This window comes from Hirundo rustica, chromosome 5, assembly GCF_015227805.2.
Source record: "Hirundo rustica isolate bHirRus1 chromosome 5, bHirRus1.pri.v3, whole genome shotgun sequence".
NCBI classification, from domain to species: Eukaryota; Metazoa; Chordata; class Aves; order Passeriformes; family Hirundinidae; genus Hirundo; species Hirundo rustica.
Window position 1 is genome coordinate 36791745 of NC_053454.1, and position 72089 is coordinate 36863833.

Sequence of the window (72089 nt, forward strand, 5' to 3'; positions counted from 1 at the left end):
AAAAAGAAGGGAAAAAAAAAAGAAAAAAGAAGGTTGTCTTTTGTCTTGTTACTGAACTGTCAAACATTATTTGAGCTAAGAGAACAGTCAGGGCCCCCATAACAGTTTTGGGGAGGGGAAGAAGAAGAAAAATTATTAAGTATGTTGCCTATTTGCATAGTTAGGTATTTCATCCATGAGTACTGCAGTGGGACAGCATTGCTCTAAGCATTACTGTAGGTGACTTTTTAAACCCACACAAAAAGGGATCTATCCTATCACTCCTTAAGGACGTCCTGCATCCCTTCACACCACCATTTTCTGCAGTTCTCCTACCTGTCCTACATTTCCCAGAAAGACAGGATGGAGGATGATGACAAGTGTCTCTGATCACTGTTCTGGGGATGCAAATGATATTTCTTGCATGCTTTTCCTAACAAACAAGCATGACAGAGAGAAAAGTTCCATTTATAATTTTTTAATAAGGAAAAAGGGGAAAATGCTTGGCAACAGGAATTATATTGCCCTGATGATTTTTTTTTTTTCTTTACCTGGAGCATCCTTGAAATCAGTACCAGCTGTTGCAGAGAAGGATTCTGGTGCCCTAAACACAGATTTATAACTTCAGGAGAAGGAATAAGTGAGAGGAGCACAGAAACCTCATACAGAAAGGATTTTGCTGCCACAGTGAAGAGCTGTACATCAAATAGACCTGTCTCAGCAGAGGAGCTGAAAAAGAGCTCCTTCAAATCACTCAGCAACTGCAGAATTGCATAAAAAGTGTGGCCCTTTGAAGTCAAAGGCAAAACTCCAGGTGACTTTAAGCTGGCCGCAGTTTCAGCTTTGAACTCAAATTAGAATGCAAATTCAACAAATCACCAGGCATAATATGATTCAGGTTCTTATAAAATAATCACTGCACTGGAGCAGAGGTCTGTCTCCCTGGTCCTGTGCTCTGACTTACTCAATGGGAGTTTCCACATGCTCTGCTTGTTACACAGTTCAGCCTGTAACCCTGAAAATAGAGTCAGCTTTCATTGAAATTAGTATTTCTTTCTGTAAAAACAGTCCCTAAAGTTTACATTAACAGATCTGGGATCTGCCGGTCTGCTCGAGATCCTCTAGGCCCTGAACACCCACAAATCTTTGTCTATAACATCAGAAATGTTAAAATACTAGCAGATTGTGATAAATTCCCATTTTGAGGTCAAAAGAGGGAGAACTAAGAGTTTAAATGGAAAAATGTTAGTGGAAGTGACATGAACTTACTTGTCTGCAACTGATCATGTTTAATAAACGTTGATCACATATTTCTTGATCCAGACCCAATGGCTAATACAAGCAGGAAAAAATGCATGCTTCTCCACCCTCCATGTGCTGCTTCTGAGCCATAAACAAAGTCTGACAAAGAGAGGAAATGAAGAAGGTCAATATTTAGTCCCATAGTACAAGAAAGCACAGGCTGCAGGCAAAAGAGTGCAAATTTGCATTGCAGGGTAAATGAGTTCCCAGAGGGCTCCATGCAGAAATGCTTGGACCACTCATAGCTGAGTCTGCCGCTCTCCTTAGTGCACCCAAAGCATGCATTTGTTTTGTAGTTTCTCACATAAAATCCCTGATATGTAGAATAAATGGAGCTAGAAGGATGATCACTAGACACGTATCATCCAGAAAGCTCTAGTACTTCTCCCCTTCAGTACCAATACCTGGAAAATTGTCATTTAAGAAAAAGAATTCACTCATAAAGACTCATGGGAATGCAGATCAATTTCATGGGTTACGTGCTCTGTATTAAAGTCCACAAGCACAGTAGCAAGGTCAGTACTAACCCGAGGAAAATAGCTCAGTGGCACCTGAGATAGGGCAAGTCTCTGAATGCTGGTGGGGCAGAGCAGGAACAAGGAAATTGGCTTTGCCAGCTAAGCCACTATGCTGTAGACCTATACACTAAAGCTCCAGCTCCAGTTTTTCAATTTTTGTCATCAAAGTTAGTTTAGGCAACTCCTTCCTCATACTACCTTCTTCCAGTGGCATGGTTCAGCTGAACTGGTTCAGCTTTCCACAGGACCATGTGAAAACCCAGGAAAATAAAATAATTTTACACCAGCACGAACAGGTAGGAATGTTCACAAAAATAATCTTACACAAATGAAAGCAGAAAAAGGGTTATTTTAGGTCAGGGCTGGCCAATGATGTCATCTGCCATGCCACATGACAGCAGCATCAGCAGTACTGGGGGCCAGCATGGGAGCAGAAGAAACTGCAGGAGTCAGAAGGCCAAGCAATGGGTGGTACAGTAACAATGGTAACAATTATTACCATCGATAAATCAAGTCTCATGAATACCACTGGAAGCAGAGCTGGGAGTGCTGTGAAGATATTCAGCACTGCTTAGGAAAAACTCAAGATGAAAATCTGTAGCCCTAGCTTTAAGAGGTGACGGTTCCTCACCCTGGTAGCTATTCTGACTTACATGCTTTGCTATGTCAGCTGCCACCCATAGCTGCATGTACAGACAAAAAAAATCCAAAAAACAACAACAACAACAAAAAAAAAAAAAAAAAAAAAAAAAAAAAACCAAAAAAAAAAACAAAAAAAAAACCAAACAAAAAATCCCAAACCACAAAAAAGTGGCAGAAAAAAAAGTTTTAAATGCATTTCTTAAGGTGTGTTAGACTGGAACTGCCAGAACTGACCATACCTGGGTGCTATAATTTGCCAACAGAAAGCACAGTAATTTTTTTCACTTGGCTGCTAAATAAAAATTGATTGACTAGACTTCGAATGAGGCCAAGAGTTACCTAACCTCTTTTAGTAAGAAGCATACTTAAACAGAAGCTTGAAAAAATGGTGCAGGTTTCTTCCAATATTGTTTAAAATGCTTTCCCTTTTGAATTGCAAGAATTTAACTCTGACACCTCTGCAACCTCATGTAAAATAGTCTGGTTTTATGTTTAAGGCTAACACTTGAGAGGTCCTGACTTCATTTGTTATTGGAATAACAATAAAGTTACCAATACATTCATTCACCTGAAGAAGTCATGTAAATACTGCCTTGTAACTTCACATGTAACTTCATCCTAACACAGGCACTTGAGGTTTAAGAGGCATTTTTTTGCCCTTAAAAATTGAAAAATAGTGTATGGTAGATCACACAGGATGTTTTAGTCTCCTGAAGACACAAAAAAACCTCTCAGCAAAAGCCAACAAAGCGAGAAGTTGTCCTAGAATCACAGAATTTCCTGAGTTGAAAGGGACCCACATGATCATAGAGTCCAACACTGCACAGCACAGCCCCAAAAATCATGACTTGTTTTTAAAAGCCTTTTCCAAATGCTTTGTGAGCTGAGACGGGCCCAGTACTCAACCGAATCATGGTCCATCACTGCAATGACACAAAGCTGAGCTCACAGCAGCAGTGTTCAGCATTTAAAATCAGCTCTTAACAAAAGTATTGCTGAATCAAAGGGTTTTTCTGCTGCTATACTTAGAAGATGGACCCAACAGCCATGGGGAAATTCCAAGCTGCAAAATCACCCTTGGTGGTTTTGGCCTCAGCCCCATCCTGCTCCAAGGTATAGGATGGAAGCTGAGTGCTCTTGGAGTGAGGGAGGCAGGAGACAGCTGGAGAACAAACCATCTTTTCTCACAGCGAGGAAGAATACAAGCAGGGCCACCACATGGCACACTCCTCTGCCTGCATGTAGATAAACTGCTGGGGTTTTAACACACAAACAGAAAAACAGGACAGCAGCTGCCTCTGTAATTTCAAATATCAGAAAAGCAACCAAAAATGAGTATTTGTCCCATGACTTGAGAAATTGCAACACTTGCAATACCAGCAATTTTGCCCAGAGCTTATGTAGGGATGTACGCAACTGCGGGAGCTCATCCCTTGAGGAACTGGAGGTAAAATGCCTGAGCCATCATTTTAACCAAACAAAGCAACATGTGGCATGTTCCCTTCTTACAATCACTTCCCAAAACTCAGTAACCTCAAAGTCCCACACTGTAGCATCATGGGGAGGGAAACAAGAAAGACTGGTTTTTCACTCTCTGAAACATCCTGGGTTTCAAGTGATGCCTCATGTGTGCATCAGGAAGAGAGGGGCCAGCAGGTTGAGGAAGGTGATCCATCTTTTCTCAGTGCTGGTGAGGCACATCTGGAGTGCTGTGTCCAGCTCTGGGCTCCTCAGCACAAGAGAGGCAAGGAGATCCTGGAGCAGGTCCAGCGGAGGGCCACAAAGAGATCTGGAGTCTGGAGCATCTCTCTTATGAGGAGAGACTGTGGAAGCTGGGCCTTTCCAGGGGCCCAGATTTGGGGTCTGGAGAAGACAAGGCTGAGAGAGTATCTCACCACAATGCCTTTAAATGTCTCAAAGGAGGTGCCGAGGAAGGTGGCAGACTCTTTTCAGTGGTTCACAGTGAAAGGACAAAGAGAAATGGCCATAAACTAAAATGCAAGGAATTTCACCTCAACATGAGGACAAACTCCTTTACACTGAGGATGGCAGAGCACTGGAACAGGCTGCCCAGGGAGGTCATGGTGTCCCTCTCTGGAGACGTTCAAAACCCACCTGGACATGTTCCTGTGTCACGTGTTCTAGGTGGCCCTGCCTTGGCAGGGATTAGACTAAACGATATCCGGAGGTCCCTTCCTAACAATTCTGTGATTATGTGAAATTTCCTTTTGTTTTGTTTTGTTTTACAGAAAGCACAAAGCCTATTTGGAAGTAAGATCTCTGAATGGTAAATGTTTATCCTTTTACTGCTCAATCATTTCCACTCCCATTGTTCACACTCTGCTACCCTCTTAAATAAACGGTTCCATCACATATGGATAAAATGCATACATTCTTTTTTAAAGGGAAGTTAGATCAGAGATCACAGTATGAAGAGTGCACATTGAAGTCTTTCCTACTTATTAAGAAGTTCCCAGCTTTGCTTTGTCTTTTCTTACCTATTTGAATCTTCCTGCAGTTGTACTCTTTGAAATAGTGTTAATGTCCTGACTTATTTGTGTTCCTTCTATTCCATCACATTTCTACTGCAAACATATCTCTCTGGGATTGCTTAACTCTTTTTTAAGATTAGAGCTACCTTACCTCCAGAGTTTCCCTCTGCCTTGCTCTGAACTTCTGTCTCTTAATGTGACTGTGTTCACATGCAGCATGATGGAGAAATTGACATGAAACATGAATGCCAAGATGACAAACTTTTCCTTCAGAAATAAAAGACAGTCTTTAAACCATATAAATTAAAATCTAGTGCTTGGGACAGGGAACACATTCATCAATAACACACACAGGAGTTATACAGGAGCTCTGCCACAAGAAGAGGGCATCAAACCCTAGATTGCATGGATTTTTGAGATTTGCATGGCAGATTTCATTTGATCAAAAAATTTAAATGCACACCCCAGGTTTAGTTCAGCACAGCCTTTCAGACCTGCTTGTGAATGTCACATTCTGAAACCAAGGTATTTCTATAAAGTTAGGACTCAACAGCTGAGTGTTTGTAGAGATGTTTTCAATTATAACATTGAGTCCAGCAGTTTAAAGCCAAGACTCCTAATTTACAACAGTATTTGTTAATTTACAACACTGAGCTTGTATAACGTTTAAGTAAACACTGCACTTCTGGATGACAGAAAGCTAAACAATGAAATAAAACTTCAGAAACATATCTACTCCTGCAGTTTTCAAAGAGCTTCCAGTTCTCCAAAAACAAACAGCCCCCAGCTGCCTGACATTTATACTTATGCATCCTGTACTGCTACATATGTAGAGAGAAAGGGAGCAGCAACCTAAATGCTTTTCATTCAGAAGATTCATCAACTCAAATTTTAAGGTAAATTTTGCTTTCATCCAGTGTATTTAATTTTGTTTTGTGAAGGGAGGGAAATGTCAAGAGGAAAATAAACACTAAGTAAAAACATGAAACATACTTTAATTTTACTACTGAAGAGCTAACCAGTCCTCAATTCTTTGTTCCAATTAAGCTAAATCCTTGTCTTTCTAACAAGCATTCCAGCTGAAGATAGCCCCCTCACATTTCAGCCTCCTGTGGCTGAAACGAGTCAAATTACAAGCTCTTCTTCCTAACCACCCATTGCCTCAACTCCTTTCCCACTAAAACGATAAAAAAAAGTTTTGGCTACCCAACTTATTTCTTCTCTAAGATGTCACTCTTGTCTTCTGACTCTTGACAACACCTCAATACTAGAGCTAATCAAGTAAGTAGAAGCTGTTCGGAATATCAGTTTTCCAGAAAAAATATCTTCAATGTATTTTTCTAAAAGTCCACAATAAAATGACAATGAAAACCTACTCCTTTTCACTGAGTTATTGCAATTGTTGTAACAGGCCTATTCTTCATTTAAAACAAATATTGAAATGAAAACTTTATTTTTTACAAAACCATTCCAAATGCCTGCTGTTCAAAAAACTCTACAGATTACCTCTTTAAGGTCCTACTTGGTTTTCCCCTCAAGTCTATAAAATCAGAGCTTTCAGAACTTTAGAGCTTTGTCCTCAAATAAAGCGGTTTGGAGAACATTTCAATATGGAAGCCCTCGAAGGCGCAAGAATGCAGAAAATGTGTTTCACAACAGTCTTCCATGCTACAGAGTATGAAGAAAGGACTCAAGAGACTGGAAAAGCTGAGGCATGTTCAAAGAAGCTGAGAGCCTGAGGGCAGGTTTTGCAAAGTCTGAATAATGACTTGAATAGCACTGGTGAGCCACGGAATAGGACCAAGAGCATCAAAGGCCTCTTAGGGAGAAATGGGACAGGACAGTGGCTTCACAATGGTTTTGTGAATATGCACTGTTCAGGATCTATAATACCATAACTAATTAAAAAGGGTTTAATAGACATTATTCTCTGGGGTGGTGGGAGGGTGTGTCATGTTACCAACAACATTTTGTCCTTTGGGAATATTCTGCATATTTGCAAGCAGAAATTTGAGTAACAGCCTAGGAAAATGCCCTCCAGACTCACTGCCAGGTCTCCGGAGCAATCTAGCTAGAAACATACACAGCCTCATCCAGGGAAAGGGCAAGATCAACAATTCCCTCAAATTAATGGGATTTTTGAGTGTTCAGCATCACACAGCTGGCTAAGCCCTTTATGGAGCAGTAATTGCAGACAGTTCTCTGATTTGGGTGGGGAGAGAAACTTGGGATTGGCAACTGGAATAGTACTCTGTCCAAATGACCATTCAGCTACTGTCTGAAGACAGAAATCCCGACAGTAATGGCACGTTCGTTTTTGAAGAGAAAATTCCCAAGGACCCCAGTGGGATTATGCCTTTGTTAGCAAGGACTTCAGCCTCTGAATTATAACTGATAAAAACATTAAAAAAATAACAGGGATACTCTCCAGCAAGATCAAGTATCACAAGTACAGCTTTAAATTGAACATGTCAAATTCAATTCCTACCAAAACAAACTAACAAACAAACAAACACCACAACCCAGAAACATGAAAGGTAGAATATTACTTCATCAAATTTGAACAGGAATGAAAAGCAAGCACTGAGAGCTCAAAGAACTACCATGAGACAGGAAGTTTGAAGCAGAATGAAGCTTGAAAAAGGAAGGGTGCAATGCTGCTAAATGTAAATGTTAGTATTTTACAGAGATAGATTAATCAGACATGAATCCATGCCACATAAACCAATCTTCTTTCCTGTAACAGGATACATGCGTAGTGGAGATGCAGTAGGTGCCATAAAGTTTTTAGCAAAGAATGTCTTTTAATACAATCTTCTTTGACATTTTCATAAGCTACCAGGGGAGACACACTAGAGGAAGCGCTGTATTCAGGGAGCTCTTACTAGTGGTTCACTAACTGGAAATATGCACACACTCACATATATATATATGTGTGTGTCTATATAGACATAGCCAAGGAACCTGTCCTCAGTTAGGTATTTCCAGTATTTTTACTAATGGCTTGATTTATAATTTTATTCAGTGAATTAAATAAATGCTCCGAGTAGAAAAGGGCTACGAGGACAATGAAGACAACAACTAGCTTTCATAACAATGCTGATAAATGTTGAGAAATACTCCTGTTTTTTAAAAAAACCCCAATACCGACCCAGGGTTGTGACTAAAGAGTGGAAAAGGCATATTAATATGTTTTTGTGTTTTTTAATTTAGCAGAAATAGAACATGAAAGAGTATACAGCTGATAAAGTGTACCCTCAGTTAGACACACAAAGCAAGGAGCCTAAAAAAAATTGACAGGAAAATATATCATCTTAATTAGTGAGAACTTGTAACAACCCATGGGGCTTCAAGCAATACCAGAGCAACACAAACATGAATGCGTAACTGACAGCTAAAATTAAGAAAGAAAGAGGCATGAAACATATCTGTGTTGTCCTTCCTGCCTCCCTGTTTTCATGCTTGTAATTATGTCCTGTAAGCTCAAGAAGAAACTGCATCATCCAGCTCATTGTATTTCGCCCAGGGTTGACCCAAGTTCACACGAAAGAGGGGTGGTGTGGGTGAAGGGCTGGGAACAGCTGATATAACATTGTGTCAGGATGCCACTAGCAAAACAGAGAAGAGGCTCAGTATGAAAATGTGGCACAGCAATTCCAGCACTTCTACCTCCTGCAGGGAGCAGCATTTCCATCAGCCCAACCTCTCTCCTCACTTGCCCTCCCTTGGGCTCCAAGCACACTGCCAGTATGCATATTCCACATTCCTTTGGCATATAAAAGAGATATTAATACATTCCTAGCATGGCATTCAGGGGAAACAGTATGCCCAATAGGTGAAATTATACTCCCAACTCTCTCAAAGTGAATTACAGTTCATCACTATCAGGAGATACAGGCAACACATAGGAAGAAACACTCACAGGGAATAAAGACAAGGTGTGGCTCATGAAACTGGAATTGAGAATATCTTGTTCGAATGGCAGGTTTTAATTTACACCTCCTGAAAGCACCAATAAACTTTGGAGACATGCACCAGTGCTGAATCCCGGGGATGTCAGTGGGGCTGCAACAGTCCGACTTGTCCAAGCCGCATGCTCAGAGATAAAAGAACCCTTAAGTGTCTGCTTGGATCAAGAACCCATGGACCTTTAACTTCTACTGACTGACAGAAGAATGTCCTTTTGCACTAAATCAAAAGGGGTTTTGTATCACTTTGTGGGATAACTTGGTTATCAAGTGTTGGACACAGGCCCAGCCGCTGGAATGAGAGTGGAGCAGTGCAAGGGTTTGTCATCACAGTTCTCAGGGAAGCCATGAATCTGCTGTGTGACTCTTGTAACACCAAACTGAACTGCAGAGCCTAGCAAAATAAAACATTTCAGGCAGATTACTTTTACAGTTGCCTTACCTTAGCCTTTGCACAATAAATATCTCTTTGCTGTTGGATAGTTATATGAGAAGGTTTGAGGTCATACAGAAATGCATGAAAACTGGTTTAAGGAAGAGGATTCATTGCCACAGGCTATGAAACAAGGCTCTCTGATAAGGTCTCTTCCAAATCTGTTGTTATGCTGGAATTCTGCTATTGAACACAATGCAAATAGGATTTGGATTCAAATGAGGGGATTTTCTCCCAAGATTGCATCTTGTACTGGTCAGGATTCTTCCTTTCCTGCCTCTCTAGTTTCTTTCGTAGTAACTGCTGAATCTCATTGACTCTCTGTACTTATTTCCAGGTAACACAGTATGGCAGAAGTTCCCACATCAAACACCTCAGGCATCTTTCCCTTCTCATCTAAAAGGAATTTCTTCTAGACTGCAGTAACAGACTTTTCTTAACAGAATATAATCTGCCTCTTAGAAAACACAGGAAACAGAAAACTGCTTGAAAAGTACAGTATAAAAAAATTATAAGAATAATAAAACTGATGTAACTACAGTTTATCTTTCATGTTTCAATATTCCACTCAAAACTGATTGGAAAAGCCTGCTCATTAACAGCAGTTGCTCTAAAAACAACAGCATTTGCAACTTATAAGCACTCGAGTTAAGGAACTAGCGATTTTTACAAGCAAGCTTTTGACTTTGTGGATTCCTAAGTGGTTTTCCAATATTAAAAAAAAAAAAAAAATCTACCAAGGAACTTGTTAACTCTTTAAAGAAAAGTAATAGTATTCAATGAGTATTCAATGCAAATAAATACAATTTTCATCTCACCTATCAAAACACACAGACAGCAGCAGACAGAGTAGGCATGTATGATAGGACACTAGTTTACTCATTTCCCTAATGCATCCCAGCCTGTGTGAGAAAAGCCTTCTGAGGCCCCACAACAAAAACTCTGTGTGATTTCTCACTCAGAAAACCCTAGAACAACAAAATGAGCCTTCCAATGTGACCCAAAGGACATCAACGAAAGTTCTTGGCAAAACGATAAAAGATCGAATTTCCAAAGCTATGGCCCTCTCAACAGCATAGATTAGATTTTTGATTAAACCAAATATGAGATCATCTCCAGTACAGAGCTAACAACTGCTGTATTGTCATGCCAGGAGTATGTTGTTATTCACACTAGGGCAGGAAGACTTTCTACTTAACACTTAATTTATTTTTATTTAAACATTACATAGCTGTAACATAAAATAAGAAGAACCTGGTGCTGATGGGTGTGATGATCTCTGCACTCCTGCACTCGACATCCAAAATGGCTTTTGGTCATTTCAGGCATACCTAAAAAACACAGTCACTCCACCAAAGGAATGGGGTGATTTCTGAAGAAACGTATTTCCCAAAGCATTCAAAACTAGTTGCAGATAAAATTTGCACTCACTTCAAAAAAATTCGCATTTTTTCATGCTGTTTGTTATCTTTATTAAAATCATCCCTGGGACAGATATTTTTAATAAAATTGTCTTATTATCTGAACAAAGGGGTTTAAATAGCATATTTTTATTGAAGTTCTCTCTTTCTAAGAAGGGACGGCCATAGGAGGTATTGTAACAGTCCTTAGAGAAATCACCAACCAAAATCAGTTTTAGAGATGTAAGGAAAAATATTCTTCACAATCAAAAGTATGTCTGAGTAGGAAAAAGCTAAACGAAACCTTGAAGTCTTAAACTGAATAGAAGATGCAATGTGGATGAACCTGGACCGAACTTACTCTCCTACAGTCTTCCAGTGATGTGCACAGAGCAGCAAATCAGATGTGGTATGAACTAAGAAATATAATCATCATTTATCCTACTGTTAATTTCCAAGAAGTAGCACTACTGCTTCAGAAAATTAGGCAGCAATAATCCAAAGACATAATTTCACATTTAAACCCCATCATTTCTTAACTTGATCGCTGATACTTGTTAAATTTTTGACAAAAGGGCTAGAGAATCTGTTCCATGCTAATGTGTTTTCATCCACTTTCATTTCAGATCTTTAAAAAAAAAAAAAAAAAAAAGGGTTTGTGCAGCTCCAAGCATGTTTCAAGTGAAGGCAGAGAAGGCAGAAGGCATCACTGAGATGCAGGATGGTTTTTGAGCAGATATTCTAAGAGTTGCTGCACAGAAACCCTATTGCAAACTTGTGCAGGTGGCACAAGATTAGGAAATGGATTTAGCAAACAATGTGCACTAAACAGACATCTGCACCCTTACTGTGGATAGAGTCATGAATGATATTTGTCTCCTTCCTTAGTATTTTTCTGTAAATTTTCTGTAATCATCAGCTATTTCTCTCCTGTGCAAGAAATGCAACTTTGATTTAGAACAAACTACAGGTGAGAACCCTAAAAGAGGATCCAAATCACTGAACCTCTATTACCTCAGCTTTCATGAGATTTAGATCTAGAATCTTAAAGTCATGACACCCTTCACTTTGAAAAAGAACACACCAACAATTAAGATTTTGCTCAAGTGCACAAAGTCTCCTACAGCTCTAAAAACTCCAACAATCCAACTATGGGTGGAAAATAAAAGATAGATATACTTCATTATGTCCAACCAGAGCAGGAATGCAGCAGTATTGAAATAGCTTCCTGGATGTGATCAGGCACCATATGATGAGCAATCAATGTCAAGTACCTGTACCCCAAAAAAGGTTTGATTGTCTATGAATGATTCACATGACTTTGGAAACTTGAAATATATACTGCCCAGTCAGCATTTAGTACCATTTCCAAATAGTAAAGTAAAAGAGATTCAAAGCTGACAGGGGAATTGAAAGGGGACTAGTGATGATGTCAGCATTGCTAACTGCAGTATCTAAACTGGTTTTATTTGATCTCTTTCCCATAAGTAATCTGGGCTGGCACAGAAAAGGTCTGTGGTGTTTCAAGTTGTGATACTTCAAAGCTCTGTGCAGTAGCAACCAAAGAGCATAAAAATATAAACTTTGATCAGCACCTTGAGCAGAGGATGACAAAGGAACCACGGATCAGAGGCTGACCCTTGTAAGTGCCTTCATCCTTGCATGAAGAGCCTCTTCCCAGTGGCCAGACTGTCTGCAGTAGATATCTTTTACAAATCTCCACCAGGATCAAAATTCATTCTGATTCTTGTTCTCATGCTGCTTTTCCCTGCAGAGAACCTGGTCTTCTCTGGGAAGCCTGTCCAGTGCCTAACAAACCTCTTGATGAAGAGCCTTTTCCTAACATTTAAACAAGTTCCCAAAAATCTATGAAATTTTATTTTGTTAAGTTTTAGTTCTTACAGTAGGAACGGATTATACAGGCCAGTAGTTTTGTTTGAATTTTGGCACTTTAATGAGTATGAGGCCTTCTTTTCAGCCCTTGCGTGTCTCTCATTGGGTCTGGATTACAGAATCACAGAATAAGGTGAGTTGGAGGGGGCCCACAAGGATCACCGAATTCAACTCCTGGCCCTGCACAGCACCAAGAATCACAGCACGTGTCTGAGAGTGTTGCCTTCAACTTCTTGGACTCTGTCAGCCTTGGTGCTGTGACCGCTTCCCTGGGGAGGCTGTGCCAGTGTCCGACCATCCTCTGGAAGAAGAACCTTTTCCCGACATCCAGCATAAACTGCCCGTGACACAACTCCAAGCCATTCCCTCGAGCCCTGCCACCGGTCACCAGAGAGAAGAGATCCCCTTGCTTTGGCTCGTCCACGGAATCAGCGCTCCAGACACCTTCCCTGATTGTCCCCAAGCCACTGGGGATCCTGACGGCCAGGATGCGGGCAACACCGGCGGCTCCCGCTGACTGATTAGACAAGAACGCCGCTGCCCACGTTCGCTTTCAGGCGGATGGAGATGCCCCTGGTGCCGTTCCCGAGCGGAGGATCCCGGCGGGCCCCGGCGCGCGGCTCGGGAATGTTCCACCGCGCCGGGGCCGCCGCAGCGCGCAGCGAGCAGCGCCACCTGCCGGCGGCCGCGGGCACTGCAGCGCTGCTCCCCGGGCACAGCGGCGCCGGGATTCCCTCGGCGGTAAGGGCGGCAGCGGGAAGGGACGGCCCGCGGGAGAACGGGGAAAACTCTGGGTCCAGCCGCCAGCTCCTCCAGTAGCCTTCCGAGACGCTCGCCATCATGCATTTCTTATTCCTGGCAACAAACTTGAGTCAGTTCAGCGAGTTGCTAGAGCAAATCTGATACGAGCGGTCGACCTGAGCTGCAGGGGACAAACATTAAAGATGGAACAGGTGGACAGGGCTTTCTGCATGTGGGAAATTGGATGCCAGAAGTTCGATAATGCTTTTTGCATTTGTCCGAGATTAGTTTTAGAACAAGGCCAAGTCATTTGACTGACTCTGCATCCTCAGTGTAAAGCTATTTTGGTGACACGGATTTCGGCTGTTTAACATGTGCCTTTTCAATGAATTTCCAGCTAGCACTTAAAACAACTCTGTTTCTGTTTCAGCTCCTTATTAGCAGAGCACCCAGCCTTGCGAGACATGATGTGTTCTCAAATGCTGATGGTGAGCGCAGGTGTCAAAAGGACTTAAACCTCATACAAAAGGGCCAACTCTCCTTGTCAGAAAGAAGTACAAGATTTGTGACCACAATTGCTGTCATTCCCACAAATTTTCGTTCCCTGTTTCCGTATATTCTACTGCATCTGTGCTGCAACATTGGGGAGATTTTTTCGTGCAGAGTCTAGACAGATACTACATATTTGAAATAGCATGAGGAATTTGGAATGGGGTTTGTTTACCAGCCTGCAGTTCTATGTCCTTATCTGAACCAAACTGCTCACTGAGCATCAGGCATTGCTGCTCATCAGAAAGTTCTCTCTCCAGACAAGGCACATTGCTCTCAGTTACCAAACACATTTGAAATGGAACAAAATTGGAACAGGCTAACAAAAGAAGTATAACAATTATTCAAGGTCTCGCAATTCAGCTCACTTTCTTTCTTCAAAAGGAAGGTTAGCCAGAAATATTACGTTCTTGCATGCCCATTTGAGAAGAGGATAAAGGCTATTGAAACCAGATAAAATACAAGATTCAGCAGCTGAATCTGTAAAAATTCAGGTTAGAAATCTGAAGTGCATTTTTTCTGAGTGAAGGTAAACCATTCGGCCAGCCAATACACAACTATCGACTGTCACTCAAAGCCTTCAATTCAACTTTAGATATTCTTCAAAAATACATATTCCTTGGTCCCACACAGATCCTGAAGTACCATAGAAAATACAGATTAATTATCTATGGCCTGAATTGTGCAAAGAACCTGACTAGAAGTTTTTAACATTTTTTTGTCCCTCAGAAATTCTAAGTACTTTGTATTTTAATACTGATCATGTAAACAATTCCTTTTCTCCTTACTGTTTTCATTGACTTCGACAGGACAACTGCATGGCTTAAATTTGAACATGGGATTATGTGTTATACTGACACAGGACCACAATTAGAATCGTTACAGATGTCTTACTCTAAGTAAAGTTGATCATACAGCGGTTAAAAAGCCTATAGCTTTCTCAAGAAGGATAGGGAGTATTGCCCAGTTCTCAATGACCCTCAGGAAACCCTCTTTAGAAATGTGGATCTGCCTAACAGCTGAAAGTAAACCACTCTGTACAGAATCTGTTATAATCGGACATTTAAAATACTTTAAAAATAAAAGAAACTTGGAAAGTTAAATTATGTTTCCATTCATCTGACTTCATTCCAAGCCTGTTATTCCTATTACACATCAGCTGGATTATATTTGAGACTCATTTCAACTAGTTAGCAATGTTTAGAGGTCAATATAATTTTTGACCTGATGCATTAAAAAGGGGAGATTTATAAACAGTATTGACTAGCTCATACCTAAGACATCACATCAAAACTATGCCATGCTTTTTGTCAAATTCTTTTTCGCTTTCTTCAAGTCTTTTAAAGAGTACATCATTTTATGCTACATAAGTCTCTCATTAAGGGCCTTAGAGCTCTTTATGGGTTTTCTGTCTTCTCTACAAATTTCACCCACAAGTAGGAACTAATCTGCCCCAGGCTGGAGTCCAAGTACCATGTTTTACACCCCACATCTTGCAGGGCAGTCCCACAGTTGCCACAGCCACTTTTTGTGTATGATACCAAAATCCAAATTGTCTGCCCTGTCAGGGCACCTGCTACTGCAAAATAACTAAAAAGCAAAACTAAAAATGTCCAAGCACATACTTAGAACACACTTCATCTGGAAAACAGTTTTCAAACCTGTATTTCTGTTATTTTAAATACTTCTCTATGCAGTTTACAGCCCCTTTAAGGAGGCACAGAAAAAGCAGCAAGGCATGACAGTAAATATGAGTGGGTGTGCATGTGGATGCATTTAAATACAAAAAAAACCCCATGCCAAAAATGTCAGGAGGGCTGAAGAGGAAGGACTTCTAGCGCTCCCTGTATGAGAAATGTGAAGTATAGGTTCCAGTCACTTTGCAGAAAGATCCTGCCTATTACTGCAGAATCTGAGTATGGATACAGAATTCCAATGGATTTCACATTGAAAGCAAGAATTCAAATCCTTTGCCTGACACATATACGTGCACGTATGTATATATAGATGTGTGCACGTGTAACACACACACAGTACATGTGTGCTTTTTTTTGCACTCACAGGGTATTCTGCATGGATTTTCTGCTCTACTTGCCTGAAAGCTGACCAGATACCTTGGAACATATACACACTGACCTCAGCAAACTTTGCACAGGTCTCTCAAAAAGCACTATGGGACAATCTGAATTCCAGAATTACATTGCTTTGAGTGGCTTCCAAGAAGGCAAACGAGAAATGGTTTTTTTTTTTTTTCCTTCCTTGATCACAGAGAATTTTGAACCTCTTGGCGAAGCCTTTGAACTTCCATTAAATGTGATCTGTTTAATGTTTGGATCTGTCGAAGGAGAGGCAGTCAGATAAACTGGGCCAATGTTGAAATGGACTTACTTCCAACACCTCTACAGTGTAATCACATCTCCCTGAGCACCTCTGTAGATAATTATTGGATTAGACATTCAAAGAGGTGATTGACAAACAGAAATCAGGCAAATAAAGATAATCTACCCTTTTTTCTAGGCACCCAAAGGGATTCAGACCTACAACAAAGAGGCTTTATGTGCTCCACTGCCTACCATAAGTATTAAACTCTTCATGGCTGATGTCTTTGGAGCTGGAAACTGCTGGCAAAACATTTCTTGTCTGTGTCTCAGTCTAGGAAAATGAGATATTTTTTCTGTATTAAAGTACTCTGAAATGAGTCACCTAAAGCAGCGTAACCTGCCATCTCCATTTGGTAACAATAGAGCAGACATCAATTTTCTATGTTATCAGGAGTCACCAGTCCCTAAGTATTAGTGGCGCCTACTGAATTTTATCCAGGGACTTAACAGAAAACATCTGTTCTTTTACTTCACAGCAAATCAATAGATTAAATCAACGTTCTCTTTTCTCCTTTATTCCGTTCATTAAAGGCATAAGTTTTCTTTCATTTTTCTTCTACTTCTTTTAATAACTCACTTCTCCTTGCAAGTCAAATCCTAGTATATTATAGAGATTTCTATGTCTCTTTCTGGGCTTATTTGGGGAGACATGTATCTGTGCTCTAGCAAAAGACAAGCAGAAGAAATTATTTTTGAGGGACATATTTACAAAGGGCTTGGTACAGTGATACCTAGTATTTGGACCAAAGCCCAGCTATACTTAAGAAAGGAACCCTAAGTATTGTTTACTGCCTTTTCTGCCTCCTTCCAAGTCTAATTCATGTTATAAAATGTGATGCTGTAATTAAAAACCCACCTCTAACCAAAGTGCTAAAGCATCACCACTGTCAAGTAAGATGTGCTTTGTGAAGGCAACCACATTATAACACTTAGATCAGTTTTGAATCTAGTAATGAATTATCTGTGTTTGCACACAGCATGCATCAGTTTGTATCATCCCACCACTACTGTACACCAGGTTTGCACCAGAACATTTTAAGCAATACAGCCCAATATCCAGTGTGCTTATAAATGAAAAGCACTCTTCACTTAAATAGTAAGCAAAATTAGGGACTTCTGGACTAAGAGGGAGAGAGACATTAAGGCAGAAGTGATCAAAAAACAGTGCTGATAAATGTCATTCTGCTGCAAACAGGAGTATTAATATTAAAAATTTTTAGCAAGATAGCAAAACTGAGACCTTTTTTTCCACTTGCACGAATGTCAAAAATGTCTAAATATAGCCAAAGCATTAAAACTTTTTCACGAATAAACATCTCCGGTAAGAATCTTTAGCATTAAAACAGAGAAAAAATCCCTTATGTGCAGAGTTTTCTACTTTGCATTTACCTGTGGAGATCTCTCATTGTTTATGCGGTCTAATATAAAGCCAAAATATGATGAAGTGTAAATGAACATTCTTACTTTCGCTCCAACAGGTAAATGTAAATAGAACACTGGAAGGCCACATTTGACTTGAGCTGAAGTGATGTTATATTTGTGATACGCATTGCAAAGGTGTTATGAGAAGTGTATGAGAGTTTTATTTCTTTGTGTATGAGAACCTGATAAACAGAGCTGGTGCACAATAAAGCAATATATACAAGTATATGAAATGCTTTAAATCATCCAGCAAGGCTAAACCCCTGCCTGACTGGGTTAACAAGGGTTCCACTGGAAAACTCCATAGCACATTGTGAGTGTAGCACAACCTGGCAGCAGCTCCTGCAAAAAACCAGAAACATGGGAGCGAGGCAGAATTGCATCCAGGGCCTTACAACAATTGGAATCAAGCTTTTTGCCCCACAACATGACTGAATTCAGTCACAGTAAATCAAAACTCCTTTTTTGGGTCTGTAAAAAACACACAATGTAGCAACCCAAGAACCACCTACTTCAGGATTTTTCTGTCAATTTAGTGCAGCACCATGAGCACCTTATCACTGGGACTATTGGCTGTCAGTGAGCTGCAGCTTGAGGGAACATCTCCCCTCAGTTTGAGATGAGGATTAGGAGAATTTTCTCTGGGGAAAAGAAAATTATTACTGGAAATAATTTTAATATGATGTCAAGGCAAAAAGAGATGGAAATAAAGAAACTCGTCTTAGAATAAGAGAAGAAGAAAGAAGCAGTGAGAGGAAAAGAATCAGAGAAGTGGCAGCCCACAGCCAAGCAAAATTTAGTCTAGAATGGTGCAATGGCTGAGCACCCCAGACTTGGGGAATCTTGTCAGCCAGGAAGGGAACTGATTTGACTGACATCTGATGAATGACAGGACAGACAAGTTACTCAAAAAGTGGGATATTGTCACTTTCTATCTCAGTTCCTAAGAAGAAAGCAATTGAGGGGGTTTTTTTTGAGATTTCTCTTTGTTAGCTGTTAAAAAATTATAGGTCACTTGCTACTGAATGAAAATCGTAAGAGATGTGGGGACCAAAAACCAACTGACGCAAAACTCCATAAAATAATTAAACCTCAGACCTACCCAAATGCTGACATGAAGTGTGTAAAAGTCATTGATAGTTCTCTGTCTCATGGGAAACAGAGATTGATGAAACACAGCTGTGTTCACAGCAATTGATGGCATACATCATCATTTCCACAGCATTCACGTTAAATTACTTAGCAGCTATAGTGCCAGTATAGATTATGGGATAACCCAGTTCTTTCTTTTAATCTCAGGCATCTGGGATTTCAGGGTCAGAGGAACCTTTCTTCCTCCCCCCGCTTTTTTTTAAAGTCAAGATAGATAAAGCAGTAATACCAATGGCATGAGAATACCAAGTCTCCTCTAAGCAATATGTATTCACATTGCATTCAAAAATAACTTTTAGAGTAATCCTAAATTTTAATATATATTAATATCCGACCGCAGGAGCACAGGAAAAGGGAGAGAAGCTTAAACTAGCAAGAAGTTCAAAAAACATCCTGTAAAAGTATTGGCAATGCAGCATCCTTCTATATGAACCACAGCTGTGCAATTTGCCTATTTTCATTACATTAGTAGAGCCTGGAGTCTCATACCCTCAAATAACTGCCTGAAGTGACAGAAGGTCCAAATGATCCCTTCTAACCAGAGCTAGATGGTACTTAAATGCAAGACCATTCTGGGCCATATGCAGAAATCATAACTGAGATACTTAAACACAGGAACTCTAAGCTCAGAGAGATTTGGCAGAAATACAGCTGATGCGATTAAAACTGGGCAAGTGCTCTACTTGCCACTTCAAGGATTCAAAAGTAGCCTCTGTAGCTAAAGAACTTTTACTTTGAAATCAGATGGCACAACTAATAAGCACTATGATTCTATGTTAAAAAACAAACAAAAAAAGCTACTGAATGTGCATTTAAACAGGCGGCCAGACTAAGAACAAGAAAATGCTATATTTGCAGGTTATTGTTCTCAAAAATTGAACTCACCACAGTACCTAATAGAAGAATAATATAAGGAAGCAGCAAGAAAGTAAAGATAATGTCTTCCAAAACTAGAAATGGGTAGTTTAATCTAAACCACAGTGTAAAATGTGAATAATAAAAATAACAAAGTTGGGATATTCCCTGGACTAATTTCTATAAACTAGAAGTAGCCCCAGGAAACCATAAGAGCAACGCCAGTTGACTGAGTTATTTGTTTTATGAAAATATGTTCCAGAAAACCCACAACTCAGACCTATACACATTTCCATGACATAGAGATCCCTTTATGTTGTGTAAAATTTGACTTTCCCACCATTTAATTTTATTAAACTTTGAGGCGATTGTTATATTACAGGGTTTCTTTCCCTGGTGCAGGTTGTTGAGGTTTTTTGCTTCTTATCAGCTCCATTTGCAATAATGTTTTTGTAAACTATTTAGGAAAGGTCATAAATTTAATGACCTAATTTAGCTACTAGCTGGTTCAGTATTAAAGAAGGTAAATAATTCCACCTAAAGTGAATGAAAATTGAAGATCACTAAAGAAGCTTATCACTCAAAGCACATTCTGGTTTGTTGTTTGGTCATTCTATTTGTGTAAAGGGACTTCACATTTATGAGTTTCATCACAGTATCAAGCTAAAACTCACTGTCCTGAGCCTAACAATTTTAAAACATTCCATATCAAATAAATAAATACTCTGAAGTCCCATTCAGCATCGCATGATTAATTCTCTCCATCACTTGAGCAAAAAGAAATAAATGAAAAAGAAATAAATGAAAACCATCAGAACATATTGTTGATAACACCAAATATCTGAGGCCTCACCAGTTACAGGTTGTGTTATATTTATTTCCGGGGGGGGGGGGGGGAACACAAAAAAACCCACCACTGCATAGCACAGCTACAGTTTGAACCTGAGATCTGACAACATCCCACTCCAATTTTCATTCTGAACTGAGAGCCCTTTGGTGCTCCAGTACATCAGTTAGGAAGCTGCAATAATTAATCCAGCACAAACATTTCTCAACAAACAGCTCTTCCAGCCAAGGATGACCAGATGGCACCTACTTTGCACAGTTCATCACCTACTGTAGTCATCTGCTTGTAACAAGACAGAATCAGGTGGCAAATAAGAAGAGAGGAAAGAGGAGCAGGAGCCCAGCATTACGTTCTGGGATGTCTCAGAGAGAAACAAATACAACTATTGAACACGTGCCATTTATTCCCCTTAGTCAACATCGTCCAGGAAACTACTGCAAAAGGGCAGGACTACTGAGGGAGGAAACACAAGCAATTCTTTCAGGCCAGCTGAGACATTCTCCAAATAGGAAGCCAGTGCCTACTTGGAAAGTACTCTGAATGTTGGGGGTTTTTCCAGTCTTAATCACCTGGACAAAATCATATACTGCAATTCATTAATTCAACGCAACGCTTCATCTGCCTTAGCCCGTCTCAATTGTCCCAGAGCATTCACGAATCCAAATGGTCTAGAGTAGCCAGAGCACATTCCATCACTCCTTGAGAACAAAATAAACTCATTGACCTATTGCATCTGTTTGCACACATTCAAAAATGCAGCTCTACAGAGCTTTCTTCAGAGAGAGAGGAATCAGCCTGGGCCATTTCCCAGGCTGGGTGGTAAGTTTTTATACTCCCCAGTTTAGCCAGGTTTCAATGTGTCACAAGGACTTTTCTGTTTTCTGTCAAGGCCAGATGTTTTGTTGTTGTTGTTGTTGTGTGGTTTTGTTTTTGTGGGTTTTTTTGTTTGGTTTTGTTTGTTTTGTTGGGTTTTTTGGGGTTTTTTTCCCCCTTTATTTTCAATGTTTGGGGAAACACCTCTCTTTCCTAGGAACTTCATGCAAATATTTCCCTACCTGAAATATTTGTCCTGTGTAAAAAGGCATTTTTCAAGTCCCTAAATCCCTGTTCTAATGTGGTAATTAAGCCCTATTGCACTATGATAAAGCTATTCAGCAGTCATACAACTCGGTAGCAGCCTTATTTATGGCTAGTTTTAAGTGTGACTCTTGGTTCTATTGGTCAGATGCAATTGCAGAGCCTGGGAAAAAGTGATGTATAGGAGTAGGCTGTATTTTTACTTCTAATTGATTTTTGATCCTCTGGTGAGCTAAACCAGAATGTGTATTGGCTGTTTTAGCGAGGCTAGGCTGGACTCCAGCATTAGAGATATTGATAAAAATGAGCAAATTATTTTCTGCATCCATTTTTTTTGGTGTTTCCATGTGCCGTTGGAAACAAGAAGATAAAAATTAAGCATAATTGACTGAGGGTCCACACCTAAGAATAATTTCTCTATGTCTTCAGCATCTCTGTGCTAACACTTGATTTGAAATTCTCTATGCTAACAGCACCTTCAGTGCTGTTATTCCATGGACAGAAGTCACCACAGCCAATTCAATCTATGTTTGACCACCCTGGCAGAAAACTCCTTTAAAGATCTTTGCAAAAGGTGCTCGAAAAATTGCAAAGACCACTTGCCTTTCATCTCTTTTTGCATCAATAACAGTGCCTTTTCATGCTCCACAGGATCAAGTACTTGCCTAAGAAGTTACTGTCTTTCTTAAATAGCTGTAGCTTCATCTGCCTCCACTATGTGCCTTCTGTATCACGTACCTACATGCCTCAGATGAGCACAGGAGTCATATCATCTCCTCACCTCCTGCTGGAACAAGTCCACAGCTTGTTCAACCATAGAACATAAAAAAGGGATGCAAAAGTTGAGCACCACTGCTGTGAATGACCACCGACAGCACGTATTCTCTCCACACACAGTATCTTGCATGTCTTAAGCCGCATCTTTGAGAAACAAGTAATTCAGTGGTTGCATCTATTTTATTCTCCCTTCTTGAAAAGGAGGTATGGAAGCAGGTAACACTCTACAAGAGTATTTTTGATATGCAAATGTCTTCAGGGCAGCTCGCTTGGGTGGGCTGTCTCCAAGATGGGAAAATCCCCAAGACCAACTCTGGAGAGGCCAGCAGTGCTTACAACAGGGAGCAAGACAGCAGCAATGGATATTACAGTAACTGCACTGGAAAATTCCCCCTCCTTCCCTGAGCATCTGTTCTGCATGTGTTGAACAGATCTTCTTTGTCTCTTGTCCAGCAACATGTGAACGAACTCGAGTTCCCTCAGGGAATGAAGGGATACAAGAGAAGTCAGCATAAAGATTTGTGCTGGAAAGATAAAAGATAACAGCCTGTCAAACTGCAGACCTTTAAAGCTTAACACTTTCTTTCAAATTTGCTCTCACACCGCTATCTACTGCCAAAATATTACGAGTTTGTGACCCCAACTTACATTTACTGCTTCTTATCAAGACATTTCAGACAAAAAAAAAAAAAAAAAAAAAAAGGTAGGAAAAGTACACTGTATAAACAGAAAAACTTAATCGGTTAATTTGTGTCACAAAATATCATGAGATCTGCTCAGTTTTTAGCAATCACAACTATGCAAGACAGCCTGTGGAGTCAGGCAAACATTTTCTTTGGTCACTTCTTTGCAGAAGTGATTTTATTGCTTCCCACACATGCAAACCTTCCTTGCCTCCCCCAAAAGTTTAAATTCATGGTTTAACCCCGATATATTCAAAGTACCAAGACATCAGATCTTGCATAGTTGAATGTCCCAGCCACCTAATCATGTAAACTTAATATAATTTCATGTTGAATCAAAGAGTAATCCAAGAACACTTAAAAAACCACAAACTAAAATGTTTGAGGTTTAGTTAGTTCAGGGTGTCCCCACAACAGCACTGTGCAAATTTTCCCAAGCTCCCTGTAACAGAGTTGGCTTCAGAAAAGTACATTTAAGTCAGAGCAAGAAAATAATTGAAAAAACCCACTTCTATTAACAACTAAAACATATCAGCACAGTATTGTAACAAGACCATGTTGGTTTAAGATCCCAAGTCCTTAATAAGTCCTTAAATAAGATATTTGGTTGGTAGCATTTGTCTATATTGTCCTCCTGGAGTCAGCCTCATGCTTCAAATTTCCAGTGCAGACAAATTTACCTGTTTTCAGACTATAGCACATGCTAAAACATTGCCATTTCAGATTCTGATTTGAGTAAATCACTCAGTTTCTGTAAACAGTTTTAATTAGGAGAAGAAAAAATGGCCTGAAAGCTGTTCTTTTGTCACTCCCTGAAAAGAAAGTGGGCAAACGCACTTCTTGAGGGACATAAACTATGTACTGAGGTGAAAATTTTCAGCTACTACAGCAAAGAATTGGGAAAACTAATACACAAGCCTGAGATGTAAAAATTGTGGCATAAATTTTTACAATTACCAGCTATTTGAATCAATGAATATATTTGAATTCAACTCTATAATACAGTTGTATTTAAATGTTGATCCAGTCACTTCTCAGCTAGCAGCTTAAACAACTCTGAGACAGGTTATATACTTCAGAGCCTGAGAGGCATCATGCTTCAGAGAAGTGGTATTTCATTTGATATAATACAAATTCTGAGTACAAGAAGCACTCATAAGGAAAAAAAAAAAAAAAAAAAAAAAAAAAAAAAAAAAAAAAAAAAAAAAGAAGAAAAAAAAAGAGTCAACAAAAGGGAAGTTTGGGAGAAAGACACTTGGGAGAGCTGAGATGGCAAATCGCCCTTATTTCTTGCTGCCCTTGCATTATTTGGCTTCATAATCAGGATTTCCGTGGGATGGCACCGGAAAATAAGACATACTGGTGCTGCTGGGAATCATCCCTCTACTTGCTTTGTCTGCACCTGGAGCCTGCACCAGCTGTATGAAGATGAAAAGGTTGGCTGCTTCTCATACACTGTTTTTGGCAAAGGTGGGTGTACTACAGCAGTACCAGTTCCTACAGAACCACCTGTGCTCCCCCCAGTGCACCCACAGAGTACCCAGCATGTGTCTGAGATCACCTGGATCCTCCATCCCTCAGCCTGCATGATTTGGTGCAACTCTCTCCTCACAAAGGCCACCCAGGAGCTGACTAACAGGAAAATCTATTAGCTGCTGCTCACCTGGTCTGGATTTTCAAAGGTCAACAAGAGGGTACATTTCCTATTATGAATCCCCCATGCTCCCCAGACCCAAGGACTGTTCCATTACTCCATTTCTTGTTGAGTATAGATCCACATTTTGATAATGCGCATGATGGAAACTCTCTCAGCTTTCTGGAATTCATCACAACCTTGATCCACTTCAAGCATATTGGTAAGCATGAAACAATACAAAGAGCCTTCCAACTGTCACCTTGGATTTGTCATTAAATGTGGAATATTATGGAAAACTTTCAAGAGGTGAAATATATAACTTCCAAACCAGCAAAATAAGCAAAACCTCACTTCATCATGTTTAACAAGCTCTCAGGTGCCTCCCTACATTTATACTGACTTGCAGCTAGCTACAGTGATCCTATCAGAGCCATTATCAAAAGTCAAAGCCATTCAACAAAATATTCCAGTAATTTTGACATGATTACAGTTGCAGATAATGTATTTTATCACACTGTGATAAAGCATACATCTTAGCAGTGTGTATGCCATCCACTTAGTCTGCAGTGCATCTTTTAGTAAAGCGTGGGTGGTTAAATTTAGCAAATTGTACCAGCTCACTGAAGTCTACCCAATGGAAGTTCTCAGGTCTGTTACACCACCTATGCTGCGTTTCATCTGCAATACGAGCAAGACTGCTCTCTGAATACTTGAAACACAGCCACTGGCTCATGGTCTGAAGTAAAACATAGGTATTGCTGTAATTTAAAATGTGCTAGTTAGAATATGTTTCTAAGTTTAATATATGTGTTAGTTATATTATTCTGTGATTTAATGCAGTGGAGTGTGCATTGGCAGAAACCCAGCAGGGAATTTTTGAGAATTCGTGCACAAATAGAATCACTAAAACAATTTTAAGTGATCTGCACGGTGAGCTAGATAAAATTTGTAATACAGTAGCCATATAAAAATAGAAAATAACTGATTGAGCAACTATTCCTCATGCAATCATTTTTGTTATTAAAAATATAAAGTATTGGTGCAAGGCTTCTTTTGTTGGCCATTTTTCTGTGGTATAGAAACACTAAAATCAACAATCTCTGCCCCTCCGTAGTAAAACTATAGCCCTGTGTATCCACACATCAATACTGTAACATTTGAAGGTTCTGAGTCTTGGCTAAAATGAGTCCATCTGTTGTGCTTCAAGTAAGATATTCCCATAAAATACAGATGCAATAAGAGATGTACACTTGCAGTCTTATGGCTTGGGGTTTAAGCAAAAAAGTTAAACCTTCTGCCTTGAAGAAAAAAAATATCTGAGGCAAACCAACGAAGCACAAATGGCTTCATCTTTTGATGTTGCTGGATCAAGCCTGCTTTGCTGGCATGTTCAGAATCAAAAGAAACATCCTGATAATGAGACATAGTGTTTTTGTGATCTTTTTTGATTTCCTGTATTAGCATTAATGAAATAAAGAAGGCAACATCTGAAGTCTAAGGTCTTCATTCTTGCATAGCACATTAAAAAATCCTTTGCGGTCAAAAGAAAACTTTTTTAAAAAAGAGATGTTTCTTACACATTCCTCAGACAAAAACCCTATAAACTTGTTTTGTGGTATGCAAACCTATTTCTCATTAAGTTTACTGTTCTTTACTTGCTTTCCTCATCTGCTTACTAATGTTCCATTTATGGGAAAATCCACATAGATGTTCAAGCCACTTGCATTGCTCACATCCTCAGAACCTGAAGCTGACATGACACATAGGTATATGCTGACCCCCACACAATAGGATTTTCACCTGTTTGTATATTTATGATCCTTCCTTAGAAGGAAGTCTTAACCCTCTAACTCCTTGACCTCCTGGAAAAATTGTTTTGGGAAAAATAAAATGTAATTAGTCATCTATATCAGATGTGGTTTTCTTTTCCTGAGTATCAACAGTGAAAACTGTCCTCCCCTCAAGTAAAAGAGAGTCAGAATATGACTTTGGCAAGTCCCACTGCTCTGTATATCACCCCTGAGCTAATTTCAGAGGAGTCGCTATTTCTGGTTTCTGTTCATTCCTGCCATGATGAAAATACAACTGTTCCAATTTTAAGAACAGAAACTAAACACAGCAATTTAAAAACTGTTCCAACTAAATGTTTTTATAAATGTTGAAAGTTTTCAGTGCACTTAAGCACTTAGACATGTGCATAACTTTAAAGACAGGATTTGATGGCATTGGTTTAAAACAGAATAATTCCCAAACTGGAGTTTTAGGTATATATAACTTTCCTCTGAAGTAAGTCAGAAAAATACCTTCTTTGACTTCAATTTAATAAGATACAGTAAGTATGTGCTTAAGGGCAGTACCTTCTGACTTGGCCAAAGAAGGCAGCCAGTCATGGCACAGAAACAGTCCTCATTGTTTAATGAGTTTATCTATTCTGGAAAAAGAAATAACTGCTTTGTATGAAGCTTTGAGAAAAAGGCTTCTGAGTGGTCCATGGTCTGGAGGAAGTGTGTGAGCCTCCTGTTAGCCATCCACGATGTCACAGAAAAAAATGGGGCCATAGGCAGTTTTCCGTCTCGAGCTCTCTTTGAACACACTAGTCAGCAATAACAGGCCCAAAGAACCTGTGATCTCTGTGATCTCACCTACTCTGCCAGGAAATTAAACCCACCAGGGCAAAGTTACCCTCTCCAAGCACATTTCAATTAGCAGAAGTATTCTGTGTCAGTTTGATCTATTATAATGCCTACCAATGACATATCTGACCCTATAGTGGGGACCCTAAAATTGGATTTGCCATCTTATTTAACCGCTCCTCATTTTTGCTCCTTCTTGATCTCCTGTACCTATCAGCTTTGAAGTCAGATATGATTCTGAGCAGAGTACAGACTTTGCAATGACCAAATTGAAAAAAAAATCCTCTTGCAATTTTTTTATGATTATGTAAATTATCCCCACATAGGTTTATATATTCTTATGAAGAATAAGACACACAAGGTATCAGAATAGATGCCAGTTACAACTGCCTCACTGAACTTAAAAAACAAGTCAAAGGACTTCTAGTAAATCTGCAAATTATTCATATTATGTTCTCTTAGAAAAGTATTTTTCACTTAGATATTAAAAGAGTTACAGTAGCAATAAATGTTATATGACCAGTGACTGGAGCAGAACTTGCTGAAAAAGGAGCATCTATCTCTATACTTTCAGTTTAGTTACTTCATCCTTCCTATTAAAGTCTTATTTTTGAGTATCTAATTTCTCAAAGCTTATGCCTGCATAAACATTTCAGCTTCTTATTAATATAGCTGAGCTTATTTCTTTTTATCTTAATATATTCAGTACCTCAGAAGGCGCCACAGCTGGAATGCAGCTCTTGGATATGATCTTAAGTGCTTCAAAGGGAACGAGAGAGGTCAGCATGCCTGAAAGAAAAGATATCGCCACTGTCAAGGACCAAAGAGATTGTGACAAGATGGGAATACAAAAGTTAATACAGAAAACCAGGGACGGAACCATAGAGGTTCTAGCGGTGTCACAGTTAAAATTATTTGCTTTCCACAAAGGAACCATGGAGCATATTCAAAATCCAGAAAAAGCCTTCCCAAGAGGCAAATGAAGTCTGATAACTCACTGCAAAGTTATAGCAAAGATATTCCTTACACAAATACAAAGCAGCTTAGTAAAATAAAAGCACTTTGTAAATCAATATTATTCCTGAGAAAAGCCCACAATTTTTTTGTCAAGCTAAAAGGTTGTCAAGTTCCGGCATATTTTAATAGTTAATCAGGCTGCTGGTGTGCGTGTATTTAGCTACATTGGAAGTAGTGAAGTACCATAGGAAAATGCTTCTTGCAAAAGAAATATGATGCATCAGCTTTTTCAAAGTAATATTAGTAAACCAGTGTAAATGAAATCAGCATTTGCCCCCAGTTGCCTCAGAGGAAACAAAATTCTAAGCTTATTAAGAACGTTCAAAGGAAATACAGAAAGGAAAAGGTCTAATGAAAAGGAATGTTTATATGGAGCTTCAAATAGTTTGTGTCCATATACAAATATTTATTCAGGGATTATTGTTAATGAAAATTCTTCTTATGGAGTTCAGCCTCCATAACATCTTTCAATTTTCCTAAAGTTAGTCACATGCAGAAAAGCAAGCATTCCAGATGTTTTTATGCTGCAGACAGACATCTTACAGGTAAGGTCACATCATCCATTTCAGTTCTGTATGTTGTGAGCCACATTGTTCTTCTCCCAGCCATTTCCCTACACACAAGAAGCTGAGTCTCTTTCAGGTAAATAGTAAAAAGTAATGAAGAAGACCCCAAATTTCATGCATTAATACTTTATATAGTCCAAATACCCATATATTCACACATTAAATCACCATCCCTAGCATGTGCAACAAAATGTCACATACCTCTGTGAAAACTTCATATAACAAATGCTGAATTTGATAGGTAAATGCAATGGCAGGCTGACAAAGACTTGTCAAGAACAGACAAGACAGAGGAGTCATTTTGTCACTGAGTGAATACACGTAACATCAGTCATGAGGACTTGGCACATGCAGAAACCTGCAACTGGCACCATCACTAATTCAGCAATTGCAGCAATATTCTTTGAGGTAGAGACCTCATCAGTAACATAAATATATATATATTTTAAAAAACCTATTTCACAACAGGTATTATTAGTTATCAAATACTATTTTTTTTTTTTTTTTGGGGGGGGGGGGGTCCTTCTCCAATAGTGATGCATTGGTGCTAAAGAAGTACCACCCAAAATCCAGATGCAGAACACATCCAAAGCTTCTGTCAAGGCTCTTTGCCTCATGACAAATCAATACTTGCTTCTCACATGATGACCCAAGAGATACTGAATGGACAATCTTGTTTTACCACCCTCTATCCTGTCTCCTTCTAAGAGAGAGTAACTGAAATATGAGCTAATTGCCTACATGGTCAAGAGGCAAATGAAGACTGCAAAACCTCCCAATCACAAATACAGATATTACCAGCAATGGTTACTCAGGTCTCATTGCTGCTTGTAGAGAATGGGAACTATCAGAACTGGCACTGAACCATCAGAACAGAGAAAACCAGGAAACCGCTCCAAAAGTAACCTTTGTGAGGCCTTGCAGATCTCCCTTCTGCAAGCAATTTCTGTGAGCACAATGTTCCAAGTGCTGCAAATTCATGGGCCAGATCCTTCTGAATGGTGTGACTGCTAAAAAGAATCTGATTTTTCACCACAGCCCATTTAATTTCTTTTCTTCTTTGGATTTGGACCTCAAGATAACTAGAAAATGCAAACAACACTTTTCATTTATGGCAGAGACTGAACTTTTATTCAATATATCTTGACCTGTGTTAAAAAAAAAAAAAAAATTTGTTCTAAAGACTGAGGGTTAAAAGCTGGTATTAGTAAATATCACAGAATTCAGCACTGAAATTGCAAGGGTTCCTAATCCTTGTTTTGAATGAATTTGGACAAAGTAATCTAGGTTTGATATTACAGTGTTTACAGGTTTGGGTTTACCGGTTTTCACGTGCTCTTGAACAAAACTTCAGTTCTTGATTTTATTTCGGTTAACTGCAGTCTTGAAGTCTATATTAATTTGGGAGGGCCACAGAGAGTAAAACCCTTCCAAGCCTCTGGTTCTCACACTGAGAATCAATGCATCCATACTTTTTTCTGACTGATATCAGAACTGTCTGGCTCTTACATTGCAATTACTATCATAGTTTTGTAGGCAGTAAATAAGACAGATTGCTGCAAACAAATTTGCATTCTCTAGTTGCAAGCATCAGAGTCATTTCATGAAAAGAAGAGCAGAGTGATTTCTAGCACAACAGTGGAGCAAAGGTTGAATAACAGATGGCCAAATTCCTCTACCACTTCATTTAAAATAATATTTTTGCAGCATTTCAGCTTTGCTTGTTGACCTTACACTTGAGTATTGATCACAAATGATTGCACTTAGTTCATAGTAGGTTGATCATATCCTGCACTCAGGCTGTCTCTCTGCAGTGTAAAATACAGAATAATCCAATACAATAATCCATTTGAATTGATGAGTTCTTTGTAAAAGAAGCCAAACCACAAGATCAGAACACTGTGATTGCGTAGAAGGGCAATAAGTGACATAGGTTATTTACTGATTGATACTTCGCTATAGTAATAACACAGCTTCTATTGGAAAACATCTGGAAACATTACAGTACAATAGTTCTTTTAAAATAATGAGGTCTATCAATCATTTGTATGACCAATGAATGTGAAAGATCTTCATGTTGTCCATAAAACAACCAGACCTGAAGCTACTCACTCATGACTGGTGATTTTGCTTTGGCCAGGACAAATAGGTATCTGCAGAGCAGCTGCTGTAATCATAACAGAGACTATCTTCTCCAAATGGATGCATGTGCCAAGACTAGGAAATGCACAATGTGGAAAATAGCTCACCAAAGAAGAGAACAAAGCCACAACTACAAAGGTAAATAAGTCAAAGAGATTTAGCTCAGTAAGATTTACAGATCTTGAGCATGACTTCAACCCTAAATGCTAACAAAAATCAGTCCTTGGTTGTTTAATTTTTTATTTTTTTTTTTAGTTACACCACTTCAAAGAATACAGGTAAGTCATGGTATTATTAATTCTCTCTCAGCATAAACCAGATAAGACTAATGTGTAAGAAGGGTATGTTGCCATATAAGGTAAGTAAAGACAGACCTGGAGTAATAGAGGTGGAATTCAGCTTTTTAAGAAACTGCTGCTCAGCAGAGGCAGTGAGATTTCAGTAAAACAAGCCCAAATGCTTGCACTACTCATTATAGTAATGCTTCGTTCTGCAAAGAGAAGGCAACAGATCTATCAAGTTTTCCCAGCTGTTTCTGCTCTCCACTGTTGCTGAACTGGTCAGCCTCACATCTCCTGCTCATGTTGCAGTGTATTCTGGTGAGCATGAGCAGTGCAAGAATGAGAAGCTAGAGAAATGGAGGAGGAGGAAATGGTGCAGATAATACAGGGGAGAAAATGACTGTGAGAAATTCTTACAGCTGCAGAAGGGGACAGAAAAATTAGAGTCTGATGTGGCTTTGCATTGCTTGGGGCAAATCAAATACACCTAGGTTCTTAGTTGAAGAATTTTCCAATGTCTGCCAAAAATATGGGATCCAATCTCAGATTTCACAGATTAGATCCTTTATCCAAACTACTCAGACTTGTGCAACATTAGACACTTCTACTCATATGAAGGCACCAAATCAAAGGTCTGAATTTCCTTTGCATCTCCTACCAAGTGCAATTATTTCAAATTTCTGGGATTAAACATATGTGGAAAAGCAGTTACTTGGATCCAAAATATGGTCAATCACCTCTTTCCATACATTTTTTCCAGGAAAACTGAAATATGGCAAGTATTTCTCATTTACAATCCAAATTACCATTTCAAGAGATCCTTTTGCCTAGAACCTTCAGTTCAGGCAACTTTTAAGTTTGGTTTAGAGTCCTTTACTACTTCATTATTATTTCCTCTTCTGTTCAGCCTCAACTTTTCTCATTAGCTTTTACTTTCTTTGTCTAGTGTGGAGAAAACAATTGATTGGCCAGTCGCATTTCCAACAGTGTAACAGGAGCAATTTTAGAGTAATCAAAACTACATGAGAAATTTACTGACTTCTATCAAACTCCAATCTACCATTTCAGCAACATTGTTGTAACACTATTCCAATAATTTAGTCCCTTCTATTAAAAAGTTATTCAAAGACTCACAGAAGAAAATGAGGGAGTTTGATAGAACAGCGCAAATTACAAATGCTGAGTGAAAATGTGGAGAGTATAGAATACTCCCAGGCATGCAGAAGACCAAGGGCACTAAAAGTAAACAACATCTGATCATCAATTTCTCTATTTTTTCACCCTGTATTGGGTGAAAGAAAGATCTGCTATCAGCCATTTAAAATAATAATATATAATATATTCTCACAAACAGCAGGAGTTTGCAAAAGGAGGGTTGGTAATGAATCTGTTTCTTAAGCAGGCAACTACCTATACAAGTACATGCACTACAAACCAGTACTTTAAAAGTAGCTATTTATAAGCAGAGAGATTAATGAGGTTAATTTTTCACATATATTACAAGACAGTTTCTCAAGCCCAGACTGAGGAAAGGGGTGAGTGCTGAGTCTGAGGCCAGATGGAATATTGCCCTTTCAGATCAATGCATAAAAAGTGCCTTTTGCCATATAAATAAACAGGGAAAAAGAAAACAAGCCTAATTATACCCACCTTTCTAAGAAACATTTCCAAAAATACTTATTGGCCTTATCCGGAGTGGAAAGTTTCAGAGGGAGCACCAGAGGTGTTTTATTTTAGCTTGGCATGAGTAGAGAAATTATTAGGAATGATTTCTGAGTGTGGCAAATGCAGCTGCTTCTCAAAGACATAGTTTAAGGGTTCTACATAAAGCCATAAACCCTCAGAGAGACTCATAAAGAGCTGGTATGAATTCATTTGAATATAAGACCTTTTTTTAAAAAGAGACAGTTGGATACTGTTGTAACAGAGCTCAAGGCAATGTCATTAAGACAATAGTGGGAATACAGTGATCAGTTGCTCCCAAGTATTACCGTGTTCAAGGGTAGGCACTCTAAAACTCCTGTTAAGATATCACAAATCACAATTTCTACTAAGAAGAGCAGAAAACTTCCCAAGGATTATAAACTCCCAAAGTTTTAGCAAATGGATTTTCTGTACACTAACTGTTCAGAAACAGGCAGAAATATTTCAGAAGAAGAATAAAGTTAAATGCCTCATTAAATCTTACTAGACTCATTTTGGAACTACAAGAAACATCCCTGATATGTATGAACTTTGGGTGGGGACTGAGAGAGAGAAAAAATCTGGTGGGTCAGCCACAAAGAGTTCTTTGGACTAGACAGATGTAACTTTTCCCTTTAGGGGAGTTACACTGGCAGCACAGAGATGGAAGGAAAGGCCAATACACCAGCAGAAAGTTTCTCTATTTTCAACAGGAAATTCTCCATCAAATATAAACAAGAAGAAATGAAAAACTGCTCACTCTGTTGCTGAAAATGTTTTGGCCATTTGTGATGCTGACACAACCAAAGATGCTTCAGAAAGTACAGATCAAGTCTGTTCTGCATACCTACAGGGCACCTTGCATGTAGGGTAACAGATTAGTATGCAATATTTGAGAGACTGTTGATGAAGATGGGGCTTCACCAACACTTATTCAATGTTCATCTCACATGCATCAAAAATCCCAATTCCTCTGCTTTGAAATTTCCAGCACGTATTTTCAATTTCTTCTCCTATGCGCACACACACAATGTTTATGGATTACTAGGGAAATTCCTACATGGCAGTCAGCAGCAATACCGCTTTCTGTCACCTTTATAATTCCTTTAAAACTTTGCTAGCTGTACCTGCATTCTCCAAGCCTGTAGTAACTATGTAATACACTGCTAATCTGAAGCAAAAAATACAGTTCACCGAGAAAACAAAAATAGAGGTTCCATACATTTCAGAGATTTAGCCCAATCCAGCACTCCTGCACAATGCAGTAGAACCATTCATCCTCATATTTCACAGAAAGATGAAAGATTGTGGTTTCTACAAAGTGCAGATGTCAACAAATGTCATCTCTTGCAAGCAGGAAGGAAATCATAGCTCCTGAACGTAAAATATTTCATTGCAAATACTCTCTCTCCTATATAAAGCAAGGAGTTTTTAGTTGAAATATGTAAAAAAGCACTAAAATCATTGTCCAAGGAATATGAAATGACTAATAACATTTAGCCACATTAATTCAGTTAATATTAAAAGAAGAACTTCAGAGAAGATCACATTCAGAAATAAAGATAGCCTTTGTAGGAAAGGAAAGCCATCTGTAGGAAACATCAAGATGAGGAATAAATATTTTACAGTTATATTTTCAGGTACATTGTAAGTGTACCTGATTTTGCATCAGGTCATAAGGCAAGGAACTTGCTGTTTCAAATCCAGGTTTGCAACATTTTTCACCACATAATTTTGAATATAAACAGTTTAAATCTTCATGTGTGATACACATAAGAACAGAAATACTCTGACTATTACAGCTCTGTCATATCCCACCATTTTCAGTTCTTCCTTTGGTTTCAGTAAGCAATGGATCTGGCTTGAAGATCTGAGGAATCACTGATTTTCCTCTCTTTTGAGAAAGTCTAGAATTTCCCTACTCTATGGGAATACTATATAATAGTTTAAAGAATAATCTACCTTATTTATTCTTAAAAGCAGAGAGAACAAAAGAAATTAATTAACCATTAACAAATTTAAAAACATATATTTCACTGAGTGTCCCTTTGATGTTAAGGACAAAGATTGACTAAGATTAGGCCTATCAGCTGCTGAACTTGTATACTGTGACCCCAATGCTCATGCTGAGCTTCCTACTGCTAATTACAAGTCTGAGTTTCCTCTCAAAACTATGTTTCTCCAGAAAGAGAAAAAGCAGTCTGGCTGTATTTTATGCTAGCACTCAATCCCCAAGTCACTGGTTTTATTTTCAGGCTATCCATCAGAGAATTAACCCTCCACTGTTTTTCTTCAGTACAGATAATAAGTAACTGTTCATACAATGGTGGTAATAATAACCAATTTCTCTGGCACTGCCAAAATGAAATATGCCTGTAATTTCCTATTTTCTGAGTCTTCTTTTTCTCCTGTCTATCCAAAGCATCAGCATCAGCTTTCTTCCCTGCTTTGTTTCACAGTTGAGACTCTGCCAAGATTCATCATTTCCTGCTTACACTGCAATCTAAACCAGACCTTTTAATCAGATTCTCTGTTATGAATATCTTTCCTTTTCACTTTTACCTAAGACTCATGAGCCCAGAGAATTAGAGAAGTGATGGTTTGTTTCCATCTTCTCCTCTCATTTCCTTTCTTTTATCACATATTCAAGCATGATTTAGAGGTGAATATAAACAAAAATCCAGAGACTGTATCTGAATTCATACCATTTTTATACTAGTAGAGGACACTTAAATCAGTTTCTTTCCAGAAATTTCTAGCAAGGATCAGTTGAAGCTATCCATTCAATATAGAATTTATCAGCTACAGATCCCAAACCAAAAGACCAGTATTTCACATAAAAGTATTTTAAAAAGTAGGCTGGTACTTTTTAGAAAACATTTTTCCCAAATTCTTTTGCTGGTAGGAAAAGAGTGAGAAATATGATTTCACCATAATTTCATCATTACAAGAATTATCAAGTAAGTTAGGAAAATAAATGTAGTTATTATAAGCTCCAAGCAGCAGATTTTCTTTTATTTTCTATAATCATATAAATTATAATTTTTCTTATAATATTAATTATTTTTTGTGGAATAGAAGGAAATAAATTTTCTGTATTTCACATACAGCAGTTTTAGCATAAACAACAAAAAAATGTTTGAAACCACTGGCATAATTCCCTCCTATATAGGCTTCTGTTACCCTCAGTAAAACATAGTAACAGTTCTGCTGTCAACTTATGTCTTGTATTACTGGTTCATAAATATACACTAAAATGATATTGTTAACACAACACATATCACAGTGATGGATTCTTTAAAAAGCACAACCTGGTATATCTGTCATTAGCCCAACAGGAATGGTAGATGTAGATTTTCTACTGCTAGGATAGCAGTCCACAAGTTTATAAATTGTCATGTAATTAACCACAGAGAACATAGGGTTAACAGAAAAGAAGTCCTCTAACATTCTTCATCTTATAAAGTCACATGTTAGCAGCTCTATCTCCTATTAACTTCCAAAACTTAGCAGTAATTTCCAGGTTTCTTTCATTAATGACATTAGTGATTGAATGGCTTAGGAGATTGGCTAGCGCTCAGCGCCCTTTCCATTCAGGACAAGCCTTCCTTGTGACTCAGAGTAATGGTTATCTGGAGGTTAACCTCCTTCTGCATGGCTGGGGGACTCCTGGACTTAGCATGAAATGGGCTGGGAGAAAATTCATACTGCATTCAACATCGGACTACAGTCCAAATATAACTCATCTAAGTAATACACATTCTCACAGCTACAGAGTCAGGAGCTGGGTGTTAGTCCCAACCAACAAGCCAGGCAACGGTTTGGGATACATCTCAGACTGCTACGCTGGTAAATCCTGAGCTCACAAGTTGTTGTTGCTGCCTTTATCTCCAGTCATAGAGAAAAATTTTACTGTTCCTTACATATTTTATTCTTGTTAATAATTTTTTTGCTGTTTATGTTCACTGTGTAAATGTTCCATGCTCCTGTTTTTATTGCTTTAAGAATAAGTTGTCCCTATCCTTCATTTGCAAGTTTCACAGATTATTTTTTACAACTTTGCTACAAGGGGAACTCCACAGTAAGAAGATGAGTATTTCAAAGGAGCTGGAGCCTAAATGATTTCTGTGCCTCTCAGCTCATTTCCAGAGGAAGCTGGAAGAGATGATGCTTGTTAAATGCTGAATGCCACAGAGAAAGACTCTAGGACTCTCTCCCTGGCACCACAGTAATTTCTAAACACTAAATCCTTGTGTGTCACAGACTCAGTTCTCTATTCTCATAGTTTGTTGCCCAGTTCACTAGAGAAAGGAAGCAAGACAATAACTGTATGTTTAAAAGAACAATTTTTCTGAATAGGCAACAGGTTTTGCATTGAACTATCTCAAGGTTGCTTTCTAAATCTACTGAATGCTCTTTGAACTGCAGCCCTCTTGCTTGTAATCAATTTGGAGAAGCAAAAATACTAACCTTGAAGTTTCTCCTCACCCCATTTGTAAGAGACTAATAGCAATTAGTACTTTAAACAATTCACAATTTTATGGCATGTTGTAGAAACATTCTGCACCTGACCCCATAATGCAATGTACCGGAGGGAGTATGTTACCAGGGGTCTGGAAGGGATATGAGACCAAAAAGAGAGGCTGGTCTCTGGAAGGCTGATACTACTAGTAAATATCAACAAAATAGACAAACTGTATGGTTTTGCAGTTTTTCTTAAGGATGCCAAGTCCCTTGATGTTTTCAAAACACCCAGACTCCTCAAGACTTGCTTAAAAGAGAGGAAAGAAATAATGTTTTTCTAAGAAATCTGGCTTTCCCAGCTGTTTGAATGGATTAATCTGTTTCTACTGTGCATTTGCCCTTAAGGTACCTTGCGTTCCTTCAGTGCTTGTGGGTCATAAAAAATGGAAATGCGCTACTATGTAGGAAACAAAAAGGTTATAGAACAGGAGCAGTTAAGCTAGAAGTTCTTATCTACATCAAGAAATTACTTTTGTAAGAGAAAGGAGATTTCAAATTATTATTGTCAAACTCAATTCTTTTTCCAGGTTTCTTTTAAGAGACAGAGTTTTTAAAGTGGTTAGAGTATTACATAGTTCAGATTATAATAAACAACATATCTTGACACTAAAGAAATGTATCACACAGTATAGACCAAATTACACAAAAAGATGAATGGTTGGTTGAAAACTCTTTTCATATCAAAGCCAAAATCAAGGCCTGAAAGAAGCATTTCCATCTTCTGCAAGATGCATGAGAAAACCATATAATTTACTATAAAAAATTCTTTCACATGTGAAAAGTACAGCATTCAGAGAGTTCAATACATTAATTAACTCCCACAATTCAATGTCTTAATATCGGCTGGCAAAACCTCTTTTAATGTTACAGCCTGTATAAATACACAGGAGCCCCACAGATACCACCGCTTTATCAGGTAATGGTTTGGTCCAGATTTGTTTACTTGCTAAATATACCAGAGATTATACCTGAGAGACGGTAAAGTCATGCCAATGCATTGGTCTTTTTATCTTCATTAAGCATTCTCACAGCTGCTATTCATTCACAAATCTTTACTAGGTTAATCCCAGAAGTTCTCAAAGCTATCTTATTTTGGTAATTTCCAGAAAAAAAATATTACTCAGGCACAAATTAATTATACAAGCAGATGTTTCTCACCTAATGAAAAGGTTTGGCCAATAGGCATGGCTTACTTTGATAGTAATAGCTTGACATGTCAAAGTAAAATGTCTTGTAAGATCCATGGCACCTATAATAGATGTGACTGGCTTGCAGTTTCAAAACTCCATTGTCTTCCCTAAAGAATTAGCTAAAATGTACACTCTATTCAGTGTTGAAACAGCTTAAATTGTCTAGCTCAAGCAGACAAGAGCTTAAAAACAATCTTTTCCACAGTTCTAGACTTCTTGTCAACTTGGGCTAGAGGTGGAAGGCCTTAGTCATAATGTGTTGGTCCCTTGCTGTGTTTAAAAGTTTTTTGATAAAAGGTGATGTAGAACTGACAATGCTGCAACCTCTGTGATGTTAGGCAAATCACCAGGTTGCACACAACTCACCAAACTCTGGTATTTATGAAATGATAAACATTTCTGGGGCATAGATTCTCTCCTGAGATCTCACCTGAGGATGGTCCTTGAGGAAACTTCATGATTTAAGCTAACATTTTTCTATAACAGTATGTGTGAAGGAGAACCTGAGTTATTCTCCTCTGTGCCACTTACTTTTTTGGAGGGCACTGCACACATAGATACTCAGACATCCAAACTGGCTCCATACAGGATTAAAACACCATTTTTCTTAATTCACTATGTTTTGATATGTTTGAGAAAGTCTACAGAGGATGTGAAACCATCCCAAATATTTAGAATTAGTTCTCAAAATGAGAGAGTTACTTCAGCCCACTTTAGCTCACTGTCTTTGACTTTGGTCAACAAAACCACCTCCCATGCTATAGGCATGCCTCTATCTTCTCTCATTCTGCAGAAAGTATTCTTTGAATCTCCTCTAGTCCCTCTTACAACATCTGGCTTCTTTGTTCTGCCTTTATTAATTTTCCACTACTTCAAAACTCCTGCCTGCAGATAGGAAGCAAAAAAGCCTTGGCTTTCCAAGCCCATTGTCACAAGCTATTTCCGTCTCAACAACTAACTTCCACAAGGTATCTATCCCTCGTCTGCAGGGAATGTGGTTAAGCCCTGGTCAGAAGCATCAGAAACACATTCAAAAAAGATTTTTAAAAAATTAAAGTCTTATAACTCCACGAAGTCCACCAGAACACACTAGATACACACGGATTCTGCAAACTTATCAAAATCATAAATACCTATATGTGGGAAAGTTCAGCACAGCAATGGTTGCAAACCTGTGAGAAATGTTTTTGATTTCCTTCCAAAAGTTTTTTAAAGCTTTATCCATGTGGGCATGAATTAACACCAATACATGAATAGTGAAGGACAATTTAAATAAATTATCTGGAAACAACTTATAAGCTCAAAGCTTCTGCTTGAAACGTCTCAGCAATTTCAAACCAAAGAAAAAATGCATAAAATGTCCATACCTTTCACTTAGACTGCAAACTGGAAAAAGGCAACATTTGCATATAATTTACTACAAATGGACTATCCTTCTCCTGATGAAACTCCTAAAAGACTTAGGATAAAGTGAGCTACTATGCCTTTTCAGCTTCTTCCTTATGGAACAGGGAGCATTTTTTATATGCTTTAAGCAAAGAAAACTACAGAAGGGTGAAAAATCAGACTGTCTGTATGGAGACAAACACGCAAAGAACATTTTTAAGGTAGAGTGCACAACATCTATCCAAGTAGAAAGTGATATATGTCTGTAGGTACACACCTGTGTTTTTCCAGTGTGATACGTGTCACATACGTGGATATATGTGCACCTCACTCAGCTGCAGCATCATGTACTTATAGGAAACAGCCAAATCAGGCACAGGTGCCTGGCTGGGACACTGGAATGTGGATAGTGATGAATCCTGACGTATAGAGTGTCCATTCAGCTCCTCAAGGATACACGGGAAAGAAATATGAATTTCTAATGTAATATATTATTGTTTTATATTGAAAACATATTTCCAGCATTTGCAATCTATTGTAAATATAATGAGCCTGACATTTTTAAACAATATGAGTAATGTATTGACAATGCTGAATGACACAGGTGCTTATTATAGACAAAAATAAAACACAGTTGACAAACATTCTTAACTGTCTCCCTAATTCCTCTACAGCTGGCCAAGCAATGATTGAAATTACTGGAAGAGAACTGGAGTACATAGGTAATGCTAAGGAGGTGTATAGATGTGACATCATGAAAAAAACGGAGTAGCACATATACCTCTTTTTGCCAGCTAAGAATTACATAGGTACTCAATAATATTAATTTAATTGTCAAAAAGTATGACTGCATACATGTATTCTTAATATCTCTGGAGTGCCACAGTAATGACAGGGGATAAATGTTTGTAAAAAGAGACTCTGAAAGAAAAAGTTCTGTGCTTTTCAAAAACCCCCCTAAAAATAGAAAACTTTGGAAATGTGATATTTTTATTTTTCACTCTTATAGGAGAAAAAGACAGCCTGGGGGCAGGGGGGGAAGGGTTGGGTTTGTTTTGTTTTTTTGGAATAGTACATCTCTGGGCCAGAGCCAACTTTCATAAAGATTAATGAAGGAGTGGAGACAGAGGTGCAAAACGATTAAATGTGTTATAATGGACATAAAGCAGACAAAGGAATACACTTCACATGATAAAGACAATACAGCTCACCACCAGTTCTTTTTGTGTTGAGAAAATATTTGAAGAAGGAAAGACTGGGAATCATATCACTGAAGTGGCAAACTACACCTCATAATCCACAGTATGAAGTAGGACTAAAAATAAATGAGAAGAGCAAGAGATGAGAACCAATTAGGATGCAGACTTTATACCTAGAGTTTTGCAAGCTCCAAGTCTTGGTGTTTAGGTACCAGTGGCAACGGGTTGCTTAAAAAATGTAAAAACAATATGAATAATTTGCTAAATAACTCTTCTGAAAAGAGATTATTTTCCCAGCATTATTTTTATGTGCCATTTTTTTACCACATTCTTTATAATGATATAAAGTGCTAGTTAAAAGGAACCAAGAAAAATAAAAAGTCAACCCTCCAAAAAACCAACAACCAAACAGAATGAGCAAAAAAACCCATCAAAAAACAAAAACCACCACAAAAAAAAAACCCAAACAAAAAACCCCAAACAAACAAACAAAAAAAACCCAAACAAACAAAAAAAACCACACCAAACCCCCCAACAAAAAAAAACCCAAACCAAACAAAAACAAACACAACAACAAAAAAAACAAACCACAACCCCCCACAAAAAAACCCCACCCACAAAAAAACCCAACCAAACAACCAACCAGATGAAGAAACACCTACTAGAATGCAGGGAAAAAGTGAAAAACATCCCTTATTTTTTGGGGGGGATATGAAGAAAAATGAGGGTTGTTATTCAGATGAGTAAATTAAAAATAAAAAACAAAACCAACAACCCTGCTCCACTTTTCTCATCTTTGAACATACCACTTTCTTCACTAACATTTAAATTTGAAATATAAATCCAAAATTAACGGGATAGTAAACTAATCATAAAGATAACATTACTTTATTAATATTCAGTACCAAAGAATAAAATTTTGACATGGGCTTTTTTTTCCTACTTGGTTTTCTGCTGAGCTGATGAACATTTAGAATCCCTGAAGTCTGACTGCTAATCTTGGTCACATGCTCACCCACCCTGCTCTTGATGAACTTGCAATGTGCTCATTCCTAGACAGAGGCTCACAACATGCTGGTAATTTTGGGTGATCACAGATAGACATCCAAGTCTACATGAAAAAAAATGGTGTATCATATGCACCAGAATTGTCCAAATAAAATACCTTAAGCTCTTCCATTTTCTATCTTAAATTAAGTAATCACACACAACTTTGTAAGTGCTACGTTACTGTACCAATTGCATTATGTCAGTGCTATTTTTCACAAAAACAGCGTTGACAGAAATGTATACTGCAGCCCTGAGGCTGCAGAAATGTGCAAACTCCCAAATGGACCTTGTATTTTAGTCACATTGCTGTTTGATTAATTTGATGTTTGGTTCCTTTTTTTCTTTCCAGTATTTTTATTTGCATACAGTATTTTTATTTGTACTTGAAGTACAACCCCAGCCATTAAGGAAAGTTATTATATGAGAAAAAAAAATACCTCAAGGAGCAAGGTGATTACATAAAAACCTCACTGTTGTAAACTAAAGTGTTTAATTTAAGGCATTTTATATCTGGAAGCTATAATCTTCATAGTTTAAAGCTAACTTAAAAAATAATAAGTTCTTGGAAAAGGCAATAAGATACAGCGAACTGAGAATCTATTTCTTGCTGCCTTGTTTGTGCTGCACAAAGCCTAACAAGTAAGCATCTATGGAGATCATTCAACACCATGATCACTTTTGTTACCAGGAAATTAAAAAATGTTAAACTATGGATTTTTATTTACTTTTAATTTGAAAAATGTTAGTGTAATTTTTTCTCTTTTTACTGTATCTTTAGGTGCTGCAACAGTCTCTGAAATAAATGAAAGACTGTCAGTAAGTATGTTGGATTGCATTTGAATTGGATCCCATGTCAAGGATTTCACCTTATTTTGATTAAGAAGAAACAATCGATTTATGACTTTGGTTCATATGTGGTTTTAGTGTCAAAGCCCAGAAAGAGCAAAATGCAACATTTAGTTTTATTGTAGTATGTACTTAGCAGGTGACTTTGAAATGGAGGACTGGACCCAAAATCCAGTAGATCTGTATCCTAACCATTTACAGCCACCAGCACCTCATAGAGCAGGTTGGTCCAAAACACCAAGTAAAGTGTATGTAGGATAAGTGTGTGCCCACGAGATGGGCAGATAACAAATAACAGCGCTGGACACCCAGAGGTGGTATCTGCAGCATCCGCACCTCTGTCTCAGCCCTAAGACAGAATCTAAACTTAGGAACTGTTTACACTCTGATTTTTTTTTTTCCTTCCTCCCTTGTACTCAGAAAACTGAACCAACAGTAGAGAGGCTTTTAATTCACAAAACATGAAGTCCACTCCTGCTGAAGACAGAGTTTCGGAGACTTTAACATATTTAAAATATTTTCTATAGAAGAAGAATGCTTTCCGGCTACTATAAAGGAGAAAAAAAACAGTTCATGAAATTACTAAATAAGTAGGGAAACCTTTCTTAAATCCATTCATTAGACCGAGAGGATTCAAACTTCCCACCTCCCAGCAAAGTGCCATAACACCTCAGAAGCTATTAGGACAAAACGTGCCATTTAGCCACCCTTTCAACCTGAACCTCTGGTTAGTAAGGAGCACATCCAGAAAGGTTACATGCAAAAAGAAAAACAATAACTGGCCACACAGATAGCAGTGTTGTGTCCCAGTCAAGGTTCACACTCCCAGGATCTTTTAATCCATTTACTCTTTCATACAAAATTGCAAATACTCTCTGGAACATGGAACAGAACAAACAGAACTTTTACAGTTACTAAAATCAGTTCAGAAAATTAATTTTTCATCTATATAAAACATTCCATTCCTTTTTTGACACTCACTCAATTCCTGCTTTCCTTGACTTATTATGGTGGAGTTCCCAGTCTAACCACACATTCTGTTGCTATTTCTTTTCATCAGTTTTGAATTTGCTTCCTTGAATTGCCATGAATGTGTCCTTGTTGCACTACTCTCTCTGAAACCTTTTTTTACAGTTTTATGGCAGCTTTTCCCCTCTTGTCTAAGGAAACAATTCTAGCCTTTTCATTTTAATTTCTTTTACTTGAACAAGTAATTTTTTCCACAAGATAACTAGCTCAAAGAATTCTTCTAAATGATACAGCATCATATGTTTCTATAAAGGCTTTTAATATTTTCCATATGATACTTCACCCTTATACATTCTAGCATATAACTTACATTTTAAAACACAGCTGCACACTAAACTGCCTACACTGACATCTTGATGTCCCCAGACTAACACAAGCTATTAATACATGTATTGAATGCAGCTACACCTTGCTATAATTCTCTGGAGAATAGGAAGTATTCTGTATTTGATAAGATTCATTAATTAGATTCATGCCTATATTTCTTGCATGTTTTATTTTTCTTTATCTCCTCAGAAATTAAATTTTACCACTTTGTATGGTACAACCACACTCTTCCTGTTGGTCTCTGTCATTTAATTCAATTGAAAAAACATAATGTCAGCTTGTCATGCTGAAAATACACCATTAGGAAGTGTAAATGGAAAGGGAAAGACAGTCAATTAATCCTCCCTTACATGTAGGCTGAAAATGTTTAATTAAAAGCAGAATTCTGCTATGGAATAAAGCTGCTCCAGAAAACAGAATAGCTGAATCCCAGAAGTAACAGAACTGTATTACTTGTACACTGGAAACACACAGAGTAGGAGGACTCGAGGGACAAAAGAATGGTTTGTGCCACTCTGGAACTATTCAATGGTCAAAGAAATTCCTCAGGAGCCATTACAATTGTGTTTGCTGACCCTCTTCCACAGGGCAGCTAAACAAAGAATCAGGCTAATAAATTATGCAAAGCATATTCAGCTGAAATTTTATGTTCAAAGATAGAGGAAAAACACAAACATGCAATGGAAAATGGTGAATGACATGAAATCTGCTACAAAGAGGGAAGACCCACTTGTTCCTCAGCTGCTATTACCCAACAAAAATCTTTGGAGAAAGGTTCTTTTTGATGGGAAAAATGTGTAAAAGAAAATTGTTCAGTCAACTGGTGGAATTTACAGATCCACAAATGCCATTAAACTTAATAAAATGAAAACCTCAAGCTGCTACCCTTCAGAACACCACGTGTGCTGCTACGGATTCAAGTCCGTGACACAGAATTAGATGAACAGTGAAAACTTTTGGAAGCCCATTACTGGGTTATATCTGCTAAAGCCAGATTCAACTTGTGTTATTTTCCTTGTGAAGTGGTTAGTCATCTGACATACAGATAAGTGGGACATAATTAATCAAACTATTGAAAAATATAAATGTAAGACAATCAAGTGTAAGGTGCCCAAGAAGATAATCTGAAGAGAATGCACTCAGATTAATGTCTAAAGAGGGTACAAGACCACATTCTATTTTACCTGAGCTACTCAATTAAAATTCGGACCATATGCAGCCAAGACAACAGGCTTAGTAACAAGCATGTTGGTACTTTGGTCCTATGCTCCATTTTATTACTTTGTCATAAACACTGAAATATCAGTACAGTCTCCATTTTCTTCTCTTTCCTAGCGCTCACCCAATGAGGTTTGTGATACCCTGTGACTTCAGCTTCTTGTGCCATGATTTGTTTCTGCTCATCCACCCCAACAACCTTCTTGCTTATTTTCCCCTCGTTGCTCCTCATTAATGAAGACTAAACAGGTCTGTTTTCCAGGAAGTGTTACTGGTACAGTCCTGGAACTGACCAAAATGAGGCCATTTATTTCAGAACATAAATCTGAACAAATCATAAAACTTAGCTTTACAAGAATTTTTTTCAATACATTTGACCAGATGTGGTCCTAAGCATCAGAAGCCAAATATTAGTTCTAGCACTTAAGAATGTATATGAGATTTTATTTTTCAGATCCATCACTAGTAAATTATTTGTTGCACTCATTTCCCTCAAACTAGCATCAAACCCAGATAAGATCTCCAAAAGCAAAGTAAAACTGCAAAAGCCATGGTCAAGATAAGTAATACCCAGTTCAGTTGCTGAACACTTACTGTTTCAATAACCAAAGAGAGGAACACAGATTTGAGAACAATAATATTCAGGTCTCAAGGGATAAAGATGAAGAAAACATCAGTAAGTGTGTTAGACTCATTCTCTTCACTCAGGGAAGAATCCACATTTGTTCTTGGCTTTTCATTACTCATATCCTCTGACGTGTACACATCCAAGTAGATCTTTTTTTTCTGAAGACAGTATGCCATTTATTAATGGAAAAGCAGAGACTTCTTAATAAATGAGGCTTCACTGTTTCCTGAACCTTCCTGAATTGGCATCTTTGCAGATACAATATTCTTTGGGAAAAAAAGGAAACTGAGTAAAAACAACAGCTTCAAAGTCAATGGACTTAAGCTGCTGCAGTGCTGTGATTTGCTAGAAAAATTTTGATGATTCATTAGTAGTTTTAAATTTTTTTTTCAGTGTGACTGGTAATTAGGTAGATTGAACAGCAAAATTGAGCTACAGCTGTTTGTCAGGGACCAGTGCTTAAGATAGCTCTAGGGTGTATCCCTTATGTAAGCTGTTATAGAATAATAAAAGCATTTGAGGAATATAGGTGATGCTAAGAGAATGGTTCCAAAGAAACTGGAATGTTACCTTTGCCATACATTCAAGGTGGCATTAAAACAAGCTGGAATATCAGTTAATCCAAAGGAATCAAACAATTAGAGGTGGTTGTAGGCCTTCAATAAGTTAGTCATTTGATGCAGAGATTCTTAGAGAAAGAAAATTATGTACAGATTACTTTTGACACTGAAAATAATGTAAATCTAATGACCTCACATACTGCAGATTAAAACAGTATCTTGAAAAATACAAATGGAATCTTCTTGGTTCGTGAAATGATATATTTTTTTAACAAAGGATAAGTGATTTAATCAAACTGTAGAAGACAATAATCTGGTAGTAATTTATTAGAATATGCTGTGTCAGTTATTAGAGCATAGTTAATCCAGGAGTTCCAGGCTGGTTGCTTTGCATTTCATAAGTGGGCTAGATTTTTTAAAGGATTATTTCTCAACCTAAGCAGGTTTTTTCAAATAAGTAGACCTTTACAACAGGCACCAGAATGGATGTCTCAGTCCCTAATCACACTTTTATGCTCTGCAGAAGGTTGGTTGGGAAACATTTTCTTGGTAATACTTTCCATTCAACCTGCCTCGGTTAATTGAAGGACACGCTATTTCATTATATCTCTCTTCCTGGCAGCCTGTATAGTAATTGCACACAGTAGCTAGAGACAAGTGGAATAAAAATTCTGGAACTGTGAATAGGAAAGATGAACAATTTGTAAATTAGTCTCTTCTCATGGTAACAAACAACTGAAATGTTTATGAGAAAAAAAGAAAAAAAGCAGTTTTAAAGCAGTTTTATACCAGTTCTGTTTCTCCTCATACTGAATAATGTCAACCTATTATGAAAGGTTTTGTACTATTCAAATAGTAAATGAGCTCCAGCTCCTTCCTGGAGTTCATTATTATATAAACTTGACTTTTATGGGGGTCCAAAAGAAAATAAAAGGATTTTTGAGGAAGAGATGCCAAATTCATCTGGAGATTAGTGTGCTTTATTCCCCTGGTCTTATTGTACATGACGCTGAAGAAGAAACTCCTAGATCAATTCCAAAATGTGGTTTGTTAGTGAGGCTGGACTGCTTACAGCATGTAGCATACAAGTCATAACTGAGAGAGTAAAAGGAAAAACACAACCCACAGAATGTGGACACAGAAACTGTTTTTTCCTTACAATAAAAGTCAATACTATTATTGCCATGACAGCTGCTATTTTTTCTTTTGTTTTCCTGAACAAAATCTTCAGAAAGACTGGACTGCTGATGTTTAACTGCAGACATCCTTTTTTTTTTTTTTTTTTTTTTTTTTTTTTTTAAGTAGAAAAAGGGTTCTTGTTAAAATGCAGGAACATTTTCTCACTTTAGCATCTAGATAATTAATACATATGAGGTGCAGAGTTCTTCAGAAAAGTCAGGTCTGATAGTCAAAAACAAAAATCCTTTGTAGAGAGAGCATAAGAGCGTTATTAATAGTGTATACCAGGAATTACGCTCTCCTTTCCCAGTAACATTAAAGGAGATATTAAAGAACTGTTTCTAGCTCAAGCACAGAGACTAAAGTTCTGAAAATTAATAAGTTAATTAACTGTGGCATAAATAAGGGACTTTTAACCATTGAACATGTACAATTAGTGAACTCTCATGGATTAGGTTTGCAAAGTTGTTACATGTATAAGTAACTGCATATTCACTGTAAGAATGATGGCAAGCAGCACTGAACAACTGGACCAATCAGCCCAATCTGATACTCCTAGAAATCTTCGAATTAGGTGATAATTCAGATGTTATTGTTATTTATTTTAATTGATGATTTTCTAAATATACAATTTCATAGCAATGTTGGAACTCAGGTCAGTGTATCCCCAACCACACAAGATTTCTTCCAAACACACTTTTTTAGAGTTCTTATTTAAATAAAGGAAAACCTCAATGACAGGATTTCATCAGGAGAAACTACTTCATAGTATGAAATATATCTCATCACTAGGACTTCTTGTTCTCCTACCATTAGAATTCTTTTTGGTTTTTTTCCCAAAAAACGTTTTGGCTAGAATTTCTCCGTTCCACTTTCCCCAGTTATGGTTCCCTTTTATCCAAGCCTGACTTCCTCGCCCTCCCTGGAATTTCCATGTAACAAATCCAAATCTGGTTCCAGATGCTTCATATGAGAAAGTGGCTGCAAGAAACAGGTGGATTCATAGCCGTAAAGTGCAGCAATATGGATAACATTAACTTTGTGCAAACAAGCAAAGAAGATAGAGGCATATTCACATTAAAACTAAGGAATAGCCATTTTGATCTTTTTAACAAAAGAGAAAACTGAAGAGCTGTGCCCTGAAGGTGCCATTGTGTTCTCCTAACAGCTGTCCATTTAGACTCAGATCCAGCTCACTTGTGAAAAGCTTCTGTTTCAGTCAGTTCCCAATAAAACCACAACACATCCTTTACATGATGGGATGCACAAGAAACATTCTCACACCCCACTTAATTTCCTTGAACACAGGGATTTCTGCGTCCCACATCTAAACTGGTCACGTCTTAGAAATGTTAAGATTACCAAAGAGAAAATTACACTTCATGTATTTTTCATGCAGTAATACATTTGCTGGCATGATACAGGACTGTTTTGCAAGAGGGCAGAATTTAACTGCAGGGTAATGGGCCACATGACCCTGGCAGCCTGAGAGAGAGCCAGTGCCTGGAGAGCATGACATTTCAGCATGAAGTGTACCACATAATGATTCTTATTCCTTTTCCCAAATTGAAGACTACATTAAAAGGAATAACCAGAGATCAGGGGACTTAGCATATATACAATATAATATATATTTTAAAGCAAGTTATTTTAGGTACTTTCCATCTAATATGGCCCTCTTTGTGAGCACCAGCCTCAGACATTCAACACTGTGTCAAGGGTTATTTACGCTGAAGCAGAAGTCCATAAAGGTAAGTCAACTTTAGTACTTTATAAGAATTTTTTTGAATGACAGGATCCTGAATTCAATCTATTAATACACTAAATGTGGTCACAAAGAGATTAAATATAATTTATGTCTCACCTGGAATAAATTTTAAAAATTGTTAGCCTGTTAATTCAGTACTTCAGCCAATTAAAGCAGGAACAACTACACAAAACGAGGAGGAGGAATAATTTCAGTAGATACAGGATATGATCTGTAGTGCCATGAAGCAGTAAAAAATTTTCTGCATTTCCAAACTTACGACCACCAACGGGAGAAACACATGGGATGCAAGTTAGGAACTTACAGAGCAACTAACATATTAATACATTCTCAAACAGGAATTAATCAGATGCACAAATAAAATGGGGGATTTGTGAAGATCAGACCACAGACAATGTGCTCATTTACCAAGAAAGACAAAAACACTTTAGAAGACACTACACTAATAAATAAATAAACACAGCCATGGGGATTCTCTGACTTATGGCATCTGGTTGTAGTTCTTAAGAGATAAGATGCAGTTCTGTAAATCCGTCACAATACTTGACTGCAGCTACTGGCAGGAGCAGAGGGATTCGAACATGACCCAGTGTTGAAAAATAGCTTTATAAATGAACAGAATGCTCTTATCACCTTTTCCCATATCAGCATGTTGTACAGGACTGTAGTGTTATGCACAGATTTAAGACCCTGTTTAGTGTCACCCAGAGGTTCTCACTGGCTCTGCAGTATTTTACCAATTCTGTCTTGAAGAGTTGTACAGAAAACAACCTTGAAATTAACTTGTACCCTTCTACTGCTGGGGTAATTCACAAAACAATATTACAGCATCACAAAACCAAAAGACCACCCCAGTTTTACAACCCTGCAACTTCCCCCTTCTCAAGACCCCCTCAATGTTTGATGGCGTATACAATTACGAGATCAGACAAGACCCATGAAAGATTCATAAAAATGAATGTAACATGTCTTACGTAGCAGTATGAAGCCATTCAGTAAAAGTATATGTATTAACAACATAAATGCAGCTGTTTGAAAAAATAAGACAGATTTTTCTCATTTCTGATCTGTAAGCTTTACCTGTCAGAAGATAAGAGTTTGCAACGCACCAAAAGAACTAAAGGATACCACTGATCAAGAGAGTGGTGAAGAAAAGGACAGATAGAGGCTTCCAAGTCATGAGCATGAACAAAACTGTAAGTGGGAAAGCTAGAGAATCAGTAGACATTGCTCAAAACTAAGATAAAGCTGTGACCAACACAGCATCACAGATACACATTAAAGACCCCTTAATACAACTTTTCTGCATTAACAAGATTCAGACGAACCTCAGCAAAAGGTTTTTTCTGTTAACGCAACTTTGATTCAAAGCAATTGGAAAAATGTTGTGGTTTCTAGAGCTATTAATCTAACCAAATGTGGGCAGATCCTGCTGATAATAGAATGACTTAACTAAAATGAATTTCTATAATCAAAAATAAACTAGGCTAGAGAGCTACAGATCAGTCTGAATGAAAGAAAACTTTAAAAAACATCAATTATTTGTTGCAGCATAGTCAAATAATAACACATCCTCTTTATACTCTTTCCAGTCAATCACTTTAAAAATGTCAAAAGATGGGGTGAGAATGGAAATAAAGTGTAATGTCTGGCTAACTTCCCCTCTGTGTTACATCCAAACACTGAAAAGGCCCAAATAATTTACACAGATGTAAGGGGACAAAACCTGAACTTCAGAAATGCATAGCAAAATCCAGGTTTCGGTCAGACCCCAGCCCCTCCTTGTGCTGTCCTGCTGGAGCAAGGCTTAAGGACAGCTGCTTAATTCAGTTCAGTGCCACAAAAAGAAACAGCCACCTTTCTACCACCTCACAGAAATCACATGGGAAGTGAACAAAAGCAATACTAGAAACCAACAAACCTCCCCTAGCACACGGGTGAAGCCTCTCCTCACAGCTCAACCTCCTGCACTGCACTGCTGCAGCTGAAAGTCCTGAAAGAAGATGGGAAACACCCCTCCCCAGCTGAACTCCATCCAGCCTGACCTCCAAAGGCACCTGGTTGCTGTCTTTGCAAACACTTTGGAGATTCTTTCTGCGTTCAGACTAGGGGAATTCAATCTCTTCCTCCATCTTCCTAACCTAAGGCTACACATCCTGGGAGTTCTCAAGAGAGGGAGAAGTCTGAGCAGGTGGGTTTAAGGAGCTCGGTGCAGGATGGTACTCTCTCCAGTATTACCTGCTAGGAGGTGTCATACAGCTCCTACACTTCAGAAACTCTGACAGTTTCTCAGCGATGTTTCTAATCTGGTCAGCCTACTTCAGCTTGCTGGTTACATCACATTTGCAGGAGACAGCATCTTCAAAGCATTCCTTACTCTGTGAGCTATTTGGCAAAAGGAGAATGATGACAACCCTTCTTCCTCTGACTAGTCTGAGAAACCTCTCTTTCCTTTACTCTTTGGATGTTCTGACCAAAATAATAATGAAAAAAAAAGTACATTTTAATTGTTCCAAAGCTCTTCCCTTTCACCTGCAATATCTGAGTAAAATCTAAAGTCAATGAAGACATTTACAAGGCATTTCAAATATATATGTTTTGTCATATAGATCTTCTATATACAAGCATTGAACAGATTAGCCTACACTTTCCTAGTTTTCATGTTTGGGACTGTGTGTTCCAGCAATGTTCCCAATAACAGCCAGTGCTCCTGAAATCCTTCCACCTGTGGAGCAGACAGCTTTTCCTTCCACAGTCAAGTCATAGGAAAGAAGTTACCCATGACATGAATGTTTTATTACCCCAGCCATCTCTTGCATTCAGCAAATTCTCTGTACGTACTTCTGAGAGACATGTGCAGATAGCAGGCACCTCAGGCCAATTCAGAGGGCATCCTTTTGGTTTAACCAAGAAAAATTCTTCAATTCCAGTCTTCCATTTGTCTCTGGCCCCTGGGACAAGCTGCAACTTTGTTCCGCAAGGCATTCTGAAGCTGCCTGCAGCAAATAGTCAGGCATGCCCCTGGAATGCAGACTAAAGTACAACATAAGAGGATTTTTATTGCACTTTGCCTCCAACTGCTGCCTTCAGCAGTGTTGTCCTCACACAAACCACTACCTCATCATTTGCTGCCTCACAGAATCAGAAGGGGAAATGTCTCCCTGATGTAGGTCTGTAGAAGCATCTCCAGGACTCAACCAATGGTCTCAAACAAAGGAAAAGATTATTTAAAAGGCTGGCAGAAATACAAAGAAATGCAAAAAGAAAGGAAGAAACAGAAACTAAAGATGTTTGAAAGAAGAGAGTAAGAAAATAAGAGCAGTAATAATGCTAGATTAGACCATTGAAACTTCACCTGCAGTGTGGGTGAGAAACTACTCTTTTTTGTCACAAACTAAAGTTTCTTGTACCAGCTTATATATTCAGTTCCCTATGGCCATTTGCAACCAATTAACATTCTCTTACCCTGAAGGATCTTCTGACATAAAAATTACATTTGTTGAGTCTCCACTTACGCTGAAAGTGACTGCCTTCTGGATCACACTGAAACTGAAAATCCCTTCAGTTAAAACACTGCAACAGTAAAACAGGGCACATTCTTCCTCAAGTGTCATTTCTGCAAAATAACGTTTTTTCCCCCGAAACACACAAATGCTTAAACAATACTCTCATACTGAGCAGCGGGGACAAGCTAGGTTCTTACAGAGATGCAACTGCTCATTGAGAAAGGAGTCTTTATTGTCTTTCTATGTTTCCAATGTCATCTATCATCCCTAATGGTTTCCTTAAAACCATTTTTAAGCTGACATGACCATTAATAATAAGCGTCCTCCTAGCCCAGTTTACAAGAATGCAAAATTATTTAACTACACATCATTATTATTAATATAGTACACCACATAGGGGCATAAAATTTGAGCTGAGCTGAGCTGTCTTTGTGCTTTCCATCTTCTCAGTGACATTATGACTGAAAAAGACAAAGAGGCATTTTATATTAGATCCTCTTCTATTTCGAGGAGAAAAAATAAGTAGCATTTACATAATGTTGTGCTGTCTCATAATACACATTTAACAGTACATTTTTCAGGATATATTATATGTTTATAATTTGATGTTGTGGCCAGTAATACATAGGTTTTCCTGAAATCTTCATTGTGTTGGTTATAATGAAAAATATTTCCTTTAGGGATTTTGACTTTTTTCCGGTAATCTAAATTGTTCAAGCCATTTATTTTACACTCTTTGCAAATATCATAGCAAATGTAAAGCTTTCTCTGGTAGAGATGCCAGTGTTTTTCCAAAGCAGAGATTCCGTCTTACAGTAGAATCCATGATTAATCCAATTAATCATTTTTGTCTCATTCCTTCAATGTCCAAAGTTCACATTTCATACAGGATGACAGCTGTATTATCCTTTTCCTCCATAATCTGTACGCATCTCCATAAATACAAACACTCGTTCATGTGAGATGAAACAAAGCAAATATACACACCTCCATTTGTACCCAGTTTACCACATTCATCAGTCAGAACTGACACAGCCATCATAATCCTAAAATCTAGTAAATGCTTTGAACAAGATAAACTTAATTCCTGGTCTACCTGCCAGTCGTGATATGAGCCCAGCTGGAAATTAGGCACCATGCAGCAGCTCACTCAACCTCCCTCTCTCCCCCCAGCTCAGTGGACTGCGAAAAAGAATCCAAGTAAAACTTTCAGGTTGAGGTAGATTAGTGTCATAACTGACAATAAAGTAAAATACAGTAATAATGGTAAATTATAACAATATTGGTAATGAAAAGGGAAAAACCAGTGATGCACAATGCAACTGCTCACCACCCACTGACCAATGCCAGACCCCCTTTCCAGACCCAGGCTGGCCCCTCCAGGGAACTGCCCCCAGCTGATGTTGGGCATGACGTGGTGTGGAAGATCCCACTGGTCAGTTTGGGTCACCTGTCCCAGCTTTGCTCCCTCCCTGTTTCTTTTGTGTACCTCCTCACCGGCAGAGCATGAGCCAAGGAAAAACATCCTTGATAAATATATCAGGATAAACGTGACTCAGCAAAAACCCAAAACATCAGCATGTTATCAACACCATTCTCATTCTAAATCCAAAACATGGCACTGTAAGAACTACTGAAAGGAAATTAACTCTACCCTAGCTGAAACCAGGACACTGCTACAAGACTTCAGATCAATTTTTTGTTCTTGTAATCACACTGTCATTTTCAAAAGTGTTTTTTCTCTACTGGTCTAAAGAAGATCCTAACAAGCAACAGTGAAAACTGAGTATGGATTAAATATCTCCCTTTAATGATATGACCATCCATAAAACGATCCTGTAATTTGTGAACTGCTCCATCATACATGTTTTTAACAGTATCTAAACCTGAACAATGTTGGAATAGAAACAAGTAGAATTTCCTGGTTTCTGGAACAGCAGGAAAAGGAAGGTATAGCCTTAACACTGCTCCCTGGAAAGCACAGGTATAAATCACTCCTTGACACAGAAAAGGGAGGAAACTCTTTGGCATTCTAGACATAAGACTGATTATGAAATTGATCCAATCGCTAGAGGTTAACTGTAAAACCATAGGGGTAAAAAATCAACATCATGACTTTCAAATGGACAGCATGAGATAGATGAGGTATTAAAAAAAAATTCATAGCTAAACAATTCTTAAGAGGTTTTGTTGCTTGGAAGGCAGGTGGGTTTCTATAGAATACAAGACACCAATTATGGAATATGGATATTTTTGGCAGTGAAACTGGAACAGACCAAATCAAAAATAGTTAGCTGTTTTTGTTTTTGTTTTTGTTTTTAATTGAAAAATCCAGAAGTATTGACATCCACTTCAAAAGGAGTACAATTTGGAAGGAAATTGTCTTTTTGCAGTTGTTTGGATCTCAAGCCCAAAATCTTTAACCTGGAAAATCTTAAGGAAATTGGCTGGTATTTTTGACCTTAGAATTAGAAATCCTGCTCCCATCTGAAACATGCAGGTTCAAGGTCTTGAAGTTCCCAAGAATACTGTCATGAAGATAATAATTGAAAGAACCCTAGTAATGAATGAGACTACCAATTATTCCACCTAACTGCCTCAAAAATTCTTTTAAAAGATGAAAACTACTGTCTTCTGAGTAACACAGATTGCAGTAGGTGAGACAGAACATTGAGTGAGAGGCATTAGACCAAGTTCTGTATTTTCCTTTTATGTCTGATGCTTCTCAAGACCCAGACTTCTCCAGAAACCTTTATCTCACTTGCTGACTCTCTAAACTCCCATCCCTGGGGAACACCACCCAGCCTTCTTCCTACAACCTTCAATGAGTTTGAAACCTCACTGTCCTATGTTACACAGTGATACAAATATATGTATTTGGCCAGATATTCCATAGCATAGGGTTCTTTCAAATCTTCATCAAAAGGACCAGATGTGGAATACTGCCAGAAACAAGATAGTGGATAAGGTAAAATTGATTCCCTGAGGTGAACAGGGATGTTCTGCAGTACATCTCTAGTCTCGCTTTCTGTTTCAGAAAACAAATATTGGGTGCTGCTCTTCCCAAAGCCCTCAGTACTTAACTGTCTGATTATAATATTGCCCCTAGATGAAAACACTTCAGAAAAGCAAAAGGAAAATCATAGCCAGAGAATGTTATGCAGAACAGTCATGCACAGAAGTAGAGCCTGTCAAAGTGCTCACACCTCCAAAAACTGGGTCTATGTTTAATGGGAGGAGTTTCAAAAGTGCTCCCTGAATGAGTTGGAGACAATTTCCTTGCTGAGAGCAAATTGAGAGGAGACTCATGATGTATGATGTATCTAAATCACTTTCAGAAAAAAAAATATTGGCTAAGAATTCCATCAGGAAGATCTCTTTTCTGAGATGAGAGAATTGCTGACTACCCACATCAATTTCTTCAAATGAAAGAGATGTTTTACAGGTTTTATGTTGGTACAAAATGCCTGAGATTTTTTTATATTCCTAAACCTACATTTTAAAAAAGTCTTTACATGTATTGTCTCTTTCAAATATTCTGTTTTCGTATTACTTTGTCACAGCTTGAGTTAAAAAGATAATAAAGATAATAAAAAACCTATTTATTCTTCAGCCAGTGGTGTGGCAGGTGTGAAACTGGGTGAATTTGGACGTATTACCAAGTGTTTATCTCCCTTCCACATCATCCTAGGCTGTTCAAAAGCCAGCAGGCTCTAACAAAATAGCATCTGTACTGCCTGATTTTAGAATTGGTAACCCAAGAATCATATGCAGAAAAATAATTTTCTAGAGGCCAGCAGCACTAGCCAGGAAAGTCTATGAGCACATGGCAAAGATGTAAAGCACCCTTGAACTTACAGACTTAAATGAAAATTTATATCAATTGAATTCTTGGTACCAGGGCAATCACTAAGTTTGATGTCATACTATTATTTTCCCCCCAGGCTGGACTGTGAAAGACTGTTGCAAAATTTCTTTGCCCCATTAAAGAATATAGTGCTCACTTATGTTTCTGCCATCACAGGAGCCTCAAATACTGCTTTTTTTTTTCTGCCTTGAATTAATCTCCTGCTTGGTCTAAAGTTCTTTGTATAAAGTGGTTGGACTTGAAAAGAGATATTTGAGGGAAGTGTATCTCCTGTGATAAAGCAGAGATATGGCAAAATATTTTAAAATTGCCTTCTAAGCTGGGACTTCATGAAATCCAATCTACTTACTATGAATCCATGAGGCTATACCGAGCAATGTCTCTTCATCTTTCCAGACTCCTGCCAATTTGTGATCCTACCTCCATTCACACATGGAATGTACACAGTGTCCTTGCTGGATACTCTGAGATGGCAGAGAGCCAGATAAATACCTTCAGGTGTTATTGCTGCAGGTAGTGAGAATTCATGGTCACCAGTTGTTTGGAAATAAGAAGAATGGTCTCATTTGGGAATGCAGCCCATGTGACAGCACTTGCCATGAATGCATCCTATTTTTTAGCTTATGTTGAAGCATTGTACATAATACCACACAGTTAAAAAAAGAAGCTGTCTTGATGAAACCCTCGTAACTTTAAAAAACCGCAACAAAATAATGGACTCGCTTTCCCAGAGTGTTTGACAATGGAACAATTTCTGTGGAATTGATTTCTTAGATAGGGTGGATGCTTTCTATTTCCTCAAAAACCCTAATAGCTTAATGGTTTAAGCATTATTCATTCCTTTCTGGATTGGGCTGGTAACAGCCTAGTAATGTAAGATCTATTAAGATTCTCAAAAAAAAATCCTGGATTTTGCATTGTTGGAACTCAATTATGAATTCATTTGGCCTGAATAATATCCATTATATGCTTGGAGATTTTGATGTGGAAAATCCCATTAATAAAGAATAACATCTGAGACCTTGAAATATGCAGAGAGCTTTTTTTGTAATCCCCAGAGTACAGAAAGCCTTGAATGCTTACCAAAGAGGGTGATGCACGTCTATTCTGTCTCCTAAAAACACTTCCTCTTTCAGATTTACAGTCACTGAGAACACAGAGCAATTTTGATCAAAAGAAGCAGCAGCAGCTGTAAGGGAAAAGTGTTCATTTCTGATTGCCTCATCTGGACTAGAAGGGGGTAGTAGAATAATTTTATTATACCAGATGCAGTGGAGGGCTTTATTTCATTTAATCTGGAGAACAGAGGAATTTGTCACATAGAGAAAATGAAAATAATCTTGTTCTTCTTACCATCATCCAGGCATGATAGCTGGCTGAGCTCACAGAAGAAGCTGGAGCTTCTGATGACTATTTACTAACTTTCCCTTGCATGACCATCCTAAGAGAGCTGGTATTTTTCTACACTCCAGAGACATCTTCTGTTGAAAAGTTATTTTTGTTTGGTATTTGCTGGAGAGCATTTGTTTTGGGAATGTGAGCTTCTGGGATTTGTGGTAGGCTCAAAGTTTCAACTGTACACCATATAATACTATTTTTTCCTTAGAACAGTCTTAATATTTATGTTGGAATTTATTAACACTTAGAACATTCTGTATGCTGAAGCCTTTCTTGACTGGCAATGCACACTGATTACAAAAAAACAGGCACAGATTTTGGGGTCTGGTTGGTTTTTTGAATTCTATATACTTTCAGTAATAAAACACGTATAATGCCATTTATTTGTTTGAGTTTAGTTTTGAGGGTTGTATATTCTGTAAATATATTTACACCATTAATTCAATACTATGGCTCTGGGTGAAGTGCTTTTTCAGCAGGAGCTTTGAGCAAAATTACTATAGTCACCCATTATTTATATTTTTGACAAATAGATTTTAAATGTCACTCTTATGACATGTTAATATACTGCAGCTTCTCAAGACAAAGGGTAGTATCTATACAGAATGGAAAGCAGGGGAGAATCAAGCCTGATACTTACCAGTGGAAGTAAGGCCAGGAAAGGGAGTTAAGCCCATTCTCTAAAATATAGAAAAGAAAAAGCAAAAATTATTAATTCCTTTTCCTCTTAAAGGAGAATGGTGAACTATAATTTGTTCTCAATGTTCTTTCAAGGTCATTAACATATATTTGCTGACAATGCAGCCAGGAAATTGGTGTTCAGATCTTGTCCCAACAGGTAGAGCGCTGAATGTCTTGATACCAAGCTGGTTCAATTCCAAGTCATGAGAGAGGACACAGGGGGTAAATATGGCAAAGTTAGATACAAAACGGTATTGTGTGTCTTCAGTCCAAAAGTACACAGACCAGAAGTACCAGACAAATCAAATCTTGTAAAACATGCTTGACCATATACCAGATATCTGATATCTTTCTGGAAAAAATCAGACTTTATGATGATGAGTGTGTATTGACCTTTAATGGTTCTTGGGATGTAATTATATAACACTAAGTAAAAAGAAGAAATATTTTTGCAGACAGGTTGTCTAGAAGTCAGACTCTGACAGAATTCAGCTCTGTCACCCATCAATAGAAACTCTCTTACTACTCTGTATGTTTCTACTACACATTTCTCCTGTTTTCTGAGGTGGGGAGTGGCAGGACAAGCTCCATTTCCTTATTTACCGAGACCACAGAGGTGAACCATGACTACAGGGGCTCTGTAAATACTTGGGACAGCACCAGGATGGACATTTGATAGACATTCCTGGCAGTGCTTTTGTCATTGACCCTGCCTGCAGATTATTTTTGTAGACTTAGAAAGACAGATCATCCTCTCTCTTCACCCTTTTTCATAGAGATGTCTAATTTCATTCTCTTAAGGCTTCTCTATTAGCATTTACTTCTTCCCACCAGCTATTACAGAACATCTTTATTAAAAAGATGGGAGGGGATTGTCAAGGACTGGGAGGCAGTGAGTGCTAATTCACAGAACAGAAAACTACTGTCAAAAAAAAAATGCTTGTGAAATATGCATCCATGGTGCAGGCTGTCCTGTGCCTGAGGAACTGCATCTACGTTCTCCATTAACTGCACAGAGAGCCAAAGCCTATCAGATCTGCATTACTAATGCTGCAAATCATGCGTTAGGGCCTTAAATATCTGAGCTGCCTAACCCTGCTTCAGTCCACTAGAGGAGGCAGTCTGTACAAAAGCACTGCCAAATTCCTTGTGTTCTGATAGAGAGGGTAAAATGAAGTCATGCTGTTGCCAGACCGGACTGAAAAGTTAGTAGCATGTTCCTGAAAGCCTTTTCTGCTTGGCACAGGAGAACTGATAGCCTTTCCTGAACGGGGTAAAAAAAAAAAAAAAAAAAAAACAAAAAAAAAAAAAAAAAAAAAAACCACCACCACGTCGAAAAAGTATACCATGATTTTCAGAAATGCCATTAGCTTTTGTGTAAAAAGCTACAACTATCACTGCTCATCCATAGCTTGGTTATTTTCTTGTGCGGATTTCCATCACTCCGTGTAACTTTTTTCGTTATCATTCAATGTATTTGCTAAGTATGCAGCTCCCTATACTGGAAAGGGCCTCCTACTAAGAACAGGACATTAGGAATAGTAACCACATCCTTTCCCGGATCATTCTAAGCGAATAAACAATCTATACCCCATCTAACTTCATCGATGCCAAAACTTCCTTCCCTCGGATTATTTCCTCCCCATCTCTCCCGTTTCCCGAACCCCTTGAAGACACCGACGGTACCGGGGCACGGTGCCCGCGGCGGGCAGGGCCTGTGGCGCACATCCGCGTCGGCGCCGGGACAAGCGCGCATTCCGGGGCTCGGGCGCCACCTGCTGGGGCCGCGGGGAACGCGCGTCCTGCGGCCGGGGGACGGGCAGCGGCCGGGGGACGGGCAGCGGCCGGGGGACGGGCAGCGGCCGGGAGAGGGGCAGCGGCCGGGAGAGGGGCAGCGGCCGGGAGAGGGGCAGCGGCCGGGAGACGGGCAGCGGCCGGGAGAGGGGCAGCGGCCGGGAGAGGGGCAGCGGCCGGGAGAGGGGCAGCGGCCGGGAGACGGGCAGCGGCCGGGAGAGGGGCAGCGGCCGGGGGACGGGCAGCGGCCGGGAGGGGGGCAGCGGCCGGGAGAGGGGCAGCGGCCGGGGGACGGGCAGCGGCCGGGAGAGGGGCAGCGGCCGGGAGAGGGGCAGCGGCCGGGGGACGGGCAGCGGCCGGGAGAGGGGCAGCGGCCGGGAGAGGGGCAGCGGCCGGGAGGGGGGCAGCGGCCGGGAGGGGGGCAGCGGCCGGGAGAGGGGCAGCGGCCGGGGGACGGGCAGCGGCCGGGAGGGGGGCAGCGGCCGGGGGACGGGCAGCGGCCGGGAGGGGGGCAGCGGCCGGGAGAGGGGCAGCGGCCGGGCCGGACGGAGTGGGGACGCGGGGAACAACCTTCTGCGGCCCGCACCACCTTCATTGGGGCTTTTTCTTCCCTTCCAGGGGCAAAGCGTCAAAGCAAAGGTATTCGAACAATGACCACCAGGTTCACCAATGAACAGAGAAAGAAAAAAAACCTTCTTCACGAAAAAAACTATTTCTTCAAGAAAGAAGGAAAAAAAAAAAAAAAAACCCAAACCCAACCAAAACAACAACAATAAAAACCCTAGCAATTTCTTCAGCTGAGACAATTGAAGTCATTCCATGCTGGGAATGTATTTGGTTCCCTCTTTCACTTCTGCTGAGAACCTGAATGAAGCCACTGAGGAAGACTGATTACAGCATCAGAAAAACTAATGCTTTTGTGCCTCAATGAAAAAGAGAAGAGCTACAGAGAACTTGTTTAAACAGAGAAACATCAGGCAGAAGGCAAGTTCAAACTAGTGGCAAGAAGAGGTGCAGTCCTTGCCTCAGGGGGACTCCCAGGGTTGTCATGTGTAGTTTCCATTTCTGTAATTAGACACATCACCCATGGAGAGAAAAATGAAACTGATTCACATTAGAATACCAGGTAGACTGGAATGGGATTTCCAGTGTTCCTACAGGAAAAAGCAGCTGATGATAAATTGTTTTAAGCAACCAAATAAAGATGGAAAAGGCAACCATAGATTCATTTTGAATTAGCTGTCTGACATGCTCATAATACCTTCATCTCTGGTAAACAGGCTTGACAACGAGCACTGACTTAGCACTGCATCCTACTCAGAGAGTCAGCATTCTGTCCCCTCACCTGATGTTTACACCTCAGATACTCTCCTGGGAGTGGAGGAATCCCCTATGCCTTGTTCCAGTCCCCTGCTGATGGATAAATTTCATTCTGCCAAGCCTTGTATCCCTATGCATGGAGAAGCAGCTTTCACAGCTGCCTCAGAAAGAGTTGTTTGTGCTGCTCTTTAGGCTCTGAGGAGAATACTTGTTTGTCTGACTAGCTTTTCCCAAGCCCCAAAAGATCCATTAGCAATCCTCAGGGGGCAAGCAGCAGTGGCTCTGGTTAATGATACCAGGAACAGGCTGTCCTACCTGCTGGAGAGCTCATCCAGCAAAACCACTCGTGGCTACCACAGATGTTAAAGCTTTACAGCCACATTTGTTCTGCCCTCCCAGCAGCAAGCTCACACAGCGTGGGAGTCTGGAGAGCCATGGGGGACTAATACATTAGCAGTGCAGAGGATAAAATAAAGAATGTCCAAAGGATTGTTACTGTGCCATTCAGCAGTGTGCTCAGCCCACCCCTCTGCACCCGCCCCAGCTTCATGGCTGCACAGCAAGGAAAGAAACAAGCCAAAGAAATGCAGTTGATGCTCCAGCTGCATGATTCTTTGTGATGCATTTAATCGAGGGACTGAATTGCTGGTTCTCAACACTGATGGTGTTTTATGTTTCTGAAAATACATTTTAAACAATTGCAAAGTGAGCTCTTGGTTACGTACGAGTCTGGTTTATGCTATTTCACGCCACTTCACATTTGAAAGCCTTACAAGATAAGTAGGTGGGAGAAGGTCTAGAAACATACACCCTGGTTTGCATTTGCAGGAAAAGAAAGTTCACGATTTCTAATGGCATTTGTTCATTTCAGGTGGATTTATATTTTCTTTGCAATTCACTTTCTTAAAAAGTAAAAATTTTAATGACAAAGACACAAATCAAAGGTTGGTAAAAAAAGAGTACAGAAAGTGTGCCAAATGCATTTTAAAGTGTCTGTCCCAAATGTCAGTGCTGAAAAAATTACTTTAAAGCTTAATCTGAATACCACTGAAGTCTATGGAGATCATTACGAAGGGTTTAAAACAAAGCTAAAGCTATATAATTCATGCTATTATTAATTTGTATCATGGTAATACTTAGCAGCCTCATTTGTCATCAACAAACTTTTTTTTGAATAAGGGACCATATCCAAAGAATTAATGACAAATAATCTCTGCTTGAAGTATACGTTGCATGCTCACTACAAATTGCTTCTGAACAAGCTACAAGGCAAACTATTCTGCAGACACGGTTTGGTGAATAATGCTGAACAATGAATAAATTCTAGAAAATTGCAAGCAGAAACACACAGCACAAACCAGATAATTTTTTCCTCATGCTTTGTTCATCCATCTCTCCTCAGCAGGTACTTCTGGGGCAGGTTGCCATGGGTGGTGTTGATTTATTTGATTAATAAATGTCCGTTCACTTACTAAGCAACCACTGGAATAAAGTCTCCCTGCAATAAAATTATTTTATATATTATGGTAAATAAAATTGAGTCTTTTAATGCCTCAGGGAGTAATGTACTTTTAGAAATCATGTTACCATCACATATTTTTAATGTAACTAGATCCATCTTCAAATAATTTCCAAAATAAAATGAGATAGACTTATAATGGACTACATCTGGTAAGAGAAAAATTCTTCTCCTCCTTCCATACTAGGACAGTACCTTCAGGGCTTCAAGCATGACACAGGGCAAACTCCATATCAGCTAAGCATGGTACAGAAGCCAAGCTGTAAATCCAGTGCAATAGGATGTTTCAGCATCAAAAGCACTTGCAGCAGTTGTTGTCCAACACACCAAACTTTAGCAAAGTCACCTGAAAATCTTTTACTTTACAGTGTTCTTTCCATAAAAATACACTGGTATATCACAGACTAGAGATAAAAAACACATCAACATTTTAAAACCAAAACATTTTGGAGAAAGAAAGTTGTATTGAAACTAATTTGCTACACATTTTACACACACAATAGAAAACGGAGTTTTTACAACAACATACGGAAAGTATCTAAACCAATAAGACAATGGCTTTCATAAATCACTTCAGGTTCCAACTTCAAATTATGTCATGTTCCCTCTCTCATGGGGTATTCACTGCATCTCATACAAAGTCATGGTTATGTGTGTGCTGTATTCCTAACTTTATTAGGAATGATGTCATATCAACACCTAAAGCATATGTAAAATGAAGAGTAAACACTGCTTTACATGACTCTGACCAGATGAACCCACACACCCCCTAACACTTCCCTTTGGCTTAAGGGATCCTTTTTTTTTCCTTTTTACATGATTTATTAAATAGATTCACCAAAACTTTGGGGGATTCTTCTTGACTTATTTTTGCAGCAATACACAGTGGGCTGCAGTGTCCAAGAATAATGTGGGACAGAAATCCCATTTCCCTAATCTCAGGTACATAAAGGCCTCAGGCTCATACAAGACAAAGTATGATTGCTGATGAATACCATGAAGATTTATGGGATTTTGATCAAAAAGCCTGTTAAAATTCAGTTAAGACAGCTGCTTATGACTAGACCTACCTTTCCTTCAGGTCACAGAAAGGTTTACTGGACAAACTCAATTTTTAGTATCAGCCTTTTGTTTCATCTTCAAAAGCTACAACTGTGATATTTCTCTCCTAAAAAAAAAAAGGTAAAAAGAGAGTATATGACAAGTAGATGCTCCAGTTTTATCTCCTGTTGTCAATAAATATCTGCCTGTTCCTACTGTTTGTATGGTCTCAAATGACCACCTTAAACTAACAGAACTTTGCCCAGTGAATTTAGATAATAATCCTTTAGTGAAGTTTTAGTAAAGGTAAGCTACAGCAAAGGCAGAAATTTCACAGTGCTGACATTGAACATAAATATATTTGAATATTTTGTGATATCAGAATTTTTATTGTTGAACACATAACAAGGATATAATCCTTCGACAGGATGCTACTACTACCATTACTGCTTTAGTTACTACCTACTACTACTACTTTAGTTACCTGTGAACTAACTGAACTTGTTCTGAAATACTGTCACACGATAAACATGCAATCCTAAAACTCAACTCACATGAGGATTCCTACTTCAGTAGGAATCACATATCCATCTGTATAGCTCAGCTGAATGTGGTAAAATAAACATTCTTTCTCCAAACCTCTAACAAGATATTTATTAATTAATGGTGTCACTGATTTGCTTCAGCATTTAAATCTGTGTGGTTCAGACCTCCTTTGACTCTAGCCACCGCAGGCTGTTTAAAGTGATCAGAACAAAGTGCAGTAAATTTCTATATGACCATTTTTACTAAAATGCTAGCTAGGATTTGAATCCACTTTTAATTTGAAATTATTACATAGTTGCCAGAATTTAAAGAGAAAGAAATGTGCTGTCAGTCTGCATTCTAGAGATGATTTTGATTTCCAACCTGAGACCACAGATTCTCATAAAATAGCATTTTTACTCCTTTTCAAGTCCCAGGCAAAGTGAAAAAATCAAAGCTCAAACAAACAAACAAACAAACAACAAAACAAACAAACAAACAAAAAACCCAAACAACACCACACCACTGTATTCAGCTTTAAGATTAAATTTGGATATACAGTATATAGGCAAAGCACAATCACATTGTATTAAAGGCAAATCAATAAACCACAACTATATAGTGCAGTTAGCTGCAAAGAGAAAGAAAAAAGTACCAGTGGTATTTCCTAAACAAGATACAGTGTCTTTACTGTAAAAAATGCAGGTTCCTCTAAGTATGACATTATCTGCCTCATATTTTCAGATCAGCTTTCTGGAAGTAAGCACCAGCTTCATTGGAAATTTCAATGTACAGTTATATACAGTTAGTGGACACAAAACCAGCCACTTGAAAATAAAAATTCCTCTTCCTGCAGGTGAATATAAATGATGTTTTGAAGCATAGCTTTGAAATTCATGCTACGTATCTGCCGCTCTGGTTTTTGTATGTAGAGCCAAATTGAATTCCTTGGATTACTTCCTTTGCCCTGATTAACCTAAGTCAGCTTACACCATAAAGAATGAGGTAAGGAAAATGTTTCCCCTTTTGAACCTAACATAGACGAATTTTTCTATATATAATATCACCCAAATATATAAACTGATTGAGTAGCTAAAATGTAGGTGTTGGCTTTACATTGCTAAAGAGTACTTATATAAGAAACTATTTTTTTATTATTACATTTAAATTAATGGAACTAGAAGATTCTTATTTAAGTCATGACTAAATGAAATTGCTTTGCTTTTCTGATGCCTGTTTCCCTTCATTGAGACTAACCACATGAGTGCTGCCAAATTTATCACTTCTTCTTGGAATGTCTCTTTTGCATCCTTTACTGCTGATGGATGTGCCAGAACAACTGGATGAGGACCTTGTCCACCAGCTCCTCCACTGCAGTCACCAAGTTCCCTGAGAAACCTCACTTCCTCCCCTAAAGTGGAGGGACCAGAAAAATTCCTGGATGTAAGAGCAGTAAAACCCCTTTCCAACCCTTTATAAGGAAGTCACCCCAGTAATTCCATAGTCAAAAGGTAAGGGTTTCCTTTAAACCACAACCCCAGCATTGGATTGTTACAGTCCTGTAACAGAGGCAAGGAAAGGCGCCTTTCCTTTTAAAATATATTTTAAATATACAGTCTAGACTGTACCCAGAGGATGATATTTATCACAAAACAATCAGTTTTTTAACACTAGGACACTGAAAAATCTGGAAGTATAACTTTCAAACACCATCCCCACAACTCAAAACTATCCCTTCTTTCCCTCCCCTCTTTCCTATTCTAAAGCTAAAAAATTCAGAGATTTAAAAATTCCTAGGCAAACAAGCCCTCAATGGGCACAAAGGGCTATTTCCAACAAAATTAATAATTTCGATATATGTGAAGTGATTGGCATAGAGTTCAAGAACTTCCCTGACACAACTGGTGAAAATTACAGCCTTTGCCAAGCCTTATGTAAGTTTTTCATTTTTTTGTTAATTTTCATTATGGAAGTAAATTATATAACCAGCATCTCAGCTTTTAAAGCTGTCACTGATTTTTTAATTTCCCCCAAGAACCACAAATTATTCAAGTGATCAAAACCAACCATACTGAATGAAGTCTAAGAAATTAGCCCAAGCTCTATAGTTTTTTGACAAACTTGCAGGGCAGTTACCACATGTTTAGTATTTGCTCAGCAGTGGGTGTGATCAGAAGGATCTGTACCCAGAGACACAAAGGACAAGTTTCAGACAATCATTGCACATTGTCTCAAACAAAATAAAATACACAAACAAAACAAAACAAAACAAAACAAAAAAAAAAAAAAAAAAAAAAACCAAAAAAAACAAAAAAAAAAAAAAAACAAACCCCCAAAAAAACCCCCCCACCCAACAAACCAATTTTCTTTAAAGACAATAACCCAAAACTATCAGGGGAAAAAGTTGGGCACTTAAAATGCCTTTTCATACATGTCTATTATCTCTCATAAAAAAAATCAAAACACACAATATCACATTGCACATTCAAATAATAACCTCCTTGACCTTGTACTTCCATGCTGCCTCGGGTCATTGACAAGCATCCTCATAAACCATCCCTCATTTGCAGCATCTGGCAAGTTTTACAGAGTTCTGTAATAAAAACAAGAAGAGAATGATCAATTTATTTGACACTTAAAAATAAATCTAATTTGCCCATGGATTAAGGGCAGAATTTTTAGGCCAAAGAATTTTGCCAGCAGAGATATACAAGATAAATACTGGCAAATCAGATTTCTAATGACATTTTAGTCCAAATTTTCATTATAGAGGAATTACTATGTTTAAAAAACACAGATTTCCCTGAGTATCACAGAATCAAAAAGTGTTTCCTCAATGAATGGTTGTTTTAGGTATCTCAGATGAAATATATTTTAATCTTTTTTTTAAGCCCGGGTTTTGCCAAAAAGTTAAAACTCTCTCTAAGTTAGGCATGAAACATGTTCACTGAACTTGCAGGCTCTTGATAGCCTTCTTAGAGAGGTGTAAACCTCACGTGAATTTTTGATGCAATTGAGGTCTCACTACATCTAGAATTGTAAACTATTTAGTAATTTTTGTCATTTTAGTGCCAAAGTGGCATTTTAGTAAAAATAAGGGCATTTCTTAACAAAAATGCTTAGGTAAATCAGAATTAAGGCTGAGAGTACATTGTTCTTTAAAACACACATCTCTTACATGTAAAGAAATCTGGAAATCTGTAGTTAAACGCCTTATCTCCCATCCTGTAACTTTGTTGTGTTTCAAACTGTTTATGCCAACCCTCTCTGCTCTACAGACAAGCTAGCTCCCTATCCCAGCTTCTGATTTCCACACTGGAGAGCAGATTATTCTCCTTTGGTGCTTTCAAACTTCGAGGGGAGCACGATGTCTGGAGCCAGCCTGCTCTAGAGGAAGTAGTATGGATGGGACAGACTAAAATCTGACGTTGGACTCAGTTTGAAGATGCAGGTTTCTACTGAACTTCCTTAACTGCAGGCATAAAGCATTTTCAAAGAGATGAAGAGTAAATCTCTGCTCAAATTGCTTGGATATCTTCATCTACATGCCAAGAGATTTCAGAGCCAAGAAGAAAAAACATGCCACTGGCTACATAACTTGTGTAGTTTTTTTCATTTTTCTCTTACCGTCTTTGCTGCTGATTGCTACCATTTGGTTTCAGCTGCCTTGGGCACTGCTCCATTCAGTTCAAAATTAATTCTCGAAGTGGCCAAAATTCTTCTTTACTGGGGTCTCCAGTCTGTTTTGAGAGATCCAATGCATTCAGATAATCATCTGCACTTTTTACAGCTATCCAAACAAGAAGAAACCTCTGGATATTTTGAGATTCACTCATCACCATGTTATTAATTCTTACTCAGTGTTACCAATATAAATTAAACAAATTTTGTTACCTATCGTTATGTATACCCATGAAATACAACATAAAGTAAAATGCAGAGAACACAGCTGCACTCACTTTAGTTCTAGGGTTCTACACGGTTTTGTCAGATTTGATGAACTCTAATTCCATTCAAATATGCTTCCTCTTGTTCATGGTCAGAAATCTTGCCTTTTTTTTTTTTTTTTTTTTTAGCACGCTGCATTAGGGGACAGAAGGTGGATGACAGTATTATCTTTAAACTACATGTCTGTCCCAAGAGCTGAACAATGGTTCATAGCACATTACAAACATCAGTTTGATGGAAACAGGGTGACTTTCTAGCCTAGTGGTAATGTAACATTTACCTCAGATTTCTCAGTTATAAGCATTAAATTAAAAAAATCCAACAACAATCTTCTCATTTTCCACTATTTTGCCATGCTGAGACATGTGATACTACATAGCTTCAGCAAGGAATGTTACACACACAAACACAAAGCTAAATGTGATTGGTAAGTAGGACATGGATCTCAGAGAAGCCTGGTCTGGCAGGGGCAAAGCCCGGCCGAACGGTCAAATTAGTTCTGTCTCAAAACTGGAACAAGATCCCAAATGGGTGTATAGCTATTCATTAACTCACTAAGCCAATCATGTCACGCATGGTAGGCGGGTCAGCACCCAAAACCCTTAATATTGGCCTCTCATCCGCTTTTCTCTTGCCTGTGGGAGCAAGGTGCACCTAGGAGCAGCAGTGGTGACAGCTGTCCCTGTCCCCCGCTGCGGACCAGGAGGTTTGAGGAGGGATGCGGGCAGCGAGGCTGGGAGCCGCAGGCATGCCCAGGTCAGAGACCACCCATCAGCTTGTTCACACACGTGGAGAGCAGCAAAGGCATGGCGCTGACCTCAAGAACACCGCAGAAGTAAACCAGCAGTCTCAAGAGGGAAGGGAGGGAGTTGTTTTGGGATAGAGGTTTTCTGTGTGTTTGGCGGGTTGATGTTTACTTGTTTAAAAGTGACACTTCATATATAGAAAGCAATGATTTAATACTCCTGTATCAAGTTAAAAGGTCTAAATCTGTTGACTTCTTAATAGCAGCATCAATTTACCCTGACCAAGAATTATATAAATTTATTTTATTAAAGCTGTAGAAGCTTGAGCTACAGAATTCCTCCTTTACCCCTCAATCTTATTCTAATTGATTGTTGCTGGGTCATTTAAAGTGTTTTGGAGTTTTTTACTCTCTTTCTCTTCCTAACCAAGATGATAAAATTAACCATAGTCAAAGAGAATATTTTTACAGTAAATAAATACAAAAGGCTCCGAAGGTCTAAAGAAAAATGTTATAAAAATTAAGGTAGATATGCCTATATCATCTAAATTTGACATAATTTTCTATGCTAGCTTATTTGCTCAGACATGGAGACGACTATTAAAGAAAGTGGAAGCAGTTTCAAAGAAGGAATGTTGTAACTGCAGACACAAACTCATTTAAGTCTCGCTGAATTTTGAGGCAGTGATTGGTTTGATCGGGAGGGGTTGCATGTACAGTAAAAGTGGACTGAAAGCAACTGAGTCTGGTTTAGTCCTAAAAAAGTTAGGAGATCTTCACTGGCCCCTAAAAAACAAACAACTGGAAGACTGAACTTTATTGTGGAAGGAACACAATGCAGTTCTCATAACCTCTCTTTAACTTACTGAGGATTTGACAAACACTCCCTTACATTTTTCAGCAATATTAAATAGGCAATAAACTAAAACAGATATTTGGAGGTGCTTGCATTATTTCATGAGGATATCCATTAAGAGCATCTAAAAAAAGAGACTATTTCTTGTTGCATTTAATTCTCTTGAAAGAAAATATCAACTTTTTTAGGCTTAACAGCTTTTTCTCAATCTCTCCTAAGATCAATGATAATGATAATAATAACAGTAATAATAAAGCTTACCCTCATTTTCTCTTGCTCCTCCAAAATAAAAGAAAATATTGCATTAGCCTCCCCCTGAACTCTGTGGCTGGTGAAAATAGCCAGGACATGTCTCTAAAAATTTATTCCTTACAATTGCATCAATAGTACTTTTATGGTTGTAATAAATTGTTTTGCCTGGGACAGTCTTAATAAGAATAGATCTCCTTCCAACTTTATTGTGGATAGCATAAAGAAAACGTCCTTCATTCTATACAAATTGTTTGTTTTGTTTTTTTTTTTTTTTTAAATTAAGAAACTTAAGACTCTATAACAAAATGAAGATATGTTCCTTCACATATTCACAAGACACATATTTTGGAAGAATATCCAGATAAAACTGGAAACACTTCTATTTTACAAGGTTATTTATAGATACAAATGAAATTGCTCCATTTGAATTACTTATGCATTCTGTATGATCTGTGTCTAATTTAAAACATAAAATCACTAACATTCCAACTCAGCTCTTTTCCATTCCCTTGAATGCAGTACCCTGTTCAACAAGTCAGAAACTGAGCAGGAGCAACTGTGACTTATTAGTGATTTCTAAAAGATACCTGGCAGAAAGATTTGAAAAGAAATCACAACCATACTCATTGTCAGAGACAGATGCAGGAATTCATTCTTTACTGT

General features: G+C 38.4%; 1 long non-coding RNA gene across 2 annotated transcripts; it reads right to left on the minus strand.

The window, feature by feature from the left end:
• Positions 1 to 13348: 13348 nt before the first annotated feature.
• Positions 13349 to 51942, minus strand: LOC120753169 (uncharacterized). Of its 2 annotated transcripts, none has more exons than XR_005700998.1 (3): positions 51895 to 51942; positions 28090 to 28169; positions 13349 to 13482 (listed from the first exon to the last, which is right to left on the minus strand). It is a non-coding gene; the product is annotated as an uncharacterized LOC120753169 (long non-coding RNA). The 2 variants fall into 2 exon arrangements; XR_009207882.1 differs by lacking the exon at positions 51895 to 51942 and adding an exon at positions 40447 to 40486 and having other exon boundaries at positions 13378 to 13549.
• Positions 51943 to 72089: the final 20147 nt, after the last annotated feature.